Here is a 72,089-nt window from a genome sequence, read left to right on the forward strand (position 1 = left end):
GAGACCATTCGTGGGGCATGAGAATGGCTCTGCTCAGCCTGTCTGCTATGATGTTGGACTTCCCGGTGATATGCGTTGCTACCAGAAACCGTTGAGAAGAGATTGCCCATTGCCACAGTCTGAGTACTTCTCGACATAGGGGGTAGGACCTGGTTCCGCCCTGCTTGTTGATGTACCACACTACAGACATATTGTCTGTCTGAATTGCAATAGTCCCAGTGGGTAGAGAGTCTTGAAGGGTCTGCAACGCTAAAAGCACCACTCTCATTTCCAAGACATTTATGTGCAGGTGGCTTTCGAAAGGCTGCCATGTGCCCTCGACTGTCCTGCCCTGAAAATGCCCCCCCACCCGATCAGGGAGGCATCCATTGTCACAGTAGTCACAGGAGGAGGAAGGACAAAGGGTCTGCCCTGAAGAACCGGAGGGGAGACCATCCACCACGAAAGGTGTCTTTTGCATGACTGAGTGATTAGAATGCTGTGTGACATTGGAAGCTGTTGAAAGGACCACTGGGAAAACAGCATCTACTGCAGGATCCGCATGTGAAAACGAGCTAGGGGGAGTAATGTGATAGCTGCTGCCATGAGACCTAGGGTTTTTAGTGCGAATCTGGCCTGGACTCTGCTCTCTTGTGGTAGGATTTGAACATGACCTCGAATGTCTGAAATCCTTTGTACAGGCAGTTTTGCTGACAGTTCCACAGTGTTTAAAATGGCGCCTATGAAGGTAATAGACTGACAAGGTGACAAGGCAGACTTTTCGGAGTTTATAGAGATACCTAGCTTGTTGCAAATTTGGAGGGTATAATCTCTGGAATGAAGTAGCTGATGATTGGTGGAGGCAGTAAGGAGCCATTCATCTAAGTATGGAAACACCTGGAATCCTTTTCGTCTCAGGTGAGCTGCAATCACTGACATGCATTTGGTAAACATCCTGGGGGCTGTGGTGAGGCCAAAGGGCAGGGCTCTGAATTGGTAATGACTGGCTCCCAGCCAGAAGCGGAGAAACCTCCTGGAGCGCCTGTTCATTTTGAGATGATAGTACGCATCCTGAAGGTCTATAGAGCACATCTAATTGTCCTGACCCAGGAAGGGTAGAATGGACTGAAGCGTGACCATCCGGAATTTCATTCTTTGAACAGACTTGTTCAGCCTGCTGAGATCCAAAATAGGTCTCCAGTCCCCTGTCTTTTTTGGTACCAAAAAGAACTTGGAGTAGACTCCGGATCCTTGCTGGTCTGCTGGGACTGGCTGGATGGCTCTTTTTTCTAGCAGCTTTAAATTTCTAGTGCTGCTTGATCCCTCAGACCGGGTGGAATGTCTGGAAGGGGCCCTTTTGGCAGTTGTGGGGTATGAATAAAGGGAATTTTGTAACCCTGGGATATGATCGACCGTACCCAATTGTCTTGCATGAGGGAATGCCAGGCTTCTGGGTACAGTGATAGTCCTCCCCCGACTGCCTCCGAAGGTGCACAGTCGGGCAGCTCCTCAGGGGTGCTGGAAGGGTTTGTCAGAGGATTCTCTGCTACCCTGATTCTGCGGACGCCCCCTGCCCCTTGGGTGGTGTCTATTATTGTTCCCTCCTCTGCCTCTGGAGGGAAGCTCACCACGTGCGTCAGGCAGTACTCCCTGAGGTTTGCGGAACCACATTTTCCCACCTTTCTGACCCTTGGGGTATGGTCTAGAAGGGGTAGAAAAATGGACTCCTACAGCAGAGAGAGTCTTGCCTTCCTGCTCACACCTGGTCAATGTATCCTTCACTTGAGGTCCAAACAAGGCAGAACCATCAAAGGGGTTGTTAGTGAAGGACGCCTTGAAGGGGTCAGCAAAATTGCAAAGCCGCATCCAGATGTGTCTCCTTAGAGCGACGCCCGTGCCTGCAGCCCTACTCACTCCATCGGCTGCATAGGAAATGAGCCGCATGGAGGAGTTGACAATAGAGTTTAGGGTCGCCAGCTGGGAGTTGATCTTTTCCTGAGACCCCGCAGCTGATGGGTCCTGTAAGGTATCACCCAGTTCCTTGAGAAGGTCTCTCTGGGGACGGGTGAAATGGCACAAATAATTCAGCGACCACATAGCAAAGGTCGCTGAGGAAAACATCCGCTTGCACCTGTCCATAGTCCTAGATTCCTTATTAGGAGGATGGACAGGTACTGAAGGGTCAGCCAACTCCTTTTTAGTAGCCGCCGCCACCACCATGGCATCAACAGGGATGCCCTTAGTTAGAAACTGCTTGTCAGAAGGGGCTGTAATAAATTTTGTAGGCGTCCGGGGAGTTGGTTCCATAGTATCCAGTGCTGTCCACGCCTTTCGAGCCACCACATCCATGAGCGGGTCGAAAGGCAGAGACTCCCAGGAGGTGGAAGGGTGAGAACCGAATGCATCCAGGTACACCGACTCGTCCTCAGAAGGGTTAAGGGCAGACTAGTTTCCCCTCTGCTTAAGAATCTCCAGGATGTCAGAAAATGAGATATCCTCAGAGGGGGACCTTGGGGACCCTTCTGAGTCATCCAAGTCAGTGTCCAATGTGACTGACTCAGGGGAGTCTACATGCTTCCTCTTGCATTTTCTCTTTTTGAGGGGGCTCCCCTGAAGGATCAGGGGAGGCCTCGGAAGAGGAGGATATGCCCAATGGGGCTACCTGTAGCGTCGGTTCTCCACGCTTGGGATCAAGAGAGCGGGTAGAGACTGAAGCAGGCACCGTAGAGGGAGGAGCCAAAGGAGCCGACTGTGGAACAGGCACAGGGGCCAGCACACTCCTCATGACCTCAATGGCGCCCCTATCAGGCAGGGAAGGGGGTCCCCGCTCCGAAGAGACAAGGACTCCTCCCGGCACCGAGAGGGACTGCTCCAAGGCCGATGTTGGGGCAGAACTCACCTGCGCCGAAGCTTCGAGAGGGAGAACAGGGTCGGACAAATGTCCGATGTCACTCGCCCCCTCGGAGCCGATGAGAGAGTCCTGGCACCCAGATCCCTCCAAGGATGGAACCAAGGAAGAGATCGGAGCCGACGAGGGAGCCGAAAGGGGTGGTATCAGCTCCGACGTTCCGACAGTCCCGACCCCTATGATCTCCAGCTCCGAACTCACAGGAAGAGTCAGAGGAGGAATTGAAGAGGGAGTAGTGAAAGCCACTGCCTGATGAGGAGGGCTATGCAACATTTGGGCCAGCGCCTGCGACTTAAGTAGTCTGCTAACCACCCTCTCGAGGTCATGGTCCGACAGCCTGGAAGACCAAGAGGAATGAGACCTGTGACTCCGCTTCGATAACAAGGGAGACTTCGGAGCCAAATGGACCGATTCCAGGGAAGGAGACCTGGAACGCTTTTTGCTCGAAGACGGCTCCGACAGCAGAGCCGGAGCTGACTGAGGCCTCGAATCATCTGTTCTGGCCGGAACCGATGCAGTGGTAGTAGTAGCACCGCTTGGCAATGGCTCCGAACATGGAGCCGATGGTTTGGCGGGCTTAGAAGGTTTACCTGACGAAGGCTTAGCCGGGGAACCTTCAGGCTTTAACAAGCCTCTCAAAATAAGCTTGTTTCTGCGTTCCTGCAGGACTCTTGGGCTGAATGCATGGCAGACAGAACAAGAGTCCTGCAGGTGCAGAGGGCCCAAGCAATATACACAAGAAGTGTGACCGTCTGTCAGAGACATCTTCTGACAGCAGAAGTCACACTTCTTGAAGCCCGAGACCTTAGTGTCTTTAGACATCCTGAAAAAGGGATGACTGGCAGACAAGGACAACTAAGGGAGGTCTAGTCACAATCACCAAACACACACACACAAAAAAGTTGTAACGGACCAGAAAAATATAACAAAACCCCACACTTATTAATACAGTCTAACTAGGCACACACATATAACTACAGACAAATAAGAATGAAAGAGGATTGGCCAAGGACCTAACTATTAGGTGAGGGGAAAAAAACTGTATCAAAACTACCTAAGAGGGAATCCTAAACAGGGATTTAAAGGGTAGTAGCTATAAAACACTATTGCTAATATTTTAACCCAAAAAGCTGACTAAAACCAAGAAAAAATTTTAATACAACCTGAGCCGGCAAAAAGAAGCAACCTCGTAGCTGAAGCAGCAAACAAGATCTGGGTGTATCACGCCTAGCATTATGGGACATAGGATAGCCTCGAGCCGGTAAAAATAGCTCTCGAGCTTTAGTAATTGGCTGAGTCGGAGCCGAGGTTTGGCTCTGAACCCATCCAGCAAGAATGAAGGTGAGATTGACAACTTAACATCTTGCAGTTTTCCATCCATTTGTCCAGATTACATTGAATACAGTAAGGCACATGCTTTGCTTTATGTGGATATGAAGATGGTTCTAGAGAAGTGGTATTATGATACAAACGTATCCCTCCAACATGTTTTATTTATGTTACAAAACAGATACAGATCTCTTGAGCAGGTGTTTGTACCACCATTGGTCTTCATGATGTGCAGTAAGTCCAGAAGGATGGGGAATGCTGAGGCTCTGTAAGCGAGGCACAGATCACCACTCCATCACCTGCAAGATACTGAGAACAGGTACAGGATTTTGAAATGGTCAGTATAGCTTTTATGATTTAAGCCCTTGATTTTCTTGGTAAGAAAGCAGTGAGATCATTCAAGTTGTGTTACGTGTTTGTACAGGTACATACTGAAGGGGTATTGCAAAACACACACACACACACACACACACACACACACACACACACACACACACACACACACACACACACACACACACACACACACACACACACACACACACTCTCTGTCTGTTAAAGATAAAGCCACCAAATACTTTAAACTAGAAGGGAAATGCAATCAAATCTAATTAAAAAAACAAATAATTACAGTACAATAATGGAAAAGTGAAAATGGTTTATTCACCTAGAGTTAAGAAAAGGAAAATCCACTGATATGATGCTGACTGCAGAACTGTGAACTACAGTGTACCTGAATTTCACTTACATCTAAAAATGCTCGGTAACTAGATATTAAAGTACTACTCTACAAACATTTAACAGTAACAGCTATGTGAACTTTAATTATAAAATGTCTGCAGGTTTGAACTCATGAATCATTGCAGAATTCAGTAAAAGTTTAATTAAAATTAGATCCTAAAGGTAAAACAAACTAATAAAACAAAATGTGGAACACAAAACTGGTCACTAATACCATCTTTATTATAAAGAAGTTATGTTCTTACCATAACATTCCATCTGTGTTGTTGTTCTTTATTCATTCTTGACTGATGGGTTCGGTTCCAACCTCTCAGGACCGACTCAGCTGTTATACATAGCTCACGCCAGCCAAAATCTCTCGAGCGAAGGCTCTACCCACAATACCTCTCTTCCCATTACCTCAGATCAAGTTTGCCTAGTAGTTAAGAAAATACAGAAGCCCTGTCTAGGGTATAACCCTATAATATCCCAGGACTAGGTACGAACCTCCAGGAGTCTTTTGGTAGGGGCAGGAGGGTGAGATGTCAAGAATGAATGAAGATCGCCAACACAGATGGAACATTATGGTAAGAACATAACTTCTTTATCTGATGTTGTCAATCTTCATTCATTCTTGACTGATGGGACAGAGTCCTCAGCTACTTTAGATCCTGGGCAGCCCTAAGGAAGGAAATTCTTGAGTACCATAGAGCCAAAGGATGCTCTTCCCCTGGAGACCATGTCTAATTTGTAATGAGTGATAAAGGTATGTGGAGTAGCCCAAGTTGCAGATGCACATATGTCTTCCATAAAAGCCCTGGAATGGAAGACTACTGAAGTGGAATCAGATCTTGTAGAATGAGCTCTAACTGTAGTTGAAAGCTTGAGTTTATTTTGGTTGTATCTAAAGGTAATGCATTCTCTTAGCCATTTTGACAAAGTGACCTTTGATACAGGTTTACCCAAACTGGGTCCTGAAAATGATAGAAATAGTTGGTCTAATTTTCTAGAAGATTTTGTTCTGTCCAAGTAAAAATGCAATTGTCTGTGGACGTCCATCAAGTGTAAGCATTACTCTCCTTTGTTTGTAAAATTTGGGAAGAAGACTGGTAAGTCTATGGACTGGTTTATATTAGACTCTGATACCACTTTGGGAAAGAAGGTGGGATTGGTTCTGAGTGATACTCTTTCTTTGTGAAAAATGATATAGGGATGATTCACACATAAAGCCTGTAACTCTGAAATTCTCCTAGTGGATGTGATAGCTACTAGGAAGAGGGTCATGGCACTACAGGGTCTTTGAAAGGGGGTTTTAAATGCAGAGCACCTTTAAGAAAAAATCTGCATAGATGATGAGACATCAAGGAATGGTCATCAAACCCATTATGAAAATTTGAAATGGCAGCCAAATGAACCTTAATTGTAGATGTAGAGGCCCCCATTTCAAATAAGGTAGCTAAATATTCCAAGACCTTATCAACTGATGCCGAGAAAGGGTCTAAGCAGTTTGTAAATACCCAAGCTGAAAATATTTTGCATTTGCTTAGATGAAGCTTCCTGGTGGATGGTTTATGGGAAGCCAGAAATATCTTTTGCACTGGAGAGGACAAGTTATTATGCCTGGCAATTACTGGAACTGGAGATTTTTAAGATTGGAATGCACCAGGCCCTGAAGGTGAGACAGTAGGTCAAGAGCTGGGTCCAGAGTCCACGGGCGGTGAACCAGATGAGGCCAAAGAAAGGGGAATCAGACTTGATGGGGCCAGTAATGTGCAATGAGAATCAATTTGCTTCTCAATCATTGGACTTTCCTCATTGGGAGAAAGGCATACAGGAGTCCCAGGGGCCAATTGAGAACAAGTGCATCCCTCAGGGACTCCCCGCGAGGGGGAGATTAGGGCAAAATAGCTGCTGAATTTGTAGTTTGTGGAAGAAGTAAACAGGTCATAGCAAGGCTGACCCCATCAATGAAAGATCTTCATTGCTACATTGGAATTGAGAGACCACTCATGAGGCAGGAGGATACATCTGCTCAGTTTGTCCACAATCATGTTGGCGTTCCATGGGATATGCATTGCTATCAGAAAGTGGTTGGAAGTGATCACCCATTGCCAAATCCTTAGAGCTTCCCGACATAGAGGGTAGGACCTGGTTCCCCTCTGTTTGTTGATATACCAGATCACAGACATGTTGTCTGATTGAATTGCAATTGTCCCCAAAGGAAGGGCAGCCTGGAATGCTTGCAACACTAAAAGCACTGCCCTCAATTCTAGGACATTGATATGCAAATTGGCCTCTTGTGGGAACCAAGTGTCTTGAACAGTCTTTCCCAGAAAATGCCCCCCACCCTAATCTGGGGAAGCATTCTTGGTCACTAAGACCTTGGGCTGAGAAGGGGGGAAAGAGATGACCCTATAGATTCTTTTCTGGCTTCATCCACAAAGATAAATACTTTTTGGAGTGATTTGTTATTAAGACTGGATGGACATTGGGTGTGTTAGAAGTGACCATTGTGATACCAACAGCCATTGAAGCAGCCTCATGTGATACCTCACTAGGGGAACTAATGTTATCATTGCTGCCATTGTTCCCAGAACTTGTAGTACCAGATGAGCAGGAACTTTGTTTTGGGAAATGATCACTTGAACTTGCAATCTTAGCTTCAACAGCCTGTGGAGAGGAAGGGAGGCTACACAGGATACTGTATTTAATCTTGCTCTGATTAACTCTAGATCCAGCATAGGAGTCAATTGTGATGTTTCTTTGTTGACTGAAATGCCTGGTGTTTTGGCAAGATGTAGAATGAAGTCTATGGTGTAAAGCAGTAGATGCCTGGAGGGGATGGTGAGGAGCCAGTCATCTACATATGAAAACACCCAGAATCCCTATAGTCTCAAATGAGCTGCTACAACCACCATGCATTTGGTGATAACTCTGGGGGCCATAGAGAGACCAAAGAGCAGCGTTCTGAATTGCTAGTGATTGGCTCCCAGCCAGAAGCAGAGGAACCTTCTGGAGTGTTTGTCCATTTTGATGTGGTAATATGTATCCTGAAGCTCTATAGCACATCCAATTGTCCTTCTCTAGAAAGCGATGGATAGACTGAACCATGACCATCCAGAATTTTGTCTGTTGTACAAATGTGTTCAATACGCTGAGATCCAAGATTGGAGTCCAGTCCCCTGTCGTTTTTGGCACTAAAAAGAATCTTGAGTTGAATCCTGATCCTATTTGGTCTGGCGGGACTACTTGGATGACTCTTTTTTGAAGTAGCTTTTGAATCACTACTGCTGCTAGATCCCTCTGACTGGGTGCAACATCAGGGGTTCACTTTTGGTATTTTGGCAAAAGGCTGAAGGGAATGTGATAACCTCTGGTAATTATTTTCTGCACCCAGGTGTCCGAGGTTATTATAAGCCAGGCTGAATAGTGCTGAGAAAATCTTCCCCCGATTGCCTCCAGAGATAAGCAATTGAGCCTCTGTTCAGGAGCGTTGATAGGGTTGTCCAGAAAAGGAATCTTTGGAGCCCTGGTTACGCAGACCCCCTCTGCTATTGGGGGGTGTCTCTGTCCCAGGGGAATACTCACCACGTGTGTCCCAAAAAGGCCCTTGGATCTTCTTGAACCACATTTTTCCACTCCTCTGATTCCAGGAGTAAGGTTTTTGTGGAGAGGAAAAACGAATGCTCACAGCAGAAAGGGTCCTTCTTTTTCACACCTAGATAGTGTATCTCTGACCTTCAGGCCAAACAAGGAAGTACCATCAACAGGAGCGTTAATAAAGGAAGACTTAAAGGGTTCCATGAAATCACACAAGCACATTCAGGCATGATGCCTAATGGCAAAGCCTGTACCCACTGCTCTACACATCCCTTCGGCTGTATGAGCAATAAGCCGCATGGATGAATTTGAGATTGACTCCAGTGTGGCAAGCTGAGAGGCAAACTTATCTCGAACCTTGTCAGACACTTGTCCTGCAAGGATGTCTGAAAAAAGAAGTTATGTTCTTACCATAACGTTCCATCTGTGTTGCTGATCTTCATTCATTGATTACTGATGGGTGTCGGTTCCATCCTTGGAACTGAGACAGCCGTTATAACCAGCTCACACCAGCCAAAAAAACTCTCAAGCTAAATCTAACCCATAATGCCCCTCTCTATATTACCTCAGATTGTGTTTGCCCTTCAGGAAGAAAGAAAGAAAGCAGAGGCTTTATCTGAGCAACTTCCCTATCATAGGCTAGGACCATATCCGAACCTCCAGGAGTCTTTCAGAGGGGGGATGGTGGGTGGGTTGTAATGAATAAATGAAGATCAGCAACACAGATGGAACATTATGGTAAGAACATAACTTCTTTATCTGATGTTGTTAATCTTCATTCTTTCCTTACTGATGGGACAGACCCCCTAGCTACTTTTTTTTCCTGGGAGGCCCTATGGAAGAATATTCCTGAGTACCATTGAACCAAAGGAAGCTCTCCCCCTGGAGACCATATCCAATTTGTAATTAGTGATGAAAGTATGAGGGGTAGACCATGTCACTGCTGCACAAATGTCATTCATAGAAGCTCTTGCATGGAAAGACACAGACATTGCAACTGATCTTGTGGAATGGGCTTTGACTTTAGATAGTAATGAGGCTTTGTTCTGTCAGTAAATGAAGCAAATACAGCCTCTTAACCATTTAGACAAGGTAACTTTGGAAACAGATCTCCCCAATCTTAAACCTGAGAATGACACAAATAAAAGGTCAGATTTTCATAATGACTTAGTTCTGTCTAGATAAAAATGCAATTGCCTATGCATGCCAAGCAAATGTAGTGCATATTCTGCTTTGTTAAAAAAATTTGGAAAGAAAACTGGTACATTTATGGTTTGATTAATAGTCAAGTCTGAAATAACGTTGGGTAAAAAGGAGGAGTTAGTCCAGTGTGATACTCTGTCCTTATGGAACACTATGTAAGGACATTTTGTGCACAAAGCTTGCAACTCTGAGATTCGTTTTGCTGAGGTAATGGCCACCAAGAACAAAGTCTTCCAGGGTAAAAAATTCAGATCGTGGTTGGCAGCAGATTCAAAGGGAGGATGAGTCAAGGATTATAGAACTAAAGTTAAATTCCAGGGCTTGATCGATGGTTTGAAGGGGGGGGGGGGCATAATGTGTGTAACTCCTTTCAAAAATGTTTTACAGAGATGGTGTGAAATAAAGGAAGAGTCCTCAAAACCATTATGAAAATTGGAGATTGCCACCTAATGTACTCAAATAGTTGACACTGCAGTTCCTGACTGGAGAAGGGTAGATAAGTAATTTAGCACTGTATAAAGTGGGGCCAAAAAGGGATCAACTCCATTTTTACAAGACCAAACAAAAATGAATCTTTTCCTGGTGGATAGTTTATGGGAAGCCAGATGAATGTGGTGTACAGGGGAGGACTGGTTGTTTTACCTGGCAATTACTGAAAGTGGAGGAGCCAAGATATCAGACTGAGGCTCAATATGTTCGGATGAATCAACCCCTGTGGGTGTGACAGCAGTTCCGGAGTTGGATCTGGAATCCATGGTTGATGTACTAGGTGAGGCCAAAGAAAGGGAAACCAAATTTGTTGGGGCCAGTAGGGTGCAATAAGGATTACTTTGCTTTTTATCCGGAGCACTTTCCTTAAAAATTGTGAGATCAGAGGAAGGGGAGGGTATGCATAAAGAAGTCCAGTGGGCCAATTGTGCACCAGAGCACCCTTTGGGGACTCCCCTGTGGGGGGAATTTGGGCAAAGTAGCTGCTGCATTTGTGATTTGCAGGGGATGCAAACAGATTGCAGCAAGGCTGGCCCCAGCAACTGAAGATCTCCACCACTATGACAGGATTGATGAACCACTCATGAGACAAAAGAATGCATCTGCTCAATTTGTCTGCAATTATGTTGGAGTCCCTGGGAATGTGTGTTGCTAACAGAAGGTGGTTTGAAGCCATTGCCCATTGCCAAATTCTCATGGCCTCTCGACAGAACAGGTAGAACTTGGTTCCCACTTGTTTGTTGATGTACCAGACTACTGACATCTTGTTGGACTGGATGCCAATTGTTCCTGAAGGGAGAACAGATTGAAATGTCTCCAATGCTAAAAGCACTGCCCTCAGTTCTAAAACACTAACATGCAGGTTGGCCTCCAAGGGTGACTAAGTGCCTTGGACTGTCCTTCCCTGGAAATGCCCCCCCCCACCCAATCAGGGAGGCATCTGTGGTCACCATGGCTCTGGGCTGAGAGGGGGAGAAAGGATGACTCCATCAGTGCTCTTTTGGCTTCATCCATCACATTAAATCTTGTTTGCACCAATTTGTTATCCTGATTTAAAAGGACATAGTTTGAGTCAAAGGGGTGCATTAGTAAAAGCCACTGCAGTAGTCTCATGTGTAGTCCTGCCAGTGGAACTATTGTTATTGAAGCTGCCATTGACCCTAGTAGTTGGAAGATTGCCCGAGCTGAAGCTTTGTCCTGACAGAGTATCACCCGGAGACTACCAGAGTTGAGATCTGAGTCTTTCCAGCCTATGGAGTGGGAGGGAGACTAGGCAAGATTGAGTATCGAAATTTGCTCCTCTCAACTCTATTCTTTGAGAAGGAGTCAAGTTGCATTTGTCCTCGTTTATTGTTATCCCTAAGTGTTCCAGTAGTTGTAGAGTGTAATGAGTGGCTGAAACCAGTAGATGCTTTGTTGGGGCGGTGAGGAGCCAATCGTCTAAGTATGGAAACACCCGGAATCCTTGCAGTCTCAAGTGAGCTGTTACCACTGCCATGCATTTGGTGAACACTCTAGGGGCCATAGAGAGACGAAAGGGCAGCACTTGGAATTGGTAGTGATTGGCTCCCAGCCAGAAGTGGATGAATCTTCTGGAGCATTTGTCCATTTTTATGTGGTAATATGCGTCCTGTAGATCTATTGAGCACATCCAATCATCTTTCTCCAGAAAAGGAAGTATAGACTGAACCGTGACCATCCGGAATTTCATTTGTTTGACAAATTTGTTTAGGATGCTGAGGTCCAGAATTGGCTTCCAGTCCCCTGTCTGTTTTGTTACTAAAAAGAATCTCAAGTAGACTCTGGATCCCATCTGATGTGGTGGGACTATCTGGATGACCCTTTTTTAAACAGCTTTCAGATTTCTTGAGCTGCTACTTTCTTTTGACTGGGTAGAACATCAGGAATATGCACCAACTGACTTGGATAAAGGTAGAAAGGGATGTGGCAATCTCTGGCAATTATCATCTTCACCCAAATATCTGTGTTTATTGTTTGCCAGGCAAGGTGGTGCAGAGAAAGTCATCCCCCAACTGCTTCCAGAGGTAAGCAATTGGGTTTCTCTTCAGGAGTGCTGATAGGGTTGTCCAGAGAAGGATACTCTGGATCCCTGATTATGTGGACCCCCCTCTGCCTCTGAAGCAGTGTCTTCTGATAGAGTTACCCCCTCTGCCCTTGGGAAAACTCGCCACATGTGCCACGGAAGGGACCCTGGGATTTCTTGTAGCACATTTTCACACCCCTCTGATTCCTGGATTCGGATCATTGGAGGGGTGGAAAAATGTACGTCTACCACAGACAAGGTCTTACCATCCTTTTCACACCTGGCTAAAGTGTCTTTTACCTTAGAGCCAAAAGAGAAGAGGCTTCTACGGGGGCATTCAGGAAGGAAGACTAAAAGGGATCCGCAAAATCATATAGGTGTATCCAGGCGTGCGTGACATCTTGTGACAATGCCTGCACCTGCTGCTCTAGCTGCCCCCTCGGTAGAATGAGAAATCAACCACATGGAGGAGTTAGAAATAGATTCCAGGGTGGCAAGCTGTGAGGCAACTTTGTCACATGCCCCACCAGTGGCTGCTCATGCAAGTGTTTCTGAAAGTTCTGAGATTAGATCTCTCTGAAGCCAGGTGAAGTGTGCCAGATAGTTCAGGGATGGAATGGAGAAGATCACTGAAGAAAACACTTGCTTCCCAAGTCTGTCTATTGCCCAAGATTCGCTGTTAGGGGGATGAACAGTAGAGTTCTCCTCAGCTAGATCTTTCTTTGTAGCCACCGCCACAACCATAGCATCTACTGGTAGGCCCTTGGACCAATGTGGACTGTCTTCTGGAAGAGAAACAATTTTGTCTGGTCTCCAGGAGATAGGTTCAATGGTATCTGGATTCTTCCAGGCATGCTGGACTATGAGTTGTACCAGGTCATCTGCAGGCGGGGTCACCCAGGAAGCAGAGTGCCAGGCATGGAAAGCCAGCAAGAATACAGACTCCTCTGAGGAAGGGGTGGTGGACTTCCAGTCCCCCCGCTGCTTTAGGATCTCCAGTACCAGTCCAGGACCCTTTCCCTTCATTGTAGTCTGTATCTTCGGTGAGGGATACTTCAGTGGAATCCATGTGCTTCCTCTTGCACGATCTCTTGCGAGGTACCTCCTCAGTGGGGGCATCTGAGGAGGACTCTGCAGAGTGGGTATCTTGTGGAAGGATGTCTTGAGGTTCCCATGCCTGGTGTGCTTGAGTAGTGGGCTGTGTCAACTGTGGCTCAGAGGAAAGGAAGATATGTGTCTCTGGTGCCGAAGGTCCCAGCTGAGAGCCTGCCGAGGCAAGCACCCTCTCCATCACTTGGAAAGCAGGTCCGCCCAAAGAGGGATGGGAGCCTGGAACTGAGAAAGACAACCTCGGGACCAGGGTCACACACCACTCTGATGAACCCACTCACAGGGAAGGAGCTACGGGATGATCTGGTTCCATCAAAGCATACAGAAGCATAGTAGGCGGCGCCGAGGAAACAACAGGTGCTGTACTAGAGATCATGGTGCCGACAGACCAGTGTCAATCCTGAGGATGGTCTGGCTCCAAATGAGTCAAAGGCCAAAGGGTAGACTCTGGAGCCATGGTAAGGTCTACCAAAGGAGCCGAAGAAGCTGGAACTGGGGTTGGTGTCAGTTTTAAAGGCTCAGTTACCTCCAGGGAGGTTGAAGGAGGTAAGTGTGTAGGAGTCCGTGGAGAAAAATCCTCGGCTCCGAGTGGCAGGGAGGATTTGGTGGGTGTTGGAAAACCTCTGGCCTCTAGGAGCTGATCCACAAGCCTCACTACATCCAGTTCCAGAAGGCCCCTGGAGGAGTGGGTGGATATCCCTGACAGGGAGTCAGGACACTTTAGGAAGGGGCTACATTGTTGACCAAGAAATGGATCCACTGAATGGGCATATCGGGTCCAAGTGGTTATTTCACCTTTTGGCACCGAGGTCGAAGGAAGTGACTAGTGTTGGGATGACTATTTTTGGTGCTGAAAGGGAAGTCAGTATTGCTGTCTGAATTGGTGTCGAAGTCTGAGGAATAGGTGCCATGGGTGGCACCGTAGTTAGCTAATGAGGTGCCAGAACCAAACATGGTACCATGGAGGGGGATTGTGGTCCTGGTGCCGATGATGTTGGTGCCAATTTAGAGACTTTTGCTTTTGGTTCAGATGATTTAGATTCAGTCATGTAAGGAGAGGAGTGTAAGGATTTGTTCCTCTTTTTATGCTCTTTCTTTGGAGGGGTTGAACCCTCCATCTCAGAGATAGCCTCCGTGAAAGGAGATTTAAGGAGACCTTTTAACATGAGCTTATTTTTATTTTCTGCCAGCATGCAGGAGCTAAAAGCTTTACAAATCTAACAAGGGGGTTTCACAGCTAGGTATGGTACCCTTGGACAGTAGACACAGGATGTATGGCTGTCCAGATTAGGCATCTTCCTGTCACACTGATCACAGTGCTTAAACCCAGTTGTACCCTTTTTCTCAGACATACTGGCACAAAAAAGGTATACAATTCAACTACAAAAAGATCAAACACAAAAGAAAACACACTCTCAACAAAGGTAGAAGAAAAGAGTTTTTTTTTTTTTTTTTTTTTACAGAAGAGGAGGAATGGGAAAGGGGAATACCAACAATGGTAATGGGAAATACCTTAGAGGTAAGGGAGGGCCTGTACCAGCAATGATACAAAGAGTACCAAACTTGGTAAAAAGGAAGGAAGAAAGAGAAGGACACTAACACAGATAAGCAAAAGTATGCGACTAACAGTAAAAAAACAACGTATATAGAAATAACCGAAAAGAAAGTTTAACAACAGACCATTTTTGAAAAACTTTATAGGACTTAGCTGAGAGCTGGCTTGTCACATCTTGGTTCTTTCACGGCAAATGAGATCTGAGGTAATATAAAGAGGGGCACTATGGGTAAGACTTAGCTCAAGAGTTTTTTGGCTGGAGCGAGCTTGTTATAATGGCCGACACTCATCAGTAATGAATGAATGAAGATTAACAACATCATATGCTCAGTTATCAGATCCCTTTGGAGTCTAGTAAAGTGTGCCAAGAAGTTCAAGGACCGAATAGCGAAGGTCGTTGAAGCAAAGACCTGCCTCCCAAATCTGTCCATCGTCTGAGACTCTTGGTTAGGAGGATGGACAGCTGATCTCTCCTTGGCGAGTTCCTTTTTGGTAGCTGCCACCACCACCATCATGGCATCCACTGCTAGACCCTTAGACCAATGAGGCTGAGCTTCTGGAGCTGAAAGAATCTTATCCGGTCTCTGGGGAATAGGCTCTGTGGAGTCAGGAGCCTTCCACACTCACTGAAAGAACAACTTACCTAGGTCGTTCGCGGTCGGGGTCACCTAAGACGTAGGCACAAAAAGCTTGCAAGGAACACAGATTCCTTGGAGAATGGGTTTTAGGGCTTCCAATCACCCCTCTGTTTTAATATTTCTAGGATGTCTCCAAAAGAAACATCTTCTGGAGGTGACCGTCCCTTCCCCTTCATTGTAATCTGTGTCTTCAGTGACTGTTTCTTCTGGAGAATCTAGGTGCTTCCTCTTGCATGTCCTCTTAATGGGTAGCTACTCAAGGGGGTTATGAGGAGGACTCTGAAGAGGGGAGACCCTGAATCAGGGTGTCTTGCAGCTCTTGTGCCTGCTGTCCAGATGTAGCAGATTGTGGCAGCTGGAAACCAGAGGAAATGAAAATATGGCACTCCGATGAGGAGGGAACAAGCTGGGAGCCTGCTGTGACCAAAGCTCTATCCATAATCTGGAAGGCAGGCCTGCCAGAAGAGGAATGGGAGCCCAGAACCGAGAAAGACAACCTCAGAACTGGGTCACACCCCAGTCCGATGAGCTGCCACCCAGAGTAGGATCCGAGAGAGGGCTCAAAATTTCCATGGCCCCAAGAGCCATAGACGGTACTGTGGAAACAACCAGAACCAGTCCAAGGATCTCAGAACTTACACCCAAACCATGGTCTTGGATGTGCAACAGATCCGAAGGAGCAGAAGACTACAGAGTCGACTCTGGTACTGAGGTGAGGTCCACCATCAGCACAGAGGTAGCTGGTACTGGGAGCATCGAAGTGGGGGGCACCAAATCCTGAAAGGAGGTTGAAGGAGGATAAACTGGTGGAGTCCTTCAAGAATAAGCCTCGGCTCTGCATGTGAGAGTGGTTGGTGAAAGTGCAGGGAGGCTTCTGGCTGCCAAAAGCTGGTCCACCAATCTGACTGCATCCAATTCTAAGAGACTCCTGGAGAAATGGATTGACATTCCCGAAGGGGACTCAGGCCTATCCAGAAATGGGCTTGGTTGTTGACCCAGAAATGGGTCTACAGAAGGGGAATATCTAGTCCTGGGAATAATTGTCAGATTGACTTTTAGGCTGTTGTATGAAAGAGGAATTTGGAACCAAATGAGAAGATAGTACCAAAATTATTCTCGGCACCGAAGAGGTCACTGGCGTTGAAGCAGTGGTTGGTGATGAAGAGGTTTGAGTCGGTTCAATGACTGATGCCACTGATGTGGATTTAGTCATTTTTGGTGCCGGAGGTGATGATACTGTCACTTTCAGTACTTTTGCTTTCGGTTCCGAAGAAACCATTGGAACCTGAGGTTTTTGGGACTTTGCTTCATGTGCTGTAGGGGAGGTCAGCACAAAGTGGCTTCTTTTCTTCACATCTGGCTTTGTAGATTTTGAAGTCTCTGTCTTAGATAGGGCTTCAGTAAAGGGACATTTCAACAAACCTTTTAAAATAAGCTTATTGCACCACTCTGTTAAAGCACAGGTGCTAAAGCCCTGACAAATATTACAAGTTATGTCCAAGTGAGTGGCACCCAAACAGTACATGCAAGAAAGATGCCCATCAGATGGGCATCTTTCTGTCACAGTCCTGACACTGCTTGAAACCGGCTGATCCCTTTTGTTTTTCCACTATATCAAAAAACAGTTAGGTCATAGACACACATACGCATAAAAAGAGAGGAAAGGAAGGAAGAAAAGTTTTTTTTTTTTTTTAACAGATATCCCAACAATGGTACAGAAAAAAATAACCAAAGAGGTAAAAGGAAAGAGGGGGAGAGGATACCAAGAATGGTATCTAAGACTACCGACAGTAATAAGGAAAGGGAGGAGGCCTGTTACCAATGATGGTAATAAGAGTTACTGTAAGGGAAAAGGGGGTGGGTATAAATAGTCAGAAAGCAGTCACACACTCAAAAACAAGGTAGAAAAACTATCCAGTAAAAGAAATAAGAGTTTTAATCAAATATAGTTAGAAATGACAATGAAAATAGAAATTTTAAAGCTACTAGCTGAGAGCATCAGCTGACGTGTCCAATTTTCTACTCGGCAAATGAGATCAGAGGTTATGGGATGAGAGGCATTGTGGGTATAGCCTTAGCTTGAGAGTTTTTGGGTGCAGCAAGCTATGTATAATGGCCGAGTCATAGGATAAGTGCTTTTGTCTTACTAACTAGAAGACTTCATCAGATAAAACTTATGCAAAAACACCTGTTTTAAAGAATTTTAAAAGATCAAGTGATTGTCAGGCCTCCTTCAGCCTTTAAAATTTTTAAAGAAACACTCCCATCTTTCTTAGTATAACACTATTAAAAAATATTTTAAAAATCCAGACTTCACAAACCACACATTAAAAAATACACATTAATTCTTTTTAACAACAATAATAAATTCAGAATTCAATAAATATCAATTTATAACAACCCTTCCTTATTAGAAAACTATCTTATATGCATCTTCAGTTTTAATACGCAAGTAATAGATTACACTTCATTTAACCCTGGCCAACTTCCAAATAAATTACAAAACTGGAGAGGGACAGAAAAAAGAAGTTATGTACTTACCATAACATTCCATGTGAGTTGTTCATCTCACCTTCATTCTTTACTGATGGGTTCAGAGCTAATCCCTTGGCTCCGAGTTGGCCTATTGCAAAGATCGAGGTCTTCAAATAGCTCGAGGCTAAGTCCCTATCCCATGATGCACCTAGAGTTACCACAGATCTTGTTTGCTGTGTATAACAATATCATATTTCATTCTATCACACCCAAGAGAAGGTATAGAAGGATTGAGCAACCAGGATGGATCCAGCATCTCGGTCATTTAAAAGCCTAGGAGGGGGTAGGAGGGAGGGATGTAAGAATGAAGGCGAGATGAACAACTCACATGGAACATTATGGTAAGTACATAACTTCTTTATGTGAAGTTGTTCTATCTTGCCGTTCATTCATTACTGATGGGTAGCATCCCAAGCACCATCAACCTTGGGTGGCTCACAGGAGTATATTTCTCAGGACCGTGGATTCAAAGGAGGCCCTGTCCCTAGAGGCCCTGTCAACTTTGTAATGAGTGATAAAGGTATGAGGTTTTGACCAAGTGGCTGCTGTGCAAATGTTATCAATAGGAAGTCTGGCAGAAAAGGCAGAGGATGTAGAAACAGCTCTGGTTGAGTGAGCTTTAATTTTATGCTATAAGGGTATATCGGCAGCTGAATAAGCAAAGGTGATACAATCAGATAACCATTTAGACCGAGTTGTTTTAGCCACTGGCCTACCCTTCCTAGAATCTGAAAATGAAACAAAAAGCTGGTCTGATTTCCTGAAATCTTTTGTTCTATCCGAATAAAATCTGAGCTGTCTTTGAACATCAAGTTTGTGAAGCATGTACGCTAGATTGTTGGAATGGTTGAGGAAGAAACTGGCAAATCAATAATTTGGTTGAGATTAGTCTCAGTGCAAACTTTGGGCAAGAAGGAGGGGTTTGTTTGAAATGAGACTCTGTCAGCATGGAAAATCAAATAAGGAGGCTTGATGGACAAGGCTTGAAGCTCTGACACTCTGCGGGCGGAAGTAATAACCATTAAAAAGATGGTTTTCCATGACAAAAATTTGAGGTCACATGAAGAAGCTGGTTCAAATGGTAGAAGAATTATGCGAAAAAGCATAAAATTTTGATTCCATGGAGAACAGGGAGATCTCGCAGGTGGTCTAATATGAAAGGCCCCTTTGAGAAAAGCTTTGGATAATTTGTGTGACATAATATTCAATCCTTCAAATCCCAGATGAAAGTTAGAAATGGCAGCAAGTTGAACACGGTCTGTTGCTGCTGCATCTCCTTTATTGAATATCATGGTTAAGAATTCTAGAATAGAGGCCATAGGGGCTTGGTAAGGATCAATATTATTTTTAGAGGCCCATATAGAACATTTTTTCCATTTGCTGAGGTAAAGCTTCCACGTAGAGGATTTATGAGAGGATAGGAGAATTTCCTTTGTCTCATTGGAAAAGTTATGGAACCTGGTTATGATGGGAATTGGAGCAGCCAAGCTGTCAGCTTCAGGGACTGCAGAGAGGGATGAAGTTCCCCCGATGAGTGCATCAGAAGGTCCGGAACTGGGTCCGGAATCCAGGGGTCCTCCAAAAGATGAAGCCGAAGGAAGGGGAACCAAATTTGACGAGGCCAATGAGGAGCTATTAGAATAATGGTCCTTCCCAGGGCTTTTGCTTTCTGTAATACCTTGGGTATCAATGGGATTGGTAGGAATGCATAAAGGAGACCTGGGGGCCAGTCATGAATGAGTGCATCCCTTGGGGCTTCTTCCGGAGGAGGAATCAGGGCAAAGTAGCTTCTGCATTTCATGTTCATGTGACTGGCAAAAAGGTTGCACCTAGGCTGGCCCCACCTGTGGAATATCCTGTCTGCTATTTCCATCTTGAGGGATCACTCATGGAGCAACAAAATTGCTCTCCACAGCTTGTCTGCTATCACTTTGGATTTTCCCGGGATGTGCATTGCTAACAGAAAGCACTGGGTGGAAATAGCCCACTGCCATACTCTGAGGGCCTCGCAACAAAGGGGGTATGATCTGGTTCCTCATTGTTTGTTCAAATACCAGACCACTGACATGTTGTCCATCTGAATCGCAATCATACCCCAAGGAAGAGAATCCTGGAAGTACTGCAGTGCTAAAAGTACTGCTCTCATCTCTAGGACATTGATATGCAGATGTGTCTCTTGATCGGTCCATGTGCCTTGGGCTGTCTTTCCCTGAAAACGCCCCCCCCCCACCCTATCAGGGAAGCATCCATGGTCACTGTAGCCGCTGGAGAGGGTAGTATAAGTGGGCAAATGGGCGTCTTATTGTAACATGAAGTTAGGTCAACCACCACTGAAGATCCTTTTTGCAGGAATTTGTGATCATTATCATGTGAGACATGGGGAGCTCTTGGTAAGACAGTTGAGTGAACAACAGTCATTGCAATATCCTCATGTGCATACGACCCAGTGGAATGCCAGAATTGCTGCTGCCATCATTCCTAATAATTTCAGAACATCTGATACTGGTGTTTTGTTTTTGGATATTGACATGCGAACATGCTGACGGAGAAGTAAGACTCTCTCTACTGGAAGTCTTAACGTGGTGGTGTCCAGTTCTGCTCCGATAAAGATGATATGCTGCGATGGCAACAAGGCAGATTTTTCTGAGTTTATTGTAATGCCCAGGTGATTGCAGAGTGACAGAGTGGACTCCCTGGACTGAATGCCTGGTGGTGGCAGTAAGGAGCAAATCGTCTAGGTACGGAAACACCTGGAATCCTAAGTGTCTCAGGTGAGCTGTGAACACTGCCATGCATTTGTGAATACTCTGGGGGCTGTAAAGAGACCAAAGGGCAGGATTCAAAACTGGTAATGATTGGCTCCCAGCCAGACGCGCAGATGATCCCTGGATGGCCTGGCCATTTTTATGCGGCAGTACGCATCCTGGAGATCTATCAAGCACATCCAATTGTCTTTCCCTAAGAAGGGAAGTATTGACTGAAGCGTGACCATCCAAAACTTCTCTTTCTTTACAGATTTGTTTAGTCTGCTGAGGTTCAATATAGGTCTTCAGTCCCCTGTCTTTTTTGGAACTAAAAAGAATCTTGAGTAAGTTCTGGATCCTGTCTTTTCTGCTGGGACTGGCTGGATGACTCTTTTTCTTAGCAACGTTTGGACCTCTACTGTTGCTTGTTCCCTGTAACTGGGTGGAACATCCTGGATTTTTCTTGTCAGTGGAGGGGGTGTGGCGAATGGGATGAAGTATCTTCTGAAGATGATACTTTGTACCCAGCTGTCTTTTGTTATATTGAGCCAGGCGTCTGGGTACAAAGATAAGTGATCCCCAACTGCCTCCAGAGCAGGACAGTCAGGCCTCCTTTCAGGAGCACCGGTAGGGCTTCCCAAAAAAGTGATTTCTGTCACCCTGGTTTTGTGGACCCCTCTGCCACAAGGGCAGCATCTTCCATTATTGCCTCCTCCTCTGCCTCTGGAGGGGGGGTTGACCACATGTATCCTGAAAGGCCCTTGGGCCTTTCAGAACCACATTTTTCCTCCCTTTTGACCTTTGGGGTAGGGTCTGTTAGGGGTGGAAAATGGACTCCGATGGCAGACAGAGTCTTTCCGTCTAGCTCACACCTGGTCAAAGTTTCCTTAACTTTGGGCCCGAAAAGGGACGAGCCATCAAAGGGAATATTCACAAAGGATGACTTGAAGGGCTTCGTGAAGGAACATAAGCACATCCAGGAGTGTTTCCTAAGAGCAACTCCTGTAACCGCTGCCCTACTCATTCCATCAGCTGCATATGAAATGAGGCACATGGGTGAGTTCACTATAGTGTTGAGGGTAGAATGCTGGGAGGCAACTTTGTCTGTAGTTCCTGCAGCTACTGTACTCTGAAGAGTATCTTCAATCTCTTTAAGGAGATCTCTTTGTAGTCTCGTAAAATAGGTTAAATAGTTAAGCGAATGGAGTGCAAAGGTTGCTGAACTAAACATGCATTTGCCATATCTATCCATGATCCTGGAGTCTCTGTTAGGAGGATGGATAGATGAGGAAGTTTCAGACATTTCCTTTTTGGTGGCTGCCTCCACCACGATAGCATCAACTGGCACACCTTTTGTCAAGAAAGGTTTATTCTGTGGGGCAGATATAAACTTATTAGGCCTCCTAGGGACAGGCTCCATAGTACCCGGAGACTCCCACACCCTTTATTAGACCAGCTGCATAAGCTCATCGAAGGGCAGAGACACCAAAGAGGTGGAGGGCTGAGACCCGAAAGCCTTCAGGAGAACCAACTTGCCCTCAGTAGGGTTTTTGGACTGCCAGTCACCCCTTTGCCTAAGTATTTCAAGTATCTCAGCAAATGAGATATCCTCAGAGGGGGACCATGAACACCCTTCTGACTCATCCAAGTCAGTATCAGATGTTAGGAGGGACTCCTGGGGTGAGTTTAGATGTTTTCTCTTACAAACTCTCTTCCTGGGAACCTCATCAGTGGGAGCTTCTGGTGAGGTCTTGGAAGAGCATGTGCCTCCCAGTGGGGCTTCCTGAGGCTCTGCATCTCTACGTTTGGTCAGGATCTTTGAGGCAGAAGCAGACACAGGTGCTTTAGGGGAGGAGGAAGTCGGACCTAAAGTCGAGGATGTTTTAGGAGACATAACTCTCCTCGTTGTATTGAAGGCACCTCTGCTCCAATGCAAGGGAGCCGATGGATCCGAGGAAACTGTCGATACCCCCAGCACTGGGACAGCGGGCTCTGAGCCAGAGTTAGGAGCTGAGCTCATCCGAGCTGAAGCCCCGAGAGGCAGAGTTGGAACCAAGTCAGTCCGACTATCCTCCCCAGACCCAACCAGAGAGTGTCGGCTCCTAGAGTCCTCGATTGGCACTAAGGATGTCAGAGTGAATGGAGCCAAAGTCACTTCAGCAGGCATCAGCTCCGAAGGTTCCACAATCAACAAGTCTGACTCCTCTGGCTCCAAATGACTAGTATGGCTTGGAGGAGGAACAGTTTTAGCTGGTATAAGAGTCTTCGGCTCTGAAGCCAGATGGGCTGGAGCCGATAAAATTTTTGCAAAGGCCGGTGCCTGTAACAGCTTCATGATCCACATCCAGCTCAGAAAGGCTAATATAGGACCGAGATGAACGGACCGAAGTTGGTACCGATTGTAATAAAGGACTCTTAAGAATTTCGGATACCGGCTCCAGGACTGGGGACTGGCTCCAAAAAGAGAAGACTGTCAGTCCCGATGTCTGTGGAGCTGAAGTCAAAGATTTCTTTGATTTCTTTGACTCAGAAGTCTTAGAAGACTTTGAGGACTTGCTGGATCCATCATGGTCGCTCAAAGCTTCTTGGAAGGAGGGTTTCAACAACCCTCTGTCTATCAATTTCCTTTTTCTCTCCTGTAGGACTCTGGAGGAGAAAGAATGGTATATGTAGCAGCTATCCTGAAAATGTAAAGTTCCTAAACAGTGCACACAATTGACATGGCTGTCAGTTACAGACATCTTTTGGCCACATTTAGGGCACTTTTTAAAGTCTGACTTGGGATGCTTATCTTGATCAGCCATTATTATATCAGACAGAAAATTACTGTCAACTACAAAAAATCCTTAACAGTAATTATCAAATGAAAAGCCCTTTAGAAAATTCAAGCTAAGTGACACACACACACACCAATAATAATCTAAATATTAAAGTGACAGAAAAGAAGTCTGTCTAAAGCACACAATTTTAACGATAAGCAGACTACACTGTGAAAAAAGGATAGCTGCTATAAAACACATTACTCAGCAAAGCTCCTCATGGTCCTGCAGAGTGGTGCTAGCAGCAGAGAGACAAAAAGAGTGACTGCTTACCTGATTAAGTATATTTTCTTCTGCTATTACCTGTGCGACTGTGTTGCCCATTTCCTTTCTTGGATAAAAGGAGGCTTCTTTGTTCACCAGTAGGAGTGGGGAGCATAGAGCAGCCTATCTATCCCTGGAGGAGTGTTCCCAGCACAGGAATCTGGTAGTCTATTGGCTGTTTTTGGCCAATTTCAAGCTCTTTCAAGTCCCCCTGTATAAAACCCGCTTTGGCGCGGTTTTTGCACTTGTTTCTACTCAGCAAAGCTCCTCGTGGTCCTGCAGAGTGGTGCTAGCAGCAGAGAGACAAAAAGAGTGACTGCTTACCTGATTAAGTATATTTTCTTCTGCTATTACCTGTGCGACTGTCCGCTCTCGCTGAAAAGCGAGTATATCTGCTCCTTTACCTGTTTTAAGCTGTTTTACTGCAATTATTTACTTGCACTTTGAAAGGTTTGTCCTGTTTGTTGAAATTTACCTGTTGAGGCTACACGCTCAAGTGCGCTAGCCTGTGTTATATATTTACTGCATTTTCTTCTGTTTGTGTACTAAAAAAGAAAAAATCAAAAAAAATTATCCTTGTTTCCCACCTTTCCTGACCTAGAGTAATCCAAATACAGGCTTTGCTGTATTCTGGACTTTTGGAAAGTTCCTGTATTTCCCATTTCCTTTCTTGGATAAAAGGAGGCTTCTTTGTTCACCAGTGGGAGTGGGGAGCTTAGAGCAGCCTATCTATCCCTGGAGGAGTGTTCCCAGCACAAGAATCTGGTAGTCTATTGGCCATTTTGGGCCAATTTCTAGCTCTTTCAAGTCCCCCTGTATAAAACTCGCTTTGGCGCGGTTTGTGCACTTGTTTCTACTCAGCAAAGCTTCTCGTGGTCCTGCAGAGTGGTGCTAGCAGCAGAGAGACAAAAAGAGCGACTGCTTACCTGATTAAGTATATTTTCTTCAGCTATTACTTGTGCGACTGTCTGCTCTCACTGAAAAGTGAGTATAACTGCTCCTTTACCTGTTTTAAGCTGTTTTAAGCTTTTTTACTGCAATTTTTTACTTGCACTTTGAAAAATTTGTCCTGTTTGTTGAAATTTACCTGTTGAGGCTACACACTCAAGTGTGCTAGCCTGTGTTATATATTTACTGCATTTTCTGCTGTTTGTGTACTAAAAAAGAAAAAATCAAAACAAATTATCCTTGTTTCCCGCCTTTCCTGACTTAGAGTAGTCCAACTACAGGCTTTGCTGTATTCTGGACTTTTGTAAAGTTCCTGTGTTGCCCATTTCCTTTCTTGGATAAAAGGAGGCTTCTTTGTTCACCAGTGGGAGTGGGGAGCTTAGAGCAGCCTATCTATCGCTGCAGGAGTGTTCCCAGCACAAGAATCTGGTAGTCTATTGGCTGTTTTGGGCCAATTACTAGTTCATTCAAGTCCCGCTGTATAAAACCCGCTTTGGCGTGGTTTTTGCGCTTGTTTCTACTCAGCAAAGCTCCTCGTGGTCCTGCAGAGTGGTGCTAGCAGCAGAGAGACAAAAAGAGTGACTGCTTACCTTATTAAGTATATTTTCTTCTGCTATTACCTGTGCGACTGTCCGCTCTCACTGAAAAGTGAGTATATCTGCTCCTTTACCTGATTTAAGCTGTTTTAAGCTGTTTTACTGCAATTTTTTACTTGCACTTTGAAAAGTTTGTCCTGTTTGTTTAAATTTACCTGTTGAGGCTACACACTCAAGTGCGCTAGCCTGTGTTATATATTTACTGCATTTTCTGCTGTTTGCGTACTAAAAAAGAAAAAAATCACACAAAATTATCCTTGTTTCCCGCCTTTCCTGACCTAGAGTAGTCCAAATACAGGCTTTGCTGTATTCTGGACTTTTGGAAAGTTCCTGTGTTGCCAATTTCCTTTCTTGGATAAAAGGAGGCTTCTTTGTTTGCCAGTGGGAGTGGGGAGCTTAGAGCAGCCTATCTATCCCTGGAGGAGTGTTCCCAGCACAGGAATCTGGTAGTCTATTGGCTGTTTTTGGCCAATTTCTAGCTCTTTCAAGTCCCCCTGTATAAAACCCACTTTGGCATGTTTTTTTCACTTGTTTCTACTCAGCAAAGCTCCTCGTGGTCCTGCAGAGTGGTGCTAGCAGCACAGAGACAAAAAGAGCGACTGCTTACCTGATTAAGTATATTTTCTTCTGCTATTACCTGTGCGACTGTCCGCTCTCACTGAAAAGCAAGTATATCTGCTCCTTTACCTGTTTTAAGCTGTTTTACTGCAATTTTTTACTTGCACTTTGAAAAGTTTGTCCTGTTTGTTGAAATTTACCTGTTGAGGCTACACACTCAAGTGCACTAGCCTGTGTTATATATTTACTGCATTTTCTGCTGTTTGTGTACTAAAAAAGAAAAAATCAAAAAAAATTATCCTTGCTTCCCACCTTTCCTGACCTAGAGTAGTCCAAATACAGGCTTTGCTGTATTCTGGACTTTTGGAAAGTTCCTGTGTTGCCCATTTCCTTTCTTGGATAAAAGGAGGCTTCTTTGTTCACCAGTGGGAGTGGGGAGCTTAGAGCAGCCTATCTATCTCTGCAGGAGTGTTCCCAGCACAAGAATCTGGTAGTCTATTGGCCGTTTTGGGCCAATTACTAGTTCATTCAAGTCCCGCTGTATAAAACCCGCTTTGGCGCGGTTTTTGCACTTGTTTCTACTCAGCAAATCTCCTCGTAATCCTGCAGAGTGGTGCTAGCAGCAGAGAGACAAAAAGAGTGACTGCTTACCTGATTAAGTATATTTTCTTCTGCTATTACCTGTGCGACTGTCCGCTCTCACTGAAAAGTGAGTATATCTGCTCCTTTACCTGTTTTAAGCTGTTTTAAGCTGTTTTACTGCAATTTTTTACTTGCACTTTGAAAAGTCTGTCCTGTTTGTTGAAATTTACCTGTTGAGGCTACATACTCAAGTGTGCTAGCCTGTGTTATATATTTACTGCATTTTCTGCTGTTTGTGTATTAAAAAAGAAAAAAATCAAACAAAATTATCCTTGTTTACCACCTTTCCTGACCTAGAGTAGTCCAAATACAGGCTTTGCTGTATTCTGGACTTTTGGAAAGTTCCTGTGTTGCCAATTTCCTTTCTTGGATAAAAGGAGGCTTCTTTGTTCGCCAGTGGGAGTGGGGAGCTTAGAGCAGCCTATCTATCCCTGGAGGAGTGTTCCCAGCACAAGAATCTGGTAGTCTATTGGCTGTTTTTGGCCAATTTCTAGCTCTTTCAAGTCCCCCTGTATAAAACCCACTTTGGCATAGTTTTTGCACTTGTTTCTACTCAGCAAGGCTCCTCGTGGTCCTGCAGAGTGGTGCTAGCAGCACAGAGACAAAAAGAGCGACTGCTTACCTGATTAAGTATATTTTCTTCTGCTATTACCTGCGCGACTGTCCGCTCTCACTGAAAAGCAAGTATATCTGCTCCTTTACCTGTTTTAAGCTGTTTTACTGCAATTTTTTACTTGCACTTTGAAAAGTTTGTCCTGTTTGTTGAAATTTACCTGTTGAGGCTACACACTCAAGTGTGCTAGCCTGTGTTATATATTTACTGCAGTTTCTGCTGTTTGTGTACTAAAAAAGAAAAAATCAAAACAATTATCCTTATTTCTCGCCTTTCCTGACCTAGAGTCGTCCAAATACAGGCTTTGCTGTATTCCGGACTTTTGGAAAGTTCCTGTGTTGCCCTTTTCCTTTCTTGGATAAAAGGAGGCTTCTTTGTTCACCAGTGGGAGTGGGGAGCTTAGAGCAGCCTATCTATCCCTGGAGTAGTGTTCCCAGCACAAGAATCTGGTAGTCTATTGGCTGTTTTTGGCCAATTTCTAGCTCTTTCAAGTCCCCCTATATAAAACCCACTTTGGCGCGGTTTTTGCGCTTGTTTCTACTCAGTAAAGCTCCTCATGGTCCTGCAGAGTGGTGCTAGCAGCAGAGAGACAAAAAGAGTGCCTGCTTACCTGATTAAGTATATTTTCGTCTGCTATTACCTGTGCGATTGTCCACTCTCACTGAAAAGTGAGTATATCTACTCCTTTACCTGTTTTAAGCTGTTTTAAGCTGTTTTACTTGCACTTTGAAAAGTTTGTCCTGTTTGTTGAAATTTACCTGTTGAGCCTACACACTCAAGTACACTAGCCTGTGTTATATATTTACTGCATTTTCTGCTGTTTGTGTACTAAAAAAGAAAAAAATCAAAACAAATATCCTTGTTTCCCGCCTTTCCTGACCTAGAGTAGTCCAAATATAGGCTTTGCTGTATTCTGGACTTTTGGAAAGTTCCTGTGTTGCCCATTTCCTTTCTTGGATAAAAGGAGGCTTTTTTGTTCACCAGTGGGAGTGGGGAGCTTAGAGCAGCCTATCTATCCCTGGAGGAGTGTTCCCAGCACAATAATCTGGTAGTCTATTGGCCGTTTTGGGACAATTTCTAGCTCTTTCAAGTCCCCCTGTATAAAATCCGCTTTGGCGCGGTTTTTGCGCTTGTTTCTACTCAGCAAAGCTCCTCATGGTCCTGCAGAGTGGTGCTAGCAGCACAGAGAGACAAAAAGAGCGACTGCTTACCTGATTAAGTATATTTTCTTCTGCTATTACCTGTGTGACTGTCCGCTCTCACTGAAAAGTGAGTATATCTGCTCCTTTACCTGTTTTAAGCTGTTTTAAGCTTTTTTACTTGCACTTTGAAAAGTTTGTCCTGTTTGTTGAAATTTACCTGTTGAGGCTACACACTCAAGTGCGCTAGCCTGTGTTATATATTTACTGCGTTTTCTGCTGTTTGTGTACTAGAAAAGAAAAAATCTAAAAAATCATCCTTGTTTCCCGCCTTTCCTGACATAGAGTAGTCCAAATACAGGCTTTGCTTTATTCTGGACTTTTGGAAAGTTCCTGTGTTGCCCATTTCCTTTCTTGGATAAAAGGAGGCTTCTTTGTTCACTAGTGGGAGTGCGGAGCTTAGAGCAGCCTATCTATCCTTGGAGGAGTGTTCCCAGCACAAGAGTCTGGTAGTCTTTTGGCTGTTTTGGGCCAATTTCTAGCTCTTTCAAGTCCCCCTGTATAAAACCCACTTTGACACGGCTTTGCTCGATTTTGCTCATAGCGCAACATCGGGCATAATCAGGTTTAAACTATTCTCGGCTCCACAAAGTCTGCTCTTCACTTTTTCCCTTAGAACTGCTCTAGCTCACAAAATAAACACCTTATTCTTAATCTATAGCCTGGAACTTGCTCAGAAAAGCATTTCTATAAGTTAGCACTAAAAATTAAATAGCACTACAGCCTCACATGCTCCCTTTGAGTACTCTGTTCCCCATTGGTCCTTTTTCCCAATTATAAAGGAGTTCCTTATACTATTCTAGCATGTCCAAAGGTCAGCTGTCAATTTCCTCTCCAGTCCAGCTGGTGAATCTGGGAATCTTGAGGCAATGTTACAACTGCTTCATGTACACAGACAACCCTCTCCTCCTCCCAACAAGATCATACATATGTGAGAGATGCAACCATATAGCCAAACTGGCGGCTGAGCTCTCTCAACTCAGTACTGGCGTAACCAGTCAGGAGGAGAAGGTAACCACACACAATACAATTCCAGTCTCACATAGACCTACTACATCAGCAAACCAAACACATAAACACACAAAAACATACTCGGAGGCTCTAAATAAAAATCTGCCTAAGCAACAGAGACCTCCAAAGCAGACACCCAAGCAACCGCTACCCCAAAACAAAACACGTGCAAGACATAGTTCACAAAGCCAGTGTGCCGAACAGTCACAGCCCTTAAGGCTAAACAACACACCTGATACACTTGTAATAGGTGACTCTATTGTCAGGCACACTGATGTCCCGCTCACCAGGCTGAACAAGGAGAAGGTCACTGTGAGCTGCCTGTCAGGCACTAGGATCCACCACATAACACAAGAACTTAGGTCACTCCAAGGCAAGTACAAATATGACTCAGTCATTGTCCATGCTGGTGTGAATGACGTGAGACGTACCTCCCTGTACTACATGAAAAGAGACATAGAGGAGCTCTCTGAACATGTAGCCCAGGCTGGTATGACCCTGACCTTGAGTAACATCTTACCCTCACCAAGAATGATGCCACAATATAAAGACAAGATGATCAATTTCAACAATTGGCTGAGTTATTGGTGTCATTCTAAGGGTATCCAGTGCCTGTCAGCCTGGGATGACATGCTTGACAAGCCATGTTGCTTCGCTAGGGACGGCTTGCACCTGCCACCCCTGGGCTTTCAAATATTGGCAAAGGATCTTGCCACCCCCATAGTGCCTTTTTTAGGCAAGGCTCAAAAGACAAACCCACCTGCATAGATATCACAAAGAAAAAGAAACTAAGGATAATGCTACTCAATGCCAGAAGTCTAAACCTCAAGATTCATGCACTCAAAACAATCCTCAGCATGGAGAACATCGATATCTGTGCAGTAACAGAAACCTGGTTTAAGGCTCCCAAGAGCACCCCAGCACTACCAGGTTATACCTCATACCATACTTTTTGGCCCCAAAACTCAGACCAAACTACAATAGGAGGGGGAGTATCAATATTCGTCAAAGATACCCACACCTCCAGGTTGGTGGCACAGCACGAAGCATTGGAGACTATCCATGTGCAACTAACAGTGGGTAAAACTGCCTTTCAGTTTATAGCCCCACTCAGCTTTCCTGAAAACACTAGAAAATATGAAGGTCTCTCCAAACACCATTATATTGGGTGATTTCAACTACCCAAACATAGACTTGGAGCACTACTCAAGCCCTAACACCCTAGCTCAAAGGTTCCTAGAATTTATAAACTCAAATGCTATGGAACAAATTGTCACCACTCCCACAAGAGGGGAAAACATACTGGACCTGATCATCACCAACATGTGGACTCTATGCTCCAGACCTGAGGTATATCCCTCACTGGTAAGATCGGACCATAAATTAATCTCACTAGATATCCACATCCCGACCCCACCCCCTGCCCAGAAAACCACAGTGAAAAACTTCTCTAAAGCAAACTTCACACTCCTCAAAACCTAGGTGGAATCCTTCAAAGCCCCCGGGCCAGTGGAAAATACGGCCCAAACAGCAGAATCCTTTATAAACGCATTCAGTGGACACCTTCAGGAATGCATGGATCATGCAATCCCAAATAAAACCAAGACCCAATCCTCCAAAGCCAGGCGTCCTATCTGGTGGACCCCAGCCATAAATAAACTATACAATAGAAGAAGGAAGCTACTACATGATAGAGCAAAATCCCTAAAAGGGAAGGCATCTCTGATCAGTATTAGCAAAAAACTACAGTCCCTCATAAAATCATCTAAGGCCAGCTTCGAGAGAAAAATTGCACAGGACACTAAAGATAATCACAAGGCTTTCTTTAGTTATGTTAGGAACCTGGGTGGTAACTCCCAGATATGCTCAGAGTTAGTCCAAAATGACAAAAAATACACTGAACCCACAGACATTGCCAACATCCTTGCTCAAGGACAGAACACACATGGTCAAAATTGCTGGAGCCATGTCAGACTCCAAACACAAGGCTCAGTCCTGGGACCTCTCTTGTTCGGTATATATTTCTCTGAGGTACAGGCCAACACGGCTGGACTATGGCTGACCAAGTTCGCAGATGACTGAAAACTGGGCGCCATAATCGACTCTCCAGCTGACACAAGCATCCTCCAAAAAGGTCTCATAGAGACAGACAACTGGTGCCAGAGCCATGGCCTCAAGCTCAACACCAAAAAGTGTATAGTCATCCCCTTTGGCAAAAACAAAGTGCCCACAAATTACCACATAGGTGGTAACCCGTTAAGTATGGAAGAAGTAATTAGGGACCTGGGGACCCAAGTTGATAGCACTCTCTCATTTGACAATCACGTGGCCAAAGTGGTTAGAAAAACCTTCTATATAGCCCACTTTATCATGAAGGGATTTACATCTAGATCAAGGGAGGTCATCATGCCTCTTTACTCATCCCTCATCAGGCCCATAATTGAATACAATGCCCCATTCGGGATGTACCTTGCCCAACACCTGCAGCAACTAGAAAAACCCCAAAAGTACCTCACCAAGAGGATCAAAGGGCTCAAACAGATGCCACATGCTGCTCAGTTAAAGAAACTCCAGCTCTACTCAGTTGCATACCGCCTACTTAAAGGCGATCTGTGCCTGACGTATAAAACCATGTCCAACCCGGAATTGATGGACATGCTTCACCTCAGAAAATCCAAATCCCTTCGAGCTACATGCTCGAGGGACTTGAACCTCAGCACAGAAATAAATAGGACATGCTGGAAGGACAGATTCATAACCCAGAGGCTCCCTTCACTCTGGAATAGAATCCCAGTCCAAGTTAGGCAGAGGCCCTCACTGACTCTCTTCAAGAGGAATCTTGACGAGTGAATGGGAGATCGTAGGTTTACCCCGGGGATCACTTCTGTGTCACTGTTAGACAGAGGCACAGTAAACTAACCTTGAAAAAGGGCATAGTAAAACTCATTTAAAATGGGTGGCGAAAGCCAAACACACTCTGACTAGGCTTACAAATGCCCTAGGGCAGATAGCCTAGTATGAACCTATGAACCTATGAACATACTAAACCTTATCTAACTGTCTAAATACACTCTAAACAATAAATATATCCGACAGAAAATTACTGTCAACTATAAAAAATGCTTAACAGTAATTATCAAACCAAAGCCCTTTAAAAAATTAAGGCTAAGTCACACCCACACAGCAAATAACTATCTAAATATGAAAGTGACAGGAAAAAGCTCCGTCTAAAGCATGGCATTTTTAATGCTAAGCAGACTATAGTGTTATCCAATTATTTTAAATACACTCTAAATAAGAAACCTTTGTAAAGTTTTGTATAAGTTGTGACAAAAGGTCACTGACTAAGCACACACTAAGTAATCAGAAAGTCTTTAAACTAGGCCTAAAAACAAGAGGCCAACTAAGGGAAGGGAATACAATATAGATAAACACACAAATAAGCTATAAGAGCTTTATAAAACTCATCTGAAACTACCTAAAACCATCTAGATATCAATATAAGTAAGAAATATATGAAAAAGAAGTCTAACTGCCCCGAGTTAATGAGAACCTCTGATCTGTTGCAGCGGCAAACTAGATCTGAGGTAACTCTAGGTGCATCATGGGATAGGGACTTGGCCTCGAGCTATTTGAAGACCTCGAACTTTGCAATAGGCTGACTCGGAGCTTAGGGATTGGCTCCAAACCCATCAATAAAGAATGAACGGTGAGATAGAACAACTTCACTTTGAATATTTTTATCATAAGGCTTACCTTATGCTACCTGAATTCAGAGGTGGGGTAGGAAGTATATGAAAAGCAATCAGGATGATGTACATCAAAATAATAGGAATGCCAATCAGGGAAGTAACTAGGAGTAGGTTTATGATGATGACCCTTTGGATTTTCACCCATTTATTACTCTGAGTGATTAAAAGAAAAACAACAAAATCAGGAAGACCAACTGATAGGGTGGAACTTTGTCCCCCTCTCCTCAGAATTGCAAAGAAGGTTGGTGGAATCAAGTTTTGAGGAGGATGAACTGGAATTAAGGACACTAGGATCCTAGGATCATAGGAAGTTACTAGGCTAGTGACCCTAGGGTCCTTACAAGCCTAGTCAAGGTCTGCCCTTGTTTCCATGATCAGCACCTATTGCTCCTGTCCAAGAAAGACACAGGTGGAACCCTGGGGGTGAATTTGTGGTTACACATCCAATTATCCAGAATTCCCTTGAAGAGGGCCAAAGAGGTACTTTCCTTGACATGAATATTGAGTCTGTTCCACAGGTGCTGTAACCTCTGAGAGACAAACCCATCCCTCCATCAGGTTCTAATAATGTTACATACCAGGTTAAGGTCATTAGAGTGAGTACCCCATGAGCCATTGGACTTGCAGATATGCAGCATTTCCAGTAACGCAGCATCAGAGATTGTCTTATACACAAGGCAGAGATCGATTTTGAGTAGTCTGTATGAAACAGAATAAAGTGACAGTGATTTCAGATTATACACATAGAAAAGATCTGAATACCTTGAATTGTCCTTGTGAGGAACTTTTGTGATCTCTTCACTTGCTGCAGGTGCCTGGAAAGGTACATTCCAAAAGGCGCATTGTACTCAATTATTGGCCTGATGAGGGAAGAGTACAGGGAGTTTATAACTTATTTTTTTCTGGAGGTAATGCCCTTACTTATGAGATGAGCAATATAGAATGCCCTTCTTACCACAGTGAAGACATGTTGATCAAAGGTAAGGTTGCTGTCAACCTGTGTGTCCAGATCTCTCACCACTGAGTATGTGCTTAGGATGTTTCTATTGATGTGGTAGTTAGCAGGAACATCGCTCTCACCAGAAGGGATGATAATTCATTTTTTTGCATTGAGTTTAAGGTCTTGACTTTGGCACCAGTCATTTGTTTGTGTAAGACCCTCTTGTAGGATATTGACATCTTTTGGGGATTTTATGACGGCTCCCAGTTTGCAGTCATCAGCAAACTTTGTCAGCCACAGACCTTTAGTTTTTGCTTGTACTTCAGAGAAATAGATTCTGAACAGTACTAGTCCCAGGTCTGATCCCTGTAGAATACCACTGGTTACAGGTCTGCTTTTAGAGGTGGGTTCCGCTATTATGACTGTATGGGTTCTATGGGTGACACAGTTAGTGACCCACTTAATGATATAAGGGTTGATACCTAGCTGGGTGAGTTTGTCAATAATGCCTGAATGGGGAATAGTGTCAAAAGCCTTGGCCAAGTCCAGGTAGGCTGTATGCACAGTTTTCCCCTCATCCAGGGCTCTGGTGACTGTCTCAAAGAAGTCTATCAGGTTTAATAGACATGATCTCCCTCTGACAAATCCAAATTGAGTAGTGTCAAGTGTTTGGAGATTACATATATCTTTGTTGATAAGGTCTATGATGATTTTCTCCATGGCCTTGCAGATAAGGCTAGTCAGGGTAATAGGTCTATAGTTCCCAGGGTCAGTGGAAGCACCACCCTTGTAGAAGGGGTTAGCGGTGTCCATTTTCCATTCAGCTGGGATGAAGCTGGTGCTTAGACTGTGACTGAGAAGACTACCCAGTGGTGTTACTAATTCTTGCTGGAGCCCATGTAGGACACAGCCTGGGATGTTATCAGGTCCCATGTCCCATAGATGCTCTGTTTTTGTCCTTAGAAAAGACGTTTAAGATCATCTGGTCTCTAGAGATACAAGGTGGGGGACAGGTGGAAGGAATGTCATGGGGTATGTGTGGTGGGTACACGGGAGTGAACTTTTCACAGAACCTGTTGACTAACAGGTTTGTTATGTCCCAAAATAGTGGCAAAAACTGGTGCAGAGACCAATACTTACACCAAGAAAATCACCATCAGAACAAATGGAAATCACACTGTTTTTATTACCAAGTTGAGCGCTTTTATCCATAAAATTTGACTTCATCAGAACAAGAGGTACGAGCAGCCAAGTTTTTAAATACACCAAAAACATAATCAGTAGGTTGAAATCACATCAATCACTATCATCTCATTTGAATAAATTCATCATCATCTTTCGGCTGCTCCCATTAGGGGTTGCCACAGCAGATCAACTGTTTCCATTTCTTCCTGTCCTCTGCATCTTGCTCTGTCACACCAACCACCTGCATGTCCTCTCTCACCACATCCATAAACCTTATTTTAGGCCTTCCTCTTTTCCTGTTACATGGCAGCTTCATCCTTAGCATCTTTTTCCCAATATACTCTGCATCCTCCTCAGCACATGTCCAAACCAATGTAATCTTGCCTCTCTGGCTTTGTCTCCAAACCTTCCAACCTGGGCTGACACTCTAATATACTTATTCCTAATCCTGTCCATCCTCGTCACACCCAGTACAAATCTTAACATCTTCAACTCTGCCACGTCAAGCTCTGACTCCTGCCTTTTTGTCAGTGCCACTTTCTCCAACACATATAACATAGCTGGTCTCACTACCCTCTTGTAGACCTTCCCTTTCAGTCTTACTGGTACTCATCTGTCACAAATCACTCCTGACACTCTTCTCCACCCACTCCATCCTGCCTGTACTCTCTTCTTCACCTCTCTTCCACACTCACCATTACTCTGAACTGTTGATCCCAAGTACTTAAACGCATCCACCTTCGCCACCTCTACTCCCTGCATCCTCACCATTCCTCTATCTTCCCTCTCATTCACACACATATATTTCACCTTAAATGCATCCATCACTCCCACCACAGACCTCACCGCTGTCACACTACCCTCATACATATTCTGTACCACTCTTACATACTTCTCTGACACTCTTGACTTCCTCATACAATACCACAACTCCTCTCTAGGCACCCTGTGTATATGTTTTCTCTAAATCCACAAAGACACAATGCAACTCCTTCTGACCTTCTCTGTACTTCTCCATCAACACTCTCAGAGCAAACATCGCATCTGTAGTGCTCTTTCCTGGCATGAAACGATACTGCTGATCACTAATAATCACCTCCCTTCTTAACCTAGCTTCCACTACTCTTTCCCATAACTTCATGCTGTGACTGATCAGTTTAATCCCTCTGTAGTTACTACAGCTCTGCACATCACCCTTATTCTTAAAAATCGGTACCAAAACACTTTTTCTCCATTCCTTATGCATCCTCTCACTTTCCAAGATTTCATTAAACAATCTAGTTAAAAACTCCACTGCCATTTCACCTAAACACCTCCATGCTTCCACAGGTATGTCATCTGGACCAACAGCCTTTCTGTTCATCCTCTTCATAGCTATCCTTACTTCCTCCTTGCTAATCCACTGCACTTCATGATTCACTATCTGCACATCATCCAACCTTCTCTCCCTCTCATTCTCTTCATTCATCAATCCCTCAAAGTACTCTTTCCATCTGCTCAACACACTCTCCTCGCTTTTGAGTACATTTCACTCATTATCCTTTATCACCCTTACCTGCTGCACATCTTTACTAGCTCAGTCCCTCTGTCTAGCCAGTCGGTACAGGTCCTTTTCTCCCTCCTTAGTGTCCAACCTTTTATACAACTCTTCATACGCCTTATCCTTAGCCTTCACCACCTCTCTCTTTGCCATGCACCTCATCTCCTTATACTCTTGTCTACTTTCTTCATCTCTTTGACAATCCCACTTCTTCTTCGCCAACCTCTTTCTCTGTATACTCTCCTGTACTTCTTAATTCCACCACCAGGTCTCCTTGTCCTCCTTCCTCTTTCCAGGTGTCACACCAAGCACCTTTCTAGCCATCTCTCTTACTAGCTCTGCTGTAGTTACCCAGCTATTCGGTAACTCTTAACTGCCACCCAGTGCCTGTCTTAACTCCTCCCTGAACATCACCTCACAATTACCCTTTTTCAGTTTCCACCATTTGATCCTTGGTGCTGCCCTCACACTCATTCTCCTCTTCTTAATCACCAATGTCATCCTTCAAACCACCATCCTATGCTGCCTAACTACACTTTCCCCTGCCATCACTTTACAGTCTCCAATCTCCTTCAGACTGGCCCTTCTACATAAGATATAATCCACCTGTGTGCATCGTCCTCCACTCTTGTATGTCACCCTATGCTCCTCCCTCTTGTTAAAATACGTATTCATCACGCCATGTCCATTCTTTTTGCAAAATCCACTACCATCTGACCTTCTGCATTCCGTTGCTTAACACCATACCTACCCATCACTTCCTCATCCCCTCTGTTCCCTTCACCAACATGCCCATTGAAATCTGCTCCAATCACCAATTTCTCACCCTTGGGTACAGTCATCACCACTTCATCCAACTCAAATTTTTCTTTCTCATCCATCGCACACCCAACTTGTGGAGCATATGCACTAACAACATTCATCATTACACCATCAATTTCCAGCTTCATAAACATCAATCTATCCGACACTCTTTTCACCTAAACCTGTAAGATCTACCGGTAGTAAAAATAACAACTTTAAATTATAAAGTATCAAAGTTATTTTATATTTTCCCAGCTTTTTCCTTTAGGGCTGGTACAATAGATATAAAATCGTTCAAACCAGGGTACAGGTTGACAGCCAACCTCAATTGCCACATAAGATCTCTTCTATTCAAAATATTCTTCCAGTCCCCACCCCTAGGGTTTATTTGAATGACATCCAGGATACCAAATTTAAAACCAGAAAAGTTATTGCACACTTTACTATGCCTATACAGGGCATTAGTTTCCTTTTCATTTTTTATTTCATACAAATGTTCGTAAATCCTGGACTTAAAAGCCCTCTCGGTCTTTCCAGCATAAAACCCCGCACAGGTGTTACACTTAGCCAGTAATTCATCATGGTGACCCTTCTGTATCCTCAGAACACTGAAGGACTACTTTTTAAAACAAAAATGACAAAACCCTTTTTTCTGAAGGGTCCAGCAGCAACTGAGTGATTTATTTTGGCAACGATATTGAGACTATTCAAGCAGATGAACCGCACATGCAGCAGAAACCAACGAACAAAAATAAAGGTACTGTTTGTTCTAATTTTTAAATGCGAGGTCCCAGGCTGTTGTAGCTGCATCTGGCAAGTGGCTAGGGAATGTTACTCATTTGTCCAGTTCCCCTAAGGCTTCGAGAGCGGCAAGTTCAAAGTTTAATGTTTTTCTGAATAAAAAAACTACAATTTTCTCGAGCCTATATGGAATTGTGAAGCTAACCCTGAATATGAGAAAGATGAAGTAAGGAACTATCACTTTGTGAAGGACATGATTTTTGCTTTTGAAAAAAAGTTATATAATTAAAGTCTTTACAAATGGAAATGGTTTATTTTAATGAATGCATATGGTTGAAAGTGGTTCCTCAAGGGTTATGCGTTTTTAAATTTCCTTTTGGTCTGTACTATGACTTTGGCATGATCAATGATTTTGTTGGTTTATTTGACAAAAGTAGTATTTTTTCAGGAGGAGGGGTTTATTCTAAATTTCATGAAAGAGAGTGGGCCCATCTCGACAATCCATTTATTATGGAATATCCTGAACAGGGGGATTTTCCACCCCTGAGACACTCAGAAAGAATAGTGAACAGACAACAGGGAACTCAGCATTATTATAATTCAACTTTTTATCCCCGAAGGGGCAATGTTTTCAGAGGGAGGGGCAGTGGCAGGTATTAGATGATACCCATCCAAAATTATTCACACTTTTCAAGGTTTTAATATTTACTATTATACTGACAGTTATTTGTAAAGATTTTTTTTCCCTTTTCTCCAAAGTTGTTAAATTTGTTCCCACCAGAATTCCTGATATAGCAGAAGTACTACTTGATGTACAATTGTATACAAGGAAGTTAAACTTTCGGGTTTTATTTTCAAAAACTAAAGGCGGTAGTGCAGATATTAAATCTTCACTTTTTAAGAAAAGTAGTGCTCACAATCCCCCAGTCCATTATTTGGTAGCCACTTTTGAAAAAGTGGTTAAGGAAGATATTTATAAATTGTGGACCAACAACAAGAAAGTTTACCACAATTTGAATCAGAAACAGAGGGATTTATTGTATGAATTGAGACAAGATAAATGTATTCATATAATGACTCCAGACAAGGGTGGTGGGTTTGTGATTTTCAACATTGAAGATTACAATAACACTATGCAAACTATTTTGTTTAATGAGGAAAATTATTTACAGGTTTCTAAGAACCAAATTAACATCTCCTACCAATGAATAAATAGTTTTCTGGAAGAATACATCTTAGAACAGAGGATTAGTCAGGAAACTTATGATTTCCTTTTGAGTTTCTTCTCTAAAGTGCCAGGGCTATTTGGTATCCCCAAGGTCCACAAAGATGTTTTGGTGCCTCCTTTTAGGCCTATTGTGGTGGCAGGAGGAGCAAAAATTCACAATTTGGCAGTATTTGTGGACAAAATGGTTAAACATGTTGTGGAGGGGATACCCCACCTTATCAAAGATTCATGGGAATTCTTAAGTCAAATTAAACTGGACCTCTGGTCCTCAGAGGTCAGTTTCCTGACTATTGATGTTCAAGACTTGTTTTCCTGTATTCCCAGGAAAGAGGGGCTTGAGTATTTTGAAGAGATGTTGTTTGGTTGTTCTAATTTGTCACCTGAACAGGTCAACCTTGTTTGTGAGATCGTGGCCTTGGTTTTCAACAATAATTACATATTTTTGAAGGCCAGTACTATCAATAGATAAAAGGGGTTGCTATGTGGGAAGCCTGTACCTCTGTATATGCCAACATCATGTTGTTGGGGTGGGAGATGGAATACATTTTTCGAAGTAGTTACTATTCTGACATTTTATTATACAGTAGGTTCCTGGATGATATTTTTATTTTATGGAAGGGTGATAAAGGTAAAATTCTGGGTTTTATTGAATATTTAAAGAGTACTACCAGTTTTCTGAAATTCATCTTTGAATTTCATGATAGTGAGATACATTACCTGGACACTACTATAGTTAAAGACAAAAAAGGTTTTAAATCCAAGGTATACAGGAAGAAAACTTTTTGCAATGCATATCTTCATTTTAATAGTCAGCACCCCCTTTCTCAGAAATGATGTATTGTTAAAGGGCAGGCCATTAGAATTGCTCGGATGACTTCTCACAAAGAAGATGTCATTCAGGAGTTCAAAGGTTTAACCAACATGTTTGTAGAGAGAGTTTATCCCACCAAGTTGGTGGAAAACATTTTGCAAGAAATATTTGATCAGTGGGGCTTAAGGTACAAGCAACTATTTGGTAGGGACCTTTCTGAAACCCAGAATAATGAAAAAGGGAAAAAGGTTGAACCATCTGGTAACTTTACACAAGCTTGTGTTATACAATATAGCCCATTATATAGTGAAATAAAGAACATTCTTAACAAGAATTGGAGTATTTTTAGAACTGCCAATGATATATTCCAGGCAGTGGGGGAAAAACCTTTGTTTTCAACAAAAGTAGGTCGCAATTTGAAGGTAACTTAGAAGGTAATAAGAAAAATGAATGTACCAAATCTTGTGGGCGTTGCTCACAATGCAGTTTCATTTTACAGGCAAACAGTGTGATTTTAGGCAATAGGACCAGGGATACAGAGCTTTTTAAGAAAGGCAACTGCCTTACTAATAAGTTAGTATATTTGGCTAAGTGTAAAACCTGTGCAGGGTTTTATGTTGGAAAGACCGAGAGGACTTTTAAGTCCAGGATTTATGAACATTTGAATGAAATAAAAAATGAAAAGGAAACTAATGCCCTGTATAGACATAGTAAAGTGTGCAATAACTTTTCTGGTTTTAATTTGGTATCTTGGATGTCATTCAAATAAACCCTAGGGGTGGGGACTGGAAAAATATTTTGAATAAAATAGAACTTATGTGGCAATTGAGGTTGGCTGTCAACCTGTACCCTGGTTTGAATGATTTTATATCTATTGTACTATCCTTAAAGGAAAAAGCTGGGAAAATATAAAATAACTTTGATACTTTATAATTTAAAGTTGTTATTTTTACTACCGGTAGCTCTTATAGGTTTTTTTTTATCAAAATGTGTTATATAAATGTTTAATACAAAGTTTAGTAGATATGTTTTTCACTTTAAATAAGAATGGTAATTAGCAATGATTTATTAATTTAATTTATTCAAATGAGATGATAGTGATTGGTGTGATTTTAACCTATTGATTACGCTTTCGGTGTATTTAAAAACTTGGCTGCTTGTACCTCTTGTTCTGATGAAGTCAAATTTTATTGATGAAAGCGCTCAACTTGGTAATAAAAGCAGTGTGATTTCAATTTGTCCTGCTGGTGATTTTCTTGGTGTAAGGTTTGCTATGTCCACAGGTGGTTCCCCTTCAGAAGGTCGAACGGCTGAAATCTCGAAATGCATATGGTCGAGAACATATGCTCGAAATTTCAGAAGCTCAAACCTCTGAATGGGGATCGGCATACAGCGCAGAACTGCAGATTTCCCTTTCCGCACTGTAGTGCAATCTCGGAGTTAGAATAAATAAGTAGTGGGGGGTGTGGGGGTGCAGTGGGGCTTGCCCCCCTACAGAAACACTGTTTTGTGCTTTCTTGCTGTTTTTTTCTTTCCCTTTCAGAAGGTTGAGCTTCTGAAATTCGAGCATATGGCTTTGGACATATATATTTCGAGATTTCAGCCGTTCAACCTTCTGAAGGGGAACCCCACAGGCTCAATGTTTGTGGTATCATTAACTACCAGTTGGACACAAATCTGGGTCTTATCTTTTAGGCTACAGGTGTAACTAAAGAATGCCTTATGGTTGTCCTTAGCTGAGGACATTAATTTGGATTCATTGTTTGCTATGGAGGACTTCACAAGAAGTCTTATTTGCTTGTTTAAGCTGAGGAGGGAGTGCTTATAGTTCAGGGCATGCTCCCTCTTACTTTTGGACAACAATTTCTTCCACTTATTGTAAAGCCTGTTAAAGTCAGTTCTCCCTCAGGCGGGTTTGCTCTACTTTGAAGAACTTGTTTTGGTTCTCTCAGGTACAGCAGCATCAATGCAGTTATACAGGTGTTTGTAAAAAGCACTGGTGCAGGACTCAGCATAGTTGCCAGTTACATCTGAGAGGGAGGTGCATTGAAGCTATTTATACCATCCCTTGGAAGGATATAATCTGCTTTGGATAAGTTTTTTAGTTTAGTTGCTGTTGGGAGGGGTAAGGTGTGATAGTTACTTCAAATGAGAATGATCTGTGTTCAGATTTTACAGTGGAAGACCTCACAGTGCAGGTGCTATAGCAGTCCCCCATATTGGTAATCACCATATCCAGTGGGTGTCCAACAGCTGGTCCAGGGCATTGGAGTTAATGAACTCAAGGAACCTTTGGGCAAGTGAGTTTGAGCACAAGTAATTTACCTATTCGGTGGATGGGTAATTAAAATCATCCAGAACCATGGTGTTCGGATGTATCTTGATAGATTCCAGTAGACCCAAGTAGACAGCATGGGTATCTTGATTCATAGGTGTCCTACCAACAGTTAGTTGCACCTAAAGTGTCTCCAAGAATCATACTGTTTAACCAATCTGGAGATGTATTTGTCTTTAATTTACATTGATACACCATCTCCTTTAGTTTTCACACCTTCCATTCATGGTCTGAATGTGTGGTAGGAGATATAACCTGATACTTGGTATGGCTGGAGTGATCTTCACTGCCTTGAGCCAGTACGGAACTGCACAGATGTCAGCGTCTTCCAAGGTTAGGACGCCTTCCCGTGAGTGCAGTTTCATGCTAAGATTCCTAGCATTTAGCAGCATAACCTTGAGGTTGTTTTTTGATTAAATTTTTATGTCAGGAATTTTGTCCTTGTGACATTGCCTAAAAAAGGCACTATGAGGGTGGCAAGAGCTTTTGCCAGTAGCCAAAATCCCAGGTGTGACAGATGAAGACCATCTCTGGCAAGCATCGAGGTCTATCGATCATGTCATCCTAGGCTGACAGAAACTGGAACCCCTTAGAATGACACCAGAAACTAAACCAATTATTGAAATCATTGATTCTCTGTTTATATTGTGGTATCCTAGACAAGGGTAATATGCTGCTCAAGGCTAGGGACATGCCTGCCTCTGACACATAATCAAAGAGCTCAATCATGTCCCTCCTCATGTAGTCCAGGGAGGTATGTCTCAAGTTGTTCACACCAACATGTAGCATGACCGAATTATAACTATACTTGTTGTTAAGAGACTTGAGTTCTTGCATGATCTGATGAATCTTGGCACCAGAAAGATAGCTGACCGTGACTTTTTCCTTGTTCAGCCTGGTTAGGGGTCGTCTGTTTGTCTCACTTTAGATTCTCCTATGACAATGATATTTGGAGTGAATGTGTGTTGCCTTATTGGCTTTGATAGTGAGACACTTGTGTTTGTGTCCTTATGTGTATTGTGTGTTTTGGGCATTATGGTTGGTTTAGTATGTATGCGTTTTGGAGGTCTCTGGTGTTTAGGTAGATATTTTTGTGAGTACCTACACATATGTTGGTCTATGTGTATGTTGTGTGTCTTGAGTAGGAGTTGTGGTAGGTGGGCTGACAACCTGCCCTGTACTACTATCTACTGCATGAGAAAGCTGTGATTCCAAATTCATAATGTAGGTGCATCTTTCACAAATGGTACAGGAATGATTTAGAAGTAGGTGGTTGTCAATGTACATGAAGCAGTTACTACACTGCCTCATTAGACCCATGTCAACCAAGCTGGTAGGAGAAAAGGAGGAAAACTGACAGTTTATGGTCCTAGGAATAATTCTGGTCTGGCTATAACAGTTGAAGAGGGAATACAGCAGGGGCAGGTATTAATAGGTTTAGGTGTGAAGAGCTCTGGTTTAGGTAATATTTGCAAAGTGAGAGAACAGGCGTCTGTAACCGACAATCCATCTGCGCAGCAGTGTGTGATGCTGCACAATGGGCAAACAGCCTCAAAAGCACAAATCAGTTCAAACAGAGGCTTATTAAAGCAGAAAAACAATAAACAGCCAATGTTCAAATTATCCAATCAAAATAATTGATAGAAGGGGACAATGATTTAGTGAATGAACAATTATGTATTGTGGTGACCAATGAATTTGGTGATTTCAAGATATATAACTTTTCTCATGTCTTATCAAGTTGCAGTATGTGGACCTGTTTGCAAAAGGGATTTCCTTTGTGCCTACAAAGAAAGACAGTATAGCAGACAGTATTATAGATTTAAAATTATATACAAAAAACTGAATTTTAGCTTAATATTTGATGATGTATCTTTGGGAATGTCAAAGTTACAGGTTTCCAGCATGTCTGACTTCCCTTTACACCCAATATTGCAATTATTTGAAAAAAAATCTGTGAACATGATATGAAGTATGTTTTCAATAATAGCAAATAGTGTTACAAGTGGAATATTACTAAAAAAGAAATGCTGGAATCTTTGAAAACTAATAATATTAGAATTATGAAGCCCAATAAGGGGGGGTGTTCTAGTAGTGAGGATAAAGTTGACTACAAAGATAGAATGTACACATTTTTGCTTGAAGATATATACGTATAGGCAAGTATCTAAAATGAATTACATATAAAAAGATCCAGGTATTATTTAATGATATGTTATTTCAGCAACAAATTAATATTGATCAATTTAAGTATTTGAATGTGGTAAGCCCTATGGTACCTATTATTTTTGGACTACCAAAGATTCATAAGGACTTGAACAATTTCCCAGTGTTTCCAATAATGGATGCTTGAGGATCTATCACCTATCCTATTGCTAAGTTTTTGGATGAGAAATTGAAAAATATGTACAAAAAGGACAGCATGTATGTAAAGATTCATGGGATTTTATAAGTAACTGCAGCAGTCTTGACTATGATGATAATTATGTTTTCTTGACAATAGATGTAGAAGATTTATTTATGGTAATCTCATGATTTGGGAATTCAGTGGTTCACTGATTTCCTATTTAGAAATTGGATACCTCAAGACAAAATTAACCTTTATGAAGAGATGCTGGATATAGTATTAAAAATAATTATATTTACTTTGAGGGCCAGTATTTTTAACAACATAAGGGTATAGCAATGGGGTCAGTGTGTGGACCATTATTTGCTAACATAATCATGGTTGAATGGAAGAGGAAATGTTTGTTCAACAGTAAATACATAGGGTCATGGTGTTATATACAAGATACATTGATGATATAGTTATTGTATGGAAGGATAATAAAGAAGAAAATAGTACTGTTCCTTGACTATAGCAATAGTACCACCAATTTTTGAGTTTTACATATGAGGTGGAGGAAAAACATATTGCTTATTTGAATGCATGGTTGGTTAAGGATGATGATAATAAAAGGTATATTTTTAAAATTTACAGAAAGCTAACTTATTCAAATGCATTTTTGCATTATAGCAGCTCTTAACCAACAATACAGAAGAAAACAGTTATTAAGGGACAGTTTGCATGAGCTGCATGCATGCATGATTTCATTGGATGACCATTTTATGGATGAATGTTATTTATTAAAGGATATGTTCAGCAAAAGGGGATATCCTGATGTATTTATTAATAATCTAATGCATGAGGTTATGAATAAAAGCAAAAGTAATTATTTTGTTCCTATTTTGACCGGTGATATAGCAAATAATGGACTAGGGGAAAGGCCCCCCTTTTTTAATTTAAACAATAATCAAAAATAATCAAAAAGGTGTAATTTCATGAAAAATAGTTGCATTTACTTATCCAGCACTGTCATGCAATTGTGCCATGAGAGGCAGATCCTGTATAACAATACAATTTAAAGGTAGAACTGTGTAGATAATGCAAAAAACAGCACATGCCTGCCATCCACATGCATCTCAAAATCAAATCTCATAATGCATGGTTCCTTGCTGATAAGTTGTATAGACTGAGTCCATTTTATTCTTTGATCTCACCACTGAAACAGACTATTTGTCTATCAAGTCTTTCCATAAAATGTTAAACTTATTCCATTTTGAAAGATCTGTTGCCATAGATACATGTCTCCGAGTAACTTAACTATACCACCACTCTGTACCCACCCTAACAGACATGCAATCCTTGTTCATTCTAATTGAATTATGATAGCAAATGAATGAAAAGCAGAGCATACATAACATTTTCCAGTGTTTTGATGATTTTGAATTTTGTTTTGTCATTTATAACATTATTAAAAGTTACAGTAGGGATACTTGGCAAAAGTGATAATACAGTAAGTGTACTGTGTTTTCTTTTTGATAGTAAATGTAAGTATTGATATCTTACCATGCTTTTACTTGTACTACTAGACAATGGTAATGCTGGAGCATTGCTACTCTCACTAATGCATTTATGACATGTTATTTGAAATCTGTTTTATGGTAAGTATACCAACCTAAAGGATTCTGCATTCAGTATTTACCTCTACTCCTTGTATTTCTATAGTCTGCATGTTCTGATGCTTAACTATGAATGCTACATTGTGCTTGTACATATAAGTAAAGTAATATCTGTAGAAAGAAAGGTTATTCTATAATGCTATGCCATACTTGATAAAGTGCGAATTAACACATATTAATTACTGTACATAGAGCACCGTGATTATGTTCTAGTATCAGGAAAAACAATAAACTCATTAACAGCTTACGAAGTGCAAGAGACAATCCTTACAGTGTTTATGGGGGTGCTTAACAATTGTCTTGTGACAGGAACTAACATTGGACAGTGCTGGCTGTCAAAGAACAGAGGCAGAAGGTAAATCAGCTTTGTTTCTACCTGTTGTGCATGCATCTCAAATGGCTATGAGTTTTTCTTATACTTTTGCTCTGTCTGTCATGATTTTTTTAAATTTTATGGTAGAACACTGAGATTTACAGTCAGTAATGCCTGACATTAGAGTTTCATACTTTGCATTGTTCACAAAATGCACATTTATGCAAAACCTGTTTGTTCTATTAACCTTTTAAGTGAATAAGAAAAACATTTAAAAACTGCCCCTGATTTTGATCCTTTGGCTTTCCATTATTTTTGGATTTGTCCATAATTCTTACACAAAGAAGCTGAAAGGCTGCCATTGTCTGGTTGACAGTGCTAAGTGCTTTACGTTCATTCAAAACCAGTAAAACACTTTGCTCTACTACACTTTTTTTCTGTAAATGGCAGTGCATGGAACAGATACAGCAGCATATACTACAAAGAATTATGATTACACATCTGATCATGATCTTTATTACATATTCTCCACATGGATGCCCAGATTCATCTCTCATACTTCGTTATTTGAAGTGAATTTCTTGCCATCTATGTCTGAAACACATAACAAGCTAGTTATGTTCTGAGACCCCAGACATAATCCTCTATGTTACACATTCATTACTTTGTATACTGTAGTCGAAGACAATTCTTCACTTGCTTATAATGCTTTAATTCAATGCACATTTAAACAAATTCGACAAATTTCAGTGTATATATTTATATTTTTACCACAGGAAGTGGTGAAACCCTTTTTGAATGATAACTTCAAATTATAAAAACAACACAATTGCTCTTTAGCTATTACAGTAATAGATTTGTACATGACAATATACAATGGCATCGTGTCAGCACTAATTATACCTGCAAATTTTAGTAACACTGGGGTCAGATAATATTTGTCACATCATGTGAATGTGGTGACACAGTCTACAGTGGGTAGTACTGTCACCTCACAGCAAGAGGTTCTTTGTTTTGGTGGGTTTTTCTCAGGTACTCTGGCTTCTTTCTACATTTCATGCTATTGGTAGTTTGGGGTTTACTATCACAATATTGAAGCCTACAATCTTGAAACGCATAATCCTAAGAACATAATACTAAAGACCACAATATTGAACTCCTACGCAACATCCTTCAGGACCTATGTTAACACCCATTCCTCAGTTCACACTGATTGGGGGATTCAATATTCAAGATTTTGAGACATTGTGGTCTTCAATATTTTGGTCTTTCAGAATTATGGTTTCAGGATTCTAGATTTCAAGACTGTGGACTTCAGTATTATGAATGTAACCATATATTGGTGACTTCTAAATTGTCCATATGTGTGTGTGTGTGTGTGTGTGTGTGTGTGTGTGTGTGTGTGTGTGTGTGTGTGTGTGTGTGTGTGTGTGTGTGTGTGCGTGTGTGTGTGTGTGTGTGTGTGTGTGTGTGTGTGTGTGTGTGTGTGTGTGTGTGTGTGTGTGTGTGTGTGTGTTGTGTGTGTGTGTGATGCAGAAGAAAGGCCTGCCAATCTATTTCCTTTCCCAGTGGATATCTTGCAAAGTTGTAATTTCAGTGACATGTTCATATACAGTTGATGTAAATGTACATGCAGATGCAGGTGCAGCTTTAAATACTCACTGAAAAAAAAAACACAGCGACTGATTACAGCTTGAGGGCTACTACTGTAGTGCTCATACAACAACAAAAATTTAATAAAATCATTGCTACACATTTACTATGATGTGGAGACAGATAAGTAAAACATTATATGTACTACAGCAGCATCAGATAAACTTAACTGTATGTCATAGAGAGTCTAGTCAGAGTTAAGCATATTACTGATTTATGAATGTAAGAAAGTCACTGGTTTTCAATTAACATGCCCAACTGAGTATGTGCATTCTTCTTGCCTAAGTCCATTAAACTGTTTAGAGCTATAACAAAATATAGTGTCCAGAAAATGTGTATTGTGGGTGTGAAAACAACTAGGTTACCATAACCTGAGAACATGGCAAGCATGTGTCATTTGATCCATTATAAAGCGGGTTCTTAAGTAAGTACTAGGCAACCAGTCTGTAGACCATTACAAGCTTATACAAATATCTCATTCAACAATTCAGTCCAGATTTAAGGAGGGCAGGACAAGACAGACAGGTGAAGAATTTGATGCTGCACATCCCATTATCTAGGTTTACCTCGAAGGTGCAAGGGTTCTATTCTGCTTGACACATAGTGAAAGTTTGTTCCAGTATTGAGGAATGTTGGGATATGAATCTGTCACACCAATGTGTTTTATTTATCTGCTGATCAACGTTTAGTTCCTTTAAACAAGTACTTAAGGTACCAGTAGTTCTGTGAAGGAATAGGACATCAAATACGGTAGGATCTTTCATGGCTTGTAAGGCTGGACATAGATTGAGTACAGACAAAGGGCTGCCAGTCTCTCTTGCTAGCTAGAATTTTTGAGGCCACTGATCTTTTTAGTTATGAATCATGTTCTGTCAGTCATCTCCCCATGTTCACATGCAAAGGTACTCATCTCCATGTTCTGTAGATATCGTGCTAATATGATACTTACTTAGCAAGAGCAAACTTGCCCTCTGCTCCTATGCAAATTTTACATTAACTAAAGATTTGAAGTTAGTTTTTTTACTGTAGATTCAGCTTTATTTATTTCTCTACAGAGCAAAAAATGGATTAATAAGCCCCAGACATGATTGCTCACTGAAAGCCTGCAACTAGTATTTAATCTACCATTTCACAATGTGCCAGACATCAAGCTAAGATTTTATACGCAATTTCTATTCATATAAATATTTCCTTATACCTAAATAGTAATCAGTGCTGATACTAATAATTTGAACCCCAAACTTCTCTATTTTATAATTCACTTTTCAAGCTTTCAGACTTTGCTTTATTGTTACTTCATTACTCTGTCTGATGACACATCATACATAAAAGAAAAATCACTTACTACTATGCTGACTGTTCTCCCAGTAAGAGATGCACTGTTTTATAAGCAAAATATAGCAGACATGCACTGCATATCAACACATAACAAACTTTCATAAGCCTAATGTCTAAAGATTTTGTTTCATTTTACTATGATAATTGAATAGCTATATATGGATCTACTTTAAATTCTTGAAAGGCCAAAACGTTGAGTTGCAAAACAACGAGACAGAAATGAAGAAATTTTACATTCATGAACGTCCAGATTGTCATAAGTTTTCACCATGAAAGGAGTCAGTTGGCCAGTGTGGTAAACGATGCCCTTTTCTCTACTGTAGTGCGATCTTGGAGTTGGTATATTTAGTTGGGGGGACAAAGCCCCCCGATTGGGTGGGTTTTATTTGCTTTGGTTTGTTTTTTTAAGTTTTGTTGGCCGATTGTTTGCTTACTAGAAGAAAATTTATGATGATCTGGATGTTCGTGAATATAAATTTTCTTAGTTTCTGTCTTGCCGTTTTGCAACTCTATGTTATGGTAATTCATTGTTTTGACATAGATCCCTTTATATGCATATATATAAAAGTTTTCCACAAAATGGGCTTGGACAGAGATTACTAGATTGAATTGTTCAGATTTCACAGCTGCAAAAAATCAAGAGAACCAAGGGATAAAAATGGATTTACATGGTGGTTGGAGGTTGCTATCGAGTGTCTGGCTTCATCCTGTTTACTGAGGCCAGCTTAGATTCTTTCATTAAGTTTGTGCTTTCCAGTGTCATGTGACTGCTGCTCGTGAAAATGCCTGAATGGAGGATTACCTCTCAGTTGCCCAGCTTTTCACTATATATCCATATTTTCATAGTATCATAGGCGGTTACTAAGCTAATGGCCCTAGGTCCCTTACAAGCCTAGCCAAGTGCAGTTCCTGTTCCCAAGAATATCAAGGTATTAAGCAGAACTAAGTCAAAAATGATTGCCTCTTGTCCAAGAGGGACCCAGGTGAAACTCCGGGGTGAATTTGTGGTTTCCCATCCAATAATCCAAATTACACTTAAATAGGGTCAGCGAGTGGCTCTGCTTCACCTGAATTGGAGGTTTGTTCTGGAGGAGAGGTAACCTCTATGAGACATATCTGTCTCTCCAGCAAGTCCTGTTGATGTCACATACTAGGTTGAGTTCCCTAGAGTGACTGCATCTTATACCATTTGATTTACAAATGTGAAGCATTTCCGTTAGAACAGGATCTGAGATTGCTTTATATGCCAGGGAGAGGTTACCTTTGAACAGTCTGTAAGACACAGAGTATAGTGACAATGATTTCAATCTGTCAATGTATGACATATGCTGAAGACCCTGAATTTTCTTTGTAAGAAACCTTTGAGGTCTTTCCAGTTGCTGCAGGTGCCTGGTAAGGTACATACCAAATGTAGCATTGTACTCTATTATTGGCCTAATGATTGAGGAGTACAGGGGGGTTATAACATCTTTTGTTCTGGATGCAATGCCCTTACTTATGAGGTGGCCAATGTGGAAAGCCTTTCTTACCAATGTGCAGATGTGGGGATCAAAGGAAAGGTTGCTGTCAACCTGTGCGCCCAAATCTCTTACCACTGACTGTGTGCTTAGGGTGCTGTTATTAATGTGGTAATCTGCAAGGATGTCACCCTTGCCGAAGGGGATGATAATGCATTTTTTTGCATTGAGTTTTGGCCCATGACTTTGGCATCAGTTCTTTTTCTGTGTAAGTCCCTCATGTACGATGTTAACATTGTTTGGGGACTCGATGACTGCACTCAGTTTGCAATCACCAGCAAGCGTTGTCAGCCATAGGCCTTTTGTTTTAGCCTGTACATCCAAGAAATAAACTCCAAACAATAGGGGCCTCAGCACAGATCTCCATGGAACACTGCTTGTTACAGGTCTGCTGGTGGAGGTAGAGTCACCTATTTTGACTGTTTGCGTTATATCGGTGAGCCAGTTTGCAACCTACCTGACAGTATACAGGTTAATCCCTGGCTGGGTGAGTTTATCAATGATGCCTGAGTGGGAAATAGTGGCAAAGGCCTTCCAGGTAGGCCATATGCATGGATTTGTCTTTAACCAGGGCTTTGATGACTGTCACAGAGAAGTCTACCAAGTACAAGAGGCAGGATCTCCCTTTAATGAAGCCATACTCGGTCAGGTTCAGTGTTTGGAGGTCTCCTATATCTTTGTCAATAAGGTCCATGATTATTCTTTCTATAACCTTGTAGATTAGGCTGCTTAGGCTTATGGGTCTACAGTTGCCATGGTCTGTGGAGGTGCCTCCTTTATGTAACAGGATGACGGTTGCTATTTTTCATTCAGCAAGTACAAAACCAGTGCTTAGACTGTGGTTAAAAAGAAAACCCAGTGGTCCAGCTAGTTCCTATTTTAATCCATTTAGAATGCTGCATGGGATATTATCAGGTCCTAAATATGCTGTGTTTTTGGCTTTGGAGAGAGCATTTACAACCTGCTCCTAAGAGATAATAGGTGGAGGGCAGGTGGTAAGGCTGATTTGGGGGATATGTGCAGAGACAGGGGAGAGAGTTTTTCACCAAACCTGTCAGCTAGCAGGTTGGCTGTTTCTGTGGGTTCAGTATATGTGGTGCCATTAACAACCAGTTCTGCGCAGATCTGTGTTTTTCATTTAAGGTTTCTGATGTAACTAAAGAAGGCCTTATGGTTATCCTTAGTGAAGGAGGCTAATTTGGATTCATAGTTAGCTTTAGGATGCCTTACAAGGTGTACTATTTGCTTGTTTAAACTGAGGAGAGAATGCTTCCAATTCAGAGACAGTTCCTTCCTACTCTTGGACAACCATTTCTTTTTCTTAATTTATAACCTGTTAATGTCAGATGTCCACCAGGCAGGCTTGTTCTTTCTTGAGAATTTTGTTTTGATCCTATCAGGTATGGCTGCATCAATACATTTGTATATATGTTTATACAAGGCATTGTTATAAATCCCAGTATAGGTATCCATGCCATCAGTGAGGGCAGAGGCTATGAAGCTATTAATGCCATCACTTGTTAGGTTGTAATTGGCTTTGTAGAAGTTTTTTAGTCTAGTTGCTGCTAATGGGAGGTCAGATGTTATTGTTACTTCTAATGAGACTGATTTATGATCAGATCTCACTAGGGAGGACTGCACACATGGAGTGGTTGCAACAATCATCCATGTTGGTGAGCACCAGATCCAGAATGTTTTGGGCCCCTTGTGGGGGTGTCAACCAACTTGTCCAGGACACTGGAGTTGATGAAGTCCAAGAACCTTTGGGCAAGTGTGTTAGTACATGTATAATTTACCCAGTCTATGAATGTGTAAAGTCACCTAAAACCAGGGTGTTTGGTTGTAATCTGAGTAATTCAAGTAGATCCAAGTATGCAGTGTGGGTATCCTGGTTCATGGAGGTGGTCCTATAACTGCTAATAATTTAGAGAGGGGTCTTACCTACAATCACTTGGACCTGGATTAGTTCAAGGGAATTGTTTTGTTTAACCAATCTAGAGGTGCATTTATCTTTGATGAATAGTGATACTCAACCTCCTTTGGTTCTTGCACTTTCAGCTTGTGGTCTGAATGTGTGAAAGGCATTATAACCTGGTGTGCCTGGGGTGCTTTCTGAGGCCTTAAACCAAGTCTCTGTGATTGCACAGATGTCAGCATCTTCTAAGGTGATGGCTGCTTCCAGTGAGTGCAGTTTTAGATTTAGAGTCCTAGCATTTAGCAGCATAACCTTGAGGTTGCTTTCTGAAGATATTTTTACATTGGGAATTTTGTTGTTGTGACTTTGACTAAAAAGGCACCATGGTTGAGGCAAGAGCCTTAGCCAGTAACTGAAATCCCAGAGGTGACAGATGAAGACCATCTCTGGCAAAGCAGCGTGGTCTATCTACCATGTCATCCCAGGCTGACAGGTTCTGGATCCCCTTAGAATAACACTAGAAACTAAGCCAGTTGTTGAAGTCAATCATTTTTTGTTTATGTTGTGGTATCGTCTTAGGTGAAGGTAGTATGTTTCTCAATGCTAGGGACATACCTGCCTGAGACACATATTTAGAGAGCCCAGTCATGTCTTTTTTCATATAGTCCAGTGAGATACATCTCAAGTCATTCACCCCAACATTAACTATGATGAAGTCATAACAGTACTTGTTGTGGAGAGACTTGAGTGCATGTATGATCAGGTACCAGACAGACAGCTGATCGTAACCTTCTCCTTGTCCAGCCTGGTGAGTGGGACATCTGTGTGTCTCACTATAGAGTCGCCTATGACCAAAAAAATTGGATTAGAAGTGCTTTGCCTTAGGGGTTTGTTTAATGAGACACTTGTGCTTGTGGTTTTATCTGTACCGAGTACTGTAGCTATTATATTAGGTGTAGCATGTTTGTGTTTCTGAGGCCTCTGGTGTTTAGGCAAATTTATGGAGAGTACCTTCACGTATGATGGTTTATGTGCTGAGAGTGAGGTTTGTGCAGGAGGTGTAGTATGTGGGCTGACAACCTGTTCAGTGTCACTGTTCTGTGAATGAGAGAGCAAGGATTCCAAATTCTTAGAGCATATCTGTCCATCACAAATTGAACTTGAATGGTTTAGGAGTAGTGGGCTGTCACTGTACATGAGGCAATTGCTACACTTACCTCAGGATACACATGTCAATCAGGCTGGTGGGAGAAATATATAATACTAGGTATAAATTTGCTTACTTTAATGAGGAAGGATGTGGTTTAACTGGGGGCTTAATACTGGATCTATACTATGCTGGGTCTATACTACTGTGGTTCCCAATGGGTACGAGACTATTAGGGATTAAGAGATTTCAGTTAAAGTGGCAAATGCTGTAGAAAGCCTAGCTGAGCTGCTCTTTGAGCACCTAAGCACAATTTAAGGGACTCCTTAGTGGTTGGAGCATGGGCAGCTTCTAGGGAAAAATAAATCTGCTTTAGCTTTTGCGTCTGTAACTGCCAATTCAACTGCATCGTGCTGTACAAAGATGCGCTATGTACATACAGATGCCTTGGATTGCTCAGATGGAGATAGTAGAATAGTGGCTGATCACCAAACTCTGTGAAGCTATGTTACAACAGGTGCATATCTGTGCAAAAGTGGAACTTATATAGCAACCGTGAAAATCTTTTTTTAAAAAAATGTAAGCAATTTTCAAACAAGCTGACCAATGGAAATGCTCACTACTGAGCCTTATTCCAACAGTCTCCAACTCATATGGGTCATTTGCTGCACTCTTCTGCCACAAGGCTGCAGGAGGCCCTCTTAATGTAAGATGGCTGGATTTAGTGCTCAGATAATCCCAAACCCTCTAGATTCAGCATATCTGAACCTAGCCTATGCTATAAAATACAGAAGTATTAGAAAATATAAAGTTCCATATTTTGCTTGTTTCTTCTTAATTTGTGGATTCCTGGTAAATTGTTGAGGATTTGGTTCACTAAATAATGATGTGCATTTGTGTTCCATCATCATAGTCTTCAAAAATGTATGCTAATGCAAAATCTTTTAGCTTAGTGCTGCTCAAAGTTTATAAGAGCAGAATTTAAATCGGTCACTAATTGGTGCCTTTGTACATACGCTATTTTGGCTTTGTCCAGATTCTGCATTCATATGTTGAGAGTTATGATTGCCAGCTTGGGGGATTTTTTGAGACAGAAATAGCAGCTTCTTTCAATTGTCCCTTGTCTTCTGTCCCTGAGTCCTGCAGGGAGTTTGCTGTGGTTATCACAGAGTTTGGTGCAAAGCCACAAGCAGTGCAGAAGAAAGGAGTTGAGGCTGTTCTCACTTCAAGAAGCTTCAGGAAATGTAACATTTTGGTGGGGCAGGGCTTCATGGGGAAGACCACAGTTGACTGGCTTGGTTAGAAGGAAAGTCCTCCTGAAGCAGGACAGCAACCACTGATGCGGCTATGACTGGTTTGACATAAAGGACACTAAAGTGATAATGAGGTGTGGTGCCAGCAGGGAAGTAAAAGGGGCAGTTCGTGCTCCTCAGAGAATGTACATGTTTTGCCACATATTTTTGGCTCTTTCTCATACATTTTGTGGCTTTCTAGCAAATCATTGGGGTCTGAAGGCACTCTATAATGAAAAACATTTGAGTTTCAAGCCTCTTATCCTTCAGAAAATACATGCTAATGCAAAACCTGTTATTCTGGTAACTTGCTAAGCTTATAAGAGCAATATTTAAAATCTGTCCCTGACTTTGGCCTTTTGTTCCCCAATTCTTTTGGCTTTATCAAGAATTCTTGTGCTAAGATGTTGAGAGATATGGCCTGCTGTTACATTTGATTAAAGTGCAAAGGATGTTTGAGATACTGCCTCGGGGCTGTGGGTTGGTCTGTCACTTGTAGTTTGTGGTGTTTCTGTGCAACATTTAAAGTGAATCTCTTAGCATAAAAATAAAACAAAACAATAATAATAATAAGATGAAGTTTAATTTGAGTTCTGGGCAGCATTGATAGTTTGCTTAGTTTAGCAGGTGGGAGCATTATGCTAAATTGTACCTTGTTTCAAGGAAAGTGCTTTAGTTGAGTCTGCAAGGTCAGGTGCTTTACTGTTTATTGTGAAAGGATCTATAGCACATTCTATGATTGGAAAGGCATGTTAAATAACATTGAATCATAACTCTTCATGGAGCAGTAGTTAGGTTAGAATTACATGTGCTAGCCATGTTGTAATTGCCCTTGAAGGTGATCAGTACATTGGGGTAAGGATCCCCCATTCTGCCAAATTTGTTCTACATTATTAGTGGTACTCTTCCAAATGTTGGAAAGTTTAGGGGCATGGGGGAGTGCACATATGATTTTCTGAGACAGAGGACAATATGATAGCAAAGAATATTGTTGCAAGGAATGAGTTCAGGGTGACTACAGAGGTTGGGAAAGGCAGGAAGGACAAAGGGGAGGAATAGTGCTATGCAGGTACTAATATTTCTCTTTTTCATTTCCGCATGGCAGGAGATCAAGCACTGAAAAACAGCTGGACTGAGAAAATGGAAGATGAAACATTGCTTAAGTAGGTAGTTGTATCACTGCAATTGGCTAGTGAGCCCTCTGTGAACGTGTGGGGAGAGACAGCACAAGCCCCTTGGAATAGTCCAGCTAAGAGCACCTAAGAATGGGAGGAGGAAAACTCAGATGAAGGAGTCAAAGGCTAATGCAGCATTAATGGCAAACCCCAGCCATCAGCAGGTAACTGTTTATATCTTGATGATGATGGGGAAGCAGGGTTAGGTACTGCACCTGATGAGTAATTATAGGGTTTATGCAGAATTTGAGTAAAGGAGAAAGGCATAGGCTCCAGGAGTTCTTAAAGTTGGGGGACAGGTTCAGGAGCAGGGTCCTGAGCCTGAAGCAGCTGAGGAGTAGTAGAAGAGGATGAAGATATCCTGCCTACTGACAGGTAGCCTGAGTTTGGGTTGCTGGTTGGGGTACAGTTTTGTCCAGGGGAGCTAAAAATAAATAGGGGTTACCTGCAGATTGGCAGGGGATGTAAGCATTCCTTAGAAACAAGACACAGAACATGTAACCGTGCAGCTCTAAGACTCAAAAACACAAAAGCAAACAAGCTCATGCAGTGCCCTGTGCTAAAAATAACATAAATCACATCTAAAGCGAAGTTGGATAAACAACTCAAAGTTGTCAAATAATTGAAAACATAATAATTTAATAATTTAATATAACAGCCACATCTAGTTTAAGCACTTTCATCCTTTCACAATCTAGGACTTCATCAGGACCAAGCAAGGTAATCCATAATCCTTTTAAATAATTAAAGAGGTAGATCATGTGACTGTAAGAATACAATCAAATTCAACCAGTTCATATATATAAAAACATCATCATAACATGAGAAAGTTAACAATGAAAAAAAAAGAAGTTATGTACTTACCATAACGTTCCATGTGAGTTGTTCATCTCACCTTCATTCTTTATTGATGGGTTCGGAGCTGATCCCTCGGCTGCGATACGGCCAATTGCAAAGCTCAAGGTCTTCAAGTGGCTTGAGGCCAAGTCCCTATCCCATGAAGCACATGTGAATTACCTCAAATCTTGTTTGCTGCATATACCAATACCATATGTCATTCTTTCACTCCCAGAAAAAGGAAGAGAAGGTTTGAGTAACCAGGATGGATCCAGCATCTCGGTCATCTATCAGCCCAGGAGGGGGTAGGAGGGAGGGATGTAAGAATAAAGGCGAGATGAACAGCTCACATGGAACGTTATGGTAAGTACATAACTTCTTTATGTGAAGTTGTTCAATCTTGCTGTTCATTCTTTACTGATGGCTAGCATCCCAAGCACCATCAATCTCAGGTGGCTCACGGGAGTATATTTCTCAGGACCATGGATCTAAAGGAGGCCCTGTCCCTGGAGACCTTGTCAACTTTGTAATGAGAGATAAAGGTATGAGGTTTTGACCAAGTGGCTGCTGCACAAATGTTATCAATGGGAAGTCTGGCAGAAAAGGCAGAAGATGTAGAAACTGCTCTGGTTGAGTGAGCTTTAATCTTGTGCTGCAAAGGCATATTGGCAGCTAAATAGGCAAAAGTGATACACTCAGATAACCATTTAGACAGAGTTGTTTTAGCCACTGGTCTCCCCTTCCTGGCACCAGAAAATGAAACAAAAGGCTGGTCTGATTTCCTGAAATCTTTTGTTCTATCCAAATAAAATCTGAGCTGTGTGTGAACATCTAGTTTGTGCAGCATATACTCTAAATTGTTAGAATGATTGGGGAAGAAGACTGGCAAATCAATAACTTGGTTGAGATTGGTTTCAGTGCAAACTTTGGGCAAGAATGGGAGATTTTTTCTAAGTGATACTTTATCAGCATGAAATACCAAATAGGGAGGCTTGATGGATAAAGCCTGAAGCTCTGACACTCTGCGGGCAGAAGTAACAGCTACCAGAAAGATGGTCTTCCAAGACAAAAATATGAGATCACAAAATGATGCTGGTTCAAAAGGGGGAAGAATTATGCGGGAAAGCATAAAATTCAGATTCCATGGAGAGTAGGGGGATTTCACAGGTGGTCTAATGTGAAAAGTCCCTTTGCGAAAGGCTTTGGATAATGTGTGAGACATGATATTCAGTCCTTCAAATCCATGATGAAAATTAGAAATAGCAGCCAACTGAACCCAAACAGTTGCTGCTGTAGCTCCTTTGTTAAAGATCATAGTCAAGAACTCTAAGATGGAGGCCATAGGAGCTTGGTAAGGATCAATATTATTTTTAGAGGCCCATGTAGAAAATGTTTTCCATTTGCTAAGGTATAGCTTCCTAGTAGAAGATTTATGAGAAGACAAAAGGATCTGTTTTGTCTCATTGGAGAGGTTATGGAACCTGGCTATGATGGGAACTGGAGTAGCCAAGCTGTGAGCTTAGGGGACTGCAGAGAGAGATGAAGATCCCCTGACGGGTGCGTCAGAAGGTCTGGAACTGGGTCCAGAATCCAGGGATCCTCCAAAAGATGAAGTCGAAGAAAGGGGAACCAAATCTGATGAGGCCAGTGAGGGGCTATTAGAATGATGGTCTTTCCCAGGGCTTTTGCCTTCTGTAGAACCTTGGGTATTAACAGGATTGGTGGAAATGCATAGAGGAGACCCGGTGGTCAATTGTGTACAAGTGCATCCCTTGGGGCTTTCCCCGGAGGGGGAATCAGGACAAAGTAGCTTCTGCATTTCATGTTGATGTGACTGGCAAAAACGTTGCAGCAAGGCTGGCCCCACCTGCGGAATATCCTGTCCACTATTTCTTTCTTGAGGGACCACTCGTGGGGCAACAAGATTGCCCTGCTCAGTTTGTCTGCTATCACATTGGATCTCCCTGGGATGTGCGTTGCCAACAGAAAGTGCTGAGTGGAAATAGCCCACTGCCAAACTCTGAGAGCCTTGTGACAAAGAGGGTAAGACCTGGTTCCTCCTTGTTTGTTCAAATACCAAACCACCGACATGTTGTCTGTCTGAATCACAATCGTACCCACAGGAAGAGAATCCTGAAAGTACTGTAAAGCCAAAAGTACTGCTCTCATCTCTAGGACATTGATATGCAGATGTTTATCTTGATCGGTCCATGTGCCTTGGGCAGTCTTTCCCTGAAAATGCCCCCACCCCCACCCTATCACTGAAGAGTCCATGGTCACTGTGGCCGCTGGAGGGGGTAGCACAAATGGGCATCCTATTGTGACATGGAGTGAGGTCAACGACCACTGAAGGTCCTTTTTGCAAGAATTTGTGATCATTATAGTGTGAGTCATGGGAAGCTCTTGGTAAGACCATTGAGTGAGCAACAGCCATTGTAGTATCCACATGTGCATGCGAGCTAGTGGTATGGCTAGAATTGCTGCTGCCATCATGCCTAACACTTTCAGAACATCCAATGCTGGTGCTTTGCCTTTTGATATCAGAATGCTGACATGTTGATTAAGAAGAGAGACTCCTTCTATTGGCAGCCTTAGTGTGGTGGTGGTGGTGGTGTCCAACTCGGCCTCAATAAAAACGATATGCTGTGATGGTGACAAGTCAGATTTTTCTGAGTTGATTGTAATACCCAAATGATTCCTGAGTGACAGAGTGGACTCCCTGGCCTGGATGAGTTAATGCCTGGTGGTGGCAGTAAGGAGTCAATTGTCTAGGTACGGAAACACCTGGAATCCTAGATGCCTCAGGTGAGCCGTGATCACTGCCATGCATTTGGTGAATACTCTGGGGGTTGTGGTGAGACCAAAGGGCAGGGCTTGAAACTGGAAATGATTGGCTCCCAGCCAGAAGTGCAGGTGATCCCGGGATGGCCTGGCCATTTTTATGTGGTAGTATGCATCTTTGGATCTATCGAGCACATCCAATTGTCTTTCCCTAAGAAGGGAAGTATAGATTGAAGCATGACCATCCAAAACTTCTTTTCCTTTACGTATTGGTTCAGTCTGCTGAGGTCCAATATGGGTCTCCAGTCCCCCGTCTTCTTTGGAACCAAAAAGAATCTTGAGTAAGTTCCGGATCCTGTCTTTTCTGCTGAGACTGGTTGGATGACTCTTTTTCTTAGCAATGTTTGGACCTCTATTGTTGCCTGTTCCCTGTAACTGGGTGGAATGTCCGGGATTTTTCTTATGATTGGGGGGGGTGGTGAATGGAATGAAATACCCGCTGGAAATGATACTTTGTACCCAGCTGTCTTTTGATATTTTGAGCCTGGCATCTGGATATAAAGATAAGCGATACCCGACTGCCTACAGAACAGGACAGTCAGGCCTCCTCTCAGGAGCGCTGGTAGGGCTTGCCAGAGAAGTGATCTCTGTTGCTCTGGTGTTGTGGACCCCTCTGCCATGAGGCATCTTCCATTATTACTCCCTCCTCTGCCCCTGGAGGGGGGTTCACCACATGTGTCCTGAAAGGCTCCTTGGGCTTTTAGGAACCAATTCTCCCCCCCCCTTTGACCTTTAGGGTAGGATCGGGTAGGGGTGGAAAAATGGACCCCGACGGCAGACAGAGTCTTTCCATTCTGTTCACACCTGGTTAAGGTTTCCTTCACTTTAGGCCCGAAAAGAGATGAGCCATCAAAGGGAGTGTTCACGAAGGATGACTTGAAGGGCTCCACGAAGGAACACAAATGCATCCAGGAATGTCTCCTAAGAGCAACTCCCGCTACCCTATTTGTTCCATCAGCTGCATAGGATATGAGACACATGGATGAGTTGACAATAAAATTTAGGGTCGCAAGCTGGGAAGCAACTTTGTCGGAAGCTCCTGCAGCTACTGTATCCTGAAGAGTATCTCCCATCTCCTTAAGAAGATCTCTTTGCAACCCAGTAAAATGGGTCAAATAGTTCAGCAAACAGAGAGCAAAGGTCACTGAACTAAATGGATGCTTCCCATATCTATCAATAATCCTAGAGTCCCTGTTAGGAGGATGGATAGACAAGGAAGTCTCAGACATTTCCTTCTTGGTGGCTGCCGCCACCACCATGGCATCAACCGGAACACCTTTAGTTAAGAATATTTTGTCAAGGGTGGCAGAAATTAATTTATTAGGTCTCCTAGGGACAGGTTACATAGTATCCAGAGACTCTGATGCCCTTCGTGAGACCAGCTGCATCAGCCTCATCAAAGGGCAGAGACACCCAAGAGGTGAAGGGCTGAGACCCGATAGCCTTCAGGAGAACTGACTCATCCTCAGTCGGGCTTTTGGACTGCCAGTCACCCCCCTACCTAAGGATCTCAAGTATCTCAGTGAAGGAGATATCCTCCGAGGGGGACCGTGGGGATCCTTCTGACTCATCTAAGTCAGTATCCGATGTAAGAGACTCCTGTGTGGAGTCTAGGTGTTTCCTATTGCACAATCTCTTCCTAGGAACCTCATCAGTGGGAGGTCTTGGAAGAGCAGGGGTCACCCAATGGGGCTTCCTGAGGCTCTGGCTTAGTAAGGACATGTGAGGCAGAAGCAGACACAGGCACTTTAGGGGAGGAGGAAGGCAGACCTGAGGTCGAGGATGTCCTTGGAGGCATGACTTTCCTCATGGCATCGAAAGCACCTCTGCTCTGATGCAAGGGAGCTGATGGATCCAAAGAAACCAATGACACCCCCGGCACTGGCTCATTGGGCTCTGAGCCTGAGGTAGAAGCTGAGCCCATCTGTGCCGAGGCTCTGAGAGGCAAAGTCGGAACCAACAAGTCAGTCCAACTGTCCTCCAGACCTGACCAGAGAGTGTTGGCTCCTAGAGTCCTCGATAGGCACTAAGGATGTCAGAGTATACAGAGCCGAAGACACTGGAGCAGGCGTCGGCTCCAAGGGTTTCACTAACATCAGGTCTGCCTCCTCATGGCTCGGGGAAGGAATAGTTAAAGTCAATGCAATAGTCTTTGGCTCTGAAGCCATTTGGGTCGAAGCCGATAACATTTTGGCTAATGCTGGTGCCGATAACAGCTTCTATACCACACGATCCATGTCCATATTCAATAGGCTGATAGATGATCAAGAGGATCATATCAAAGGTGGTACCAGCTGGAGAATTGGACTCTTTGGTGCTTCAGACACCGGTTCCAAGACTGGGGACCGGCTCCGAAAGGTAAAGACTGTCAGCTCCGAGGGCAGTGGAGCTGAAGTCAAAGACTTCTTTGATTTTTTTCAGTTCGATGTCTTGGAAGACTTTGAAGATCTGCTGGAACCATCCTTATCACTCAAAGCTTCCTGAAACAAAGGCTTCAACAAGCCTCTATCGATTAGCTTCCTCTTCCTTTCCTGCAGGACCCTAGAGGAGAAGGAATGACAAATGGCACAACTGTCTTGCAAATGCAGAGCTCCTAGACATTAAACACAATTAACATGGCTGTCTGTAACAGACATTTTTTGGCCACACTTTGGGCACTTTTTGAACCCAGACTGTGCTTATCTTGGTCAGCCATAACAATGACAGAAAGAAATTACTGTTACCACAAAAAAACTACAACAGTAATTTCTCACAGAATCTGGGAATAATGAAGACTAAATCACACGGTAGAAAATCTCCACACAAGCCTTAAATAAAAGCAGGCTAAATCACACACACACACACACACACACACACACACACACACACACACACACACACACACACACACACACACACAATAACTAGTATAAATGTGATATCACACAAGCAGACTATGCAAAAAAAGGATAGCTGCTGAGAAACAACAACCTTATCTACAGTAAGCAATGTTTACTGTAAATGTTAACAGTAATAAAAACTAAGCCTTATCTAAAATACAGAAGGCTAGACAGACCACACAGCAAATCTAAGTGACTAACTATCTAAGAAATGTGGTCACTGAATAACACATAGCAATCTGAAAAATAAACAATAACCTTATCTAGGTTATCTAAGGTTTACTGTACTATGCCTATCTATAAAAGGCAGAAGGCTAGACAGACCACACTAACTAGAGAAACTACTACTAAACTAGGCCTAAAAGAGGACAACTAGAAATTTATAAAGAACAATAAATGGGAAGGGAAAACACACTAAAAAGCTATAAGAGCTTTATCAACAATCCTATCTAAATATTTTAACTAGCAAAATATTTTTTACAAGATATTAATGAAAAAACAGCTTATCTGGCCCGAGCTAAATCAGAACCTCTGATCTGTTGCAGCGGCAAACTAGATGTGAGGTAATTCACAGGTGCATCATGGGATAGGGACTTGGCCTCGAGCTACTTGAAGACCTCGAGCGTTGCAATTGGCTGTATCGGAGCTGAGGGATCGGCTCCGAACCCATCAGTAAAGAATGAATGGTGAGACTGAACAACTTCACATGATATTATTTCTTAACACTTCAATACTATTGTGTGTTATAAAAAAATTTCATAAGCATATATGTAAAAATAAACTTCATCAAAACATCTGTTAGTAAGAGGACTAAATAACAAAAAATATATATGTAATACATATATTGTGACTTAGCACCCCTAAGTTTTAAGACTGGTTCATAGGTTCATATGTTGGTATTAGGCTATCAGCCCTAGGGCCTATACAAGCCTAGCCATAACAATTTCCTGGCTATTTCTTCCCACAAAATAGAAAGTTGTTCATTCAGCCCTAGGGTCAATGAGGCATTTAATCTAAATTGCCATATTAATTCCTAACAAGTGCCCTCCTTCAGGCCATATCTCCCTTCTCCAGCAGCATCACACTAGTCAATTATGGAGTAACTTTGTGGATACCCATACAGTAATATAGGTTATGTTTAAAGGAAGATAGTGAGTCACACTGTGTAACCTGTATGAGAAATTTGTTATTACCCTGTCCCTCCATTGTGTTTTATTTATCTGTTGATGAACATTGAGGTCTCTGGTTCTAGTATCAGTAGAGATACTGGACTTGTAGAGATCCAGGGCTTGTAGATATGAGAGGTAAATACCAAAAAGAAGAGGTTCTAGCACTAAGCTCTTAAGGACAGTGCTAGTCACCTTTATACTTTGTGATGGGGACCTGCAACTTGCACTCTTTTGGTTCTGTCTTTCAGCCATTTTGCTATCCATCTTATCAAATATCTGATGATTTTTTAAGCATTTATCTTTGTTATGACTCTAGCATGGGGGATAATGCTGAAGGCCTTGGCCAGGTCAAGATATGCTGTGTGCATGCATGGCCACCATCTACAGTCTCCTTAACCAATTAAAAGATATTTACCAGATTAAATAGATAGAATCTACCCTTCACAATGCCAAACTGTTGGGAATCAAGCTGGATCCTTGATATTGCATTTTATGAGGTCAGTTATAATAGATTCCATGGCATTGTAAACTGTTGCCAGTTGACACCTGCTGCACCCATCACTAAAAGTCACCATTATTTATATGATCTTATTCAGAGCATGAAGAAAAGCAGTCCTGAGACTCTACTAAGTTTTACAGTAGCACAGAACAATTTACATAATGACACTTGTGTTTCATTACTGTTAATTACGAAGTCCCAGCAAGCTACAGCCAAGGCCTCACAGTGGAAACAAGAGGCAATTACTGTGCTAAAGCCAAATATTTTGGATGTGTTGAGAAAGTATGATACGGGGCATCTCGTGCTATTGGGCTGCAGGACTGCAGCCCCCCCAGCTGTAAAAAAGGAAAGAAAATAAAAGTAAAGAAAAATAAAAGTAAAACAGAAAGAAAACAAATGCGAGACCAAGAACATTGCACATGCGCACTCATGGCATTTCTCAATATCCGGACTGCTGGTGAACCAGTCTGGAGCATGTGCACAGAATCCAGACTGTCTCACCAGCAGTCTGGATTAGGAAGACAACATTCCAATGCTATATATATATATATATATATATATATATATATATATATATATATATATCAGAATGCAATGAGTCTCCTGTCCCAGAGACTTCCCATACTCTGGAACAGACTACCTATCTATCTCAAACAGAGCTCCTCATTAGCCCTCTTCAAGAAAAATCTTGATGATTGGATGGGAAATGGGAAATTCACCCCAGGGATCACTTCTGTGGCTCAGCTCGACAGGGGCACAGGAAAATAATTTTCTTGGGTGGCGAAAGCCAGGGTACATTTTTTGGCTAGGCTTATATAGGCCCTAGGGCCAATAGCCTAGTACCTACCTATGAACCTATTCAACAGCAGAGATCCCCGAAGTCTATGCAGTTACAACTGCATAGACTGGAAGGGGGATCCGACTGCAAAGTCTTCAGGCAGGGTATCAGCTTGCTCTCGTGGGAGGGGACAGACTTGCTCTCAGGGGTTTACTGCAAGAATGGACAAACTTGCATCAATGGAGCTGGCCTAAGGGTGTGTGTGTCTGTGTTGAAAATGTCCCAGTTAAATATACCTGGTGGCTAGAGAGAACTAGAGAGAACTCAGGAAATATACCTCGTGGCTAGACTCAAACCCCTTACCTTGGGAACAGGGAGCAAGAGCTTGAATTCCCTACCCACCACCACTTGTGAAATTTTTGCGTCATATTTTTATTCTTGGGGAATTTGTGGTTTTCAGGATTTTGAATAATGACAGGCATTTGAATTTCAGACTTCATATTCTTCAGAAAGTACATGGTAACACAAAACATTTTATTCTAGCAATTTTCTGTTTATAAGATCGATATTTAAATTTGTCCCTATTTTTTTGGCTGTATTTCCCCATTATTGGCTTTGTCCAGGTTTTTTGTGCTAAGAAGTTGAGAGCTATGGTGAGAACTGAATTCACTGAATATGTTTGGGAGCTGTATTTCCCCATTACCGGCTTTGTCTAGGTGTTTTGTGTTAAGAGGTTGAGAGCTATGGTGAGAACTGAATTCATTAAATGATAGCCATTTAAGTTTCAATCTACCTGTCTTTCTAGAAACATCTGATTTGGCATTGTGGTATGTTGCTCTGACTGTAATGCACAGGGTCTAGGGTTCAAGACTTGGCAGTGAAATTCATGGTGGTAACACAGCATTTTATTCTAGCAACCTTCCAAGATTATACAAGCAATGTTTAAAATGTGTCACTAGTTTTTCAGCTTTTGTCCCCTCTCCAATAAATTTTGTTTTTTTCCAGATTTCTTGTGCTTCAAAGTAGAGAGATACAGTTGAGTCCTCTTATATTCCTTTTAAGCACTTGCTCCCTATTGGTTCTTTCTGATCAGTCAATAAGTAGTTCCCTATATTATTCAGGGTTTACTCTCCAGTCCAGCTGGTGAATCTGGGAATCTTGAGGCAATGTTACAACTGCCTTATGTATACAGACCACCCTCTCCTCCTCCCAACAAGCTCAAATATATGTAAGAGATGCAACTATATAGCCAAACTGGAGGCTAAGCTTTCTCAACCCAGTACTGGCACAGCCTGTCAGGAGGAGAAGGTAACCACACACACAACAAATCCAGTCTCATATAGACCTATGGCATCAGCAAACCAAACACATAAACACACAAAAACATACTCTGAGGCTCTAAATAAAAGTCTGGCTAAGCAGCAGAGACCTCCAAAGCAGACATCCAAGCAACCCCTACCATGAAACAATACCCACATAGCACATAGCTCACAAAGTCAGTGTGCCACACAGTCACAGCCCTTAAGGCTAAACAACACACCTAATACACTTGTAATAGGTGACTCTATTGTCAGACACACTGACGTCCCACTCACCAGACTGAACAAGGAGAAGGTCATTGTAAGCTGCCTGTCAGGTGCCAGGATCTGCCACATAACACAAGCACTCAGGTCACTCCAAAGCAAGTACAAATATGACTCCGTCATTGTCCATGCTGGTGTGAATGACCTGAGATGTACCTCCCTGGACTACATGAAAAAAGACATAGAGTAGCTCTTTGATCATGTAGCCCAGGCTGGTATGACCCTGACCTTGAGTAGCATCTTACCCTCACCAAGAATGATGCCACAGTTTAAAGACAAAATGATCAATTTTAACTACTGGCTAAAGTATTGCTGTCATTCAAAGGGGATCCAGTGTCTGTCAGCCTGGGATGACATGCTCGACAAGCCAAGTTGCTTCACTAGTGATGGCTTGCACCTGTCACCCCTGGGTTTTTGAATACTGGCAAAGGCTCTTGCCTCCCCCATAGTGCCTTTTTTAGGCAAGGCTCAAAAGACAAACCCACCTCCATAGACAACACAAAGAAAAAAAACTAAGGGTGATGCTGCTCAACGCCACAAGTATAAACCTCAAGATGCACACACTCAAGACTCTCCTCAGTATGGAGAATATTGATATCTGTGCATTAACAGAAACCTGGTTCAAGGCTCCCGAGAGCACCCCAGCACTAACAGGTTATACTTCATACCATGCGTTTTGGCCCCAAAACTCGGACCAAACCACAAAAGGAGGGGGTGTATCCATATTTATCAAAGATACCCACACCTCCAGGTTAGTGGCACTGCACGAAGCATCAGAGACCATCCATGTGCAACTAACAGTGGGCAAAACTGCCTTTCAGTTTGTAGTCTGCTACATACCACCCTCCCAAACACAGGAACCTCACTCGGCTTTTCGGAGAATACTGGAGAATATGAAGGTCTCTCCAAACACCATTATATTGGGTGACTTCAACTACCCAATCATTGATTGGGAAAACTACTCAAGCCCAAACACCCTCACCCAACAGCTCCTAGAATTTATAAACTCAAATACTATGGAACAACTGGTCACCACTCCCACAAGAGGGGAAAGCATATTGGATCTGGTCATCACCAACATGGGATCTCTATGTTCCACACCAGAAGTATACCCATCATTGGTAAGATTAGACCATAAACTAATCTCACTGGACATCTATATTCTGTCCCCAACCCCAGCCAAGGAAACCACGGTGAAGAACTTCTCAAAAGCAAACTTCACACTTCTCAAAACCGAGGTGGAATCCTTCAAAGCCTCCAGGCCAGTGGAAAATACGTCCCAAAATGCAGAATCTTTTACAAAAGCATTCTATGGACACCTACAGGAATGCATGGAGCATGGTATCCCAAATAAAACCAAGACTCACTCCTCCAAAGGCAGGAGACCTGTCTGGTGGACCCCAGCCATAAATAAGCTATACAACAGAAGGAGAAAGCTACTACATGAAAGAGCAAATCCCAAAAAGGGAAGGCGTCTCTGATCAGTACTAGCAAGAAACTATGAACCCTCATAAAATCATCTAAGGCCAGCTTCGAAAGAAAAATTGCACAAGACACTAAAGATAATCACAAGGCCTTCTTTAGTTATGTCAGAAACCTGGGAGGCAACTCCAAGATATGCTCTGAGTTAGTGCAAAATGACAAAAAATACACTGAACCCACAGACATTGCCAACATCCTGGCAGAAAGGTTCAGTGCAAACCCCCCCCCCAAAAGAGCAAATGTCTATCCCAACAGAGTGTAGCCTTCCTGAGATCACAGATGCACAGGTGAGAGCTGCCCTCTCCAAAGCAAAAAACACAGCATCAATGGGACCAGACAGTGTCCCAGGCTGCATCTTACATGAGCTTCAAGAAGAACTAAACCCTCATATAAAGTCACTGTTCAATCTCAGCCTTACTACAGGATATGTACCCAAGGAATGGCGTACAGCAACAGTGGGCCCACTCCACAAAGGTGGTGCCACAACAGACCCCGAAACTATCGCCCTATAAGCCTGACTAGCCTGGTCTGCAAAGCTATGGAGCTTATCATCATGGAAATCATAAACAAAGACATTGGGAACCTCCAGAAACTGGATCCTACCCAATTCAGCTTTGGTAAGGGCAGATCTTGCCTCTTGAACCTGGTTGACTTCTTTTAAACAGTTATCAAAGCCATAGATGAAGGGAAGGTAGTCCACACAGCCTACCTGGACCACGCAAAAGCCTTCGACAAAATACCCCACTCGGGCATCATAAATAAGCTCACCAGCTTAAATATCAACCCCTATGTCACAAGATGGGTTGCAAACTGGCTCAGGGATAGAACCCACATGGTCAGAATAGCAGGTGCCATGTCAGACTCTAAACCAGTTACAAGTGGCGTCCCACAAGGCTCAGTCCTGGGACCTCTTAGTTCTGTATATATTTCTCCGAGGTACAGGCTAACATGGGTGGACTATGGCTGACCAAGTTCGCAGATGACTGCAAACCGGGTGCCATAATCGACTCTCTGGCTGACACAAGCATCCTCCAAAAGGGTCTCACAGAGATGGATAACTGGTGCCAGAGCCATGGCCTAAAGCTAAATGCCAAAAAGTGCATAGTCATCCCCTTTGGGAAAAACAAAGTGCCCACAAAGTGGTAATCCATTAAGTACGGAAGAAGTAATTAGGGACTTGGGGACCCAAGTAGATAGCAATCTCTCCTTAGACAATCACGTTGCCAAAGTGGTTAGAAAGACCTTCCATATAGCCCACCTTATCACGAAAGGGTTCGCATCTAGATCAAGAGAGGTCATTGTGCCCCTCTACTCATCACTTCTCAGGCCCATAATTGAATACAATGCCCCATTTGGGATGTACCTTACCTGACACCTGCAGCAACTAGAAAGACCCCAAAAGTACCTCACTAAGAGGATCAAGGGGTTCAAACAGATGTCCTATGCAGTTTGGCTAAAGAAACTCCAGCTCTACTCAGTTGCATACCGCCTACTCAGAGGCGATCTGTGTCTGACGTATAAAGCCATGTCCAACCCAGAATTAATGGACATGCTTCACCTCAGGAAATCCAAATCCCTTAGTGCTACACGCTCCAGGGACTTGAACCTCAGCACAGAAATAAATAGGACATGCTGGAGGGACAGATTCATATCCCAGAGGCTCCCCTCACTCTGGAACAAAATCCCAATCCATGTTAGGCAGAGCCCCTCACTGACCCTCTTCAAGAGAAATCTTGACGAGTGGATGGGAGATCCTAAGTTTACCCCTGGGATCACTTTTGAGTCCCTGTTTGACAGAGGTACAGTAAACTAACCTTAAAAGGGCTACCTTCTGTGACCTACTATACAGAAGCACAGTCAACTAATCTAAAAGGGTGGAGAAAGCCAAACACACTCTGGCTAGGCTTATAAATGCCCTAGGGCAGATAGCCTAGTATCAACCTATGAACCTATGAACCTATGAGTGCTGAGTGGATTTTACAAGGAGCTGAGCGCTTGAAGAGAAATTTAATGCTGCTTATGCTGAGTCTGCTTGTATTGTTAATAGCACAACAGGTAGTGTACTTGCTTTTGATGCAGAAGGCTGTGGGTTCTACTCCCACAGTATATAGATTGATTGCTGATACCGTACTGTGTTGTACTTTTAAAGGGGGTGGATGCTGCAATCCTGAGGATATCCTCTTTGGTGGAGATACCTAGTAACGATGAACCTGTTATCAGTTTGTCATCTATTCCCTAACGCAATATTACTAGCTTATCATGTTTTTACTGTAACATAGGCAATTTATTCCTCAATGGCAACAGGCACTTTATTTGTACATGAAATAATGAAATATAAAGTTGTTTGCTAGCAGCAACCTCTTCATAAGTTACAGATCTCTTTGATGTGGAATTATTTAGATGACTTTTACTTCTGCAGAGATTGTGTATATTTACTGATACTGGTAGATTGAAGTTTGCGTAGACTTTTATGACGGAAATGTTCTGAACTGGGCAGTTTTGTCATTATTAGTGCATGAATTTTGTTTCATTGTTTACTGGAAAAATGTTCAAAACAATAAATTTAAAATACTCTCTAACAGCTGCAGTGTATTATATGAGGAATATAATTTAATACAGTCAGGAAGGTGTATCAAAGAAATAGAAGTTATGTTCTTACCATAACGTTCCATGTTAGTCGTCTTCTTCTCACCTTCTTCTTGCTGGATGGGTTCGGAGCCGACCTCGGCTCTGACTCGGCCACTCTAAAAGCTTGAGAGTTGGTTCCACCGGCTCGAGGCTCCCCTTATATCCCACAATGCTAGGCGAGAGTTACCTCAGATCTCGTTT

The sequence above is a fragment of the Protopterus annectens genome, chromosome 14.part0, assembly GCF_019279795.1.
Source record: "Protopterus annectens isolate FY-2018-M chromosome 14.part0, PAN1.0, whole genome shotgun sequence".
Lineage (NCBI taxonomy): Eukaryota > Metazoa > Chordata > Ceratodontiformes > Protopteridae > Protopterus > Protopterus annectens.